The following is a 60948-nucleotide window of genomic DNA, read 5'->3' on the forward strand; positions in this document are numbered from 1 at the left end:
GCGGCTGGCGTTGTGAGCTTCAAAAGTTGAGAAAGGCTCAACTTTATGCAAATGAGCAGTGACGCGACGCGACGGCCACAGCCGCTCATGGTGTGAGACGACAGCATCTGTCTCGCAGCGTGCAGTAGCTTCATTGGCACCCATCAAAATTTCTTTAGAAATTTTTGTTGTTTGGTATACTCCTGACTGCAGGATAATTCATCATCCTTCTGCAATTACTATTTTGAATTCTCATAAAATAACTTGTCATTATTGGGCCAGTTTCTGGCTTATAGGTGATCTGTAGTACAAGAAATACATAGAAAAGAATTGTGGTGAAAGGCTATTTTTTGATGGTCCCTATTTTTATAAATACTGGTTTAACAAAGTAGTGTCAGACAATGGTTTCAGAAACATGTACATACAATCGCCGGCAAAATGATGGAATAACCACAGTGGGAGGATGTTTGTCCTGCTCTTTTATTTTGTTAAGACAATAAATCAAATTTTATTTGTTTGCCGAATATTCTGGCTTTGTTAATAATATCTTTTTTATAAATAAATTTAAAAAAAAAGAAAGAAAGAAATTGGATACAACTATTCACATTAGAAGAAGAAAATAGTGGAATCGCTCGCACTTTTTTTTTTTTTCTGGCCACTCTTCTGTAAAGCCCAGCTCTGTGGAGTGTATGACTCAGTGCTCATATGGATAGAGACACCTGTCTCTGCTGTGGAGATCTCCAGTTCCTTCAGGGTTACCTGTAGTCTCTTTGTTGCCTCTCTTATTAATACCCTTCTTGCCCTGTCTGTAAGTTTTGATGGATGGCCTTCTTTAGGAAGGTTTGTTGTGGTACCTTATTCTGTGATGATGGATTTTAATGGTGCTCCTTGGGATTGTCAAAGTTTCAGATATTATTTTGTAACTCAAACTTGATATGTACAACATTGTCCTTGACCTGTTTGGAGAGCTGCTTTGTCTTCATGGTGTTGCTTGCTTGACAGAGCCTCTTGATTAGTGGTGGTTCAGGGCTCCATAGCAAAGGGGGTGAATACATATGTAGACTTCATTTTTTTAAATTCATTTTTAGAAAGATTTTTTTTTATTTTTAAAGATACTTCTTATTTAACTTCACCAATTCTGCCTATTTTATGTACGTCCAGAACAACAAATCCATTTAAATTAGAGGTTGTAATGCGAAAAGAAAGATGCCTAGAGCTGTGAATACATTCTGCAAGCCACTGTAATTATTTTCCTCTCAATAAAACTACAAATGTCCGTCCAGTGCTCAAAGCTACATATTAGTCTGTCAGTACTTCTAAATAAGGTAATAAATTATTTGTTTTAGTTAAGGATTAAAACTGTATTAAATCTCTTCTTCATTTCAGATTTCCTCATGCTGCACCATTTCCAAGTTGTCATGGCGATGGCAGCATGGCACATGAGTGGTAGCTTTGCAGAGCTTCCTGTCCTGACTTACCCCGCCCTCATGCAAACTAACTGATGTAAGACTCGGAAAGGAGCTGAGCCCTTGCCCTCTTCCTTCCTGAGGAGAGGGACTGGACTGCTCCCAGCACGGAGCTGACTGTCTGTAAATGCAATTTGTCTGTATTATAACTCTTAGTTGATTATATCATTTTAAAAGTACAGGAAATGTTTAGTCCTTACTGTACTTAACTGCTTCCTTTAATTCGCAGAGAGGAACACTAGTTTCATGATTATCTTTCCATAAGATCTTTGTTACTTCTCCTTTCCTGTCCCTCAGGCTGGGCATTTCAAATCCAAAGTGTGCACATGCACAGAAATTATATACACTAACTTATATAAAGGTTTTTGAAACCATAGTTTCCTAATCAGATTGCAATATTTTTCTGTTTTCAGATGTCACATGAATCATCTAAATTAATTTCTTAAGTGTTTGAATATTGTGCCCATTGAAGCTATGGCTTCCCAAATGTCCATAGCAGGATTTTTGTATCATGCTGAGGATAACCTGAACTTGCTGAGTAGGTTTTAAAGTGCAAACAGTGAATTGGAAATTAACTTAAATTCTGGGCACACAAGTAAGCAGTCGTTCAGCATTGTCCTAAAGGTGATCATGCGCCTGTTTGGCCTGAATATTACAGTCCACGGTAAGGTCCCCTTGGATAAAAGGGTGTTAACTTGTGCACATTTTGGTTGGACTCAGTTGCTCGTTTAAATAGTAACTGAAACAGTGTGAAAAATCAAACTCAAATGTTTTCAGTTGTTCTCAGCAGCCCTGGATTTCCCCACCCACATATTTATCATGCTATTGTTTCACCTGCAAACTTCTGCAACAGTAACACAACTTTGAAGATAAAGTGAGCATGATGCCTGCTTTGACTGGTTTACTTTCCTCTAATTTGTGTAATTTGGAAGATACAGTATGTAATTGGAGCAAACCTGCAGCTGTTTGGAAGGGAGGAAGATCGGTAAATGTTTGTATGTTGGAAAGCCACTAATGAAGGCAGACAAAGGTAAAGTCAAATGGGTATTTTGGTTAGGAAGCTTCCCAGCGCCTGAGTTACATAACCCAGAAGTGTCTAAGTGGTCACCATGATTAGAGCTGGTTGAATCCTCCAAATGCTGTTCAACTCAGTTTATTTTTACATAGAAAATATAAGGTAGATATTATGAGGACAGGAGGGTAAGTATGAGTAACTGGTGACAATATATTCTTCCTTTTTGTTTTTGTTTTCTGTTTTTTTTAATTCACAACCTTGTTATGAAAGTATTAATTAGTATAGCATCTTATAATATGATGCATCTTATACAAGCCTCAGTGACACAAAGTAATAGGAAAAGATTAGGCAAAGTACCTGATGTGCTTTTTGTGGAATATTTTTTATATATATATATATAAATAAGGCTTTACAAATTTCTCCAATTGTCTTTCTTTTAACCTCATGTTTTCCAATACGATTGAGGAAAAAACGTATGGTAATTTTCTGTCTGCCTTGGACATGGCGCTAGTGCTGGAGGTCAGGCTGGAGAGGGAAACCACAGAGAGTTTAAACTCTACTTGATTTATACCTCAGTCTGTTCATTGCACAGAAGCTCTTCGTAGTGCACCCATAACAAACTGACAGGATGAAAATGTAGCATGGAATCCAGTCTATTTCAAATCAAATCCCAACCGAGGTGGCTGCCAGCTGTCAACATCTGCCTCCTCAGACCTGTGAACCCTTGTATTTTTCAGCAGATCCCCTCATCAAGTTTGGGGCTATGGTTTCATGCCTTTTGGTCATGTGTTTGGGGGTTTTGATTCCCCCTTAATATCACTTTGCCATATCTGAGCAAATCGTCTAAGAGAAATGTTGGTTGTGATTATGCTGGTGAACAAAAGCTTGTTGGATTTATGCCCACCCCTTTCTACTGTTCAATCTCATGTGTAGTTTGAATCTAGCTTCGAAATTGTCAAAGTATGATGTATTCTGTGGGAGCAGAGGGTCTTATCAGGAAACAAACTTGTGTATACAATACTAGTTTACAGTGCAAGGCTTCGAAGAAAACTTCCTTATCTGAAGCCGTAGATTCAGATAAATGATTTATAACTTGTAAATCAACTTGTTTTTGTTCTTTTTGAAATTATTTTGAGATTATTATTTAATTTGGTGTTATCGGATTGATTTAGACACCTAGTAAATGAGTATTGTTGGAATGCCATTGACCTCAGATAAGGAATTTAACCGTTGCTGCATTAAATGCTTGCTCAGACCAGTTGCTGCGTATGCAGGCATTGTAACGCTTAGTCAGTCATGGGTGATATGTGACAAAGCCACACTTCATGAAAATATCCAAATGAAAGCTACACCCTGCTCATCTGCAAACTATCTCACCAACATGGTGGAGCATTTAGAAGCCGGAGCTCAAAGAAGGAATAGTGGACTTGGTTTCTTCAGCTAGACAAATACAACTCCAAAACATTACTAATGTGGGTCTTTTTGTGCTGGAACAACCTGCCAAACATCACTGTTATGTTTCAAATCTGCGGTCAACAGCTGAACAAAGCAGAAATCAGTACAGTTTTGCTAAGAGGACACAAACCAGCTGGTCTCATCCTTTTAGAGAGGAGAGGTCATGTTATGAGGCTTGTGTGTTTAGGTGCTCATACTAAGGTTCGCACTGGATGAAATGGTTACTCAGTTTGCATGAAGTCCAGTGTGCACCAGCTTGCATGAACATTTAACTTTAACGGAAGGTTTGTCATGTCAGCATACAATGACTCCATTGAGGAAAACTATTATTTTACTTGCATTTTGGGCCTTTAAATGTGCACATTAACAAAATTAGTAACTGTACAGTTAAGAGTGTGTGGAACTCACAAATTTCAGTCCGTTTATTGATTACACGTATGTACAAAATAGAAAATCTGGTTGGCGTGTTGCAAGAAGCATGAACAATGTTTCTTCCCCCACTCTGTAAAACACCATACTTCAGTACTTCAGTTTTGAAGTGTACTTTCGTGAGCGGCTTGATGTTTGGTTCTTCTTTCAGAAAGCTAGTTGATGTGTTCTCAGGGAAACCCACAACAGTTACTTTCTTTCATTTTGACACACTTTCCATGTACGTGCCCATGTGGGACACTATACAAGTTATTTTCTGAAGCTTGAAGCAACATCAGCTTTACATGGTACCAGAGTTGTTCTTTTTCCACGTTAATAATGTACAGCCCTCAGCGATTTGGGAAAAGTAAAACTGTATCTTTGGTTATGTCTCTGGTCACATATCACCATATTTAGTCTCTTTGAGTTTTTATTCTGCCATTCTCTCTAAATAAGTCTTATAAAATGCAGAGCTTATGTTGTCTGAAATGCAGCCGCTCATTTAATAGATTTCAACTGTTAAAGCAGCAATAAGCAGCAGAGCGGCCCACTGCCAAACAGGTAATGGAAATTTGAATATGAAATTTCTACTTTGAGGAAGAGATCTAACATTGTCGATCAAATAATGTGATGCACAGCCATGCGTTATTTGAGCATGGTTAAAAGCATTACTTTGGTCTTGGTTCATCTCTTGTCGCAGGACTTGGGGAAAGCATTAAAATGTAAATATTGCGGGCTCAGTGTAGCCTTGTATTTTTATTTAAAGAGGAGACAGACTTGATTCTGATTAGCACATACTTTTGCTCATCATTCATTGGGCTAATCAAGTTTGAACTCAAGAGCTTCACATTCTAATAATTTCTTAAAAGTTAGTGAAAAGACATTTCAACTTTCCAACAAAGATCAACGAAAGTTACACACCCATATCCATACACACGTATTCCAATTACTTTGAACTTTCTTTTCTGTAGAATATGCAGTTAAGATTTAAGTTTGCTTATCATCGCATTGTTTTAATTTCTCCACCAACAGATTCCAGATGCCGTATCAATGAAACACATTGCAGAAACAATGTCACGAGCTGTGGAATGCATAAAATGTGACCAGCTCTTTAAAGTGACTTAGTTCTTTAAACTCATTTGTCATCTTAGCACCTGCTAAGTGACACAGACGTGTTGTTTGGGTTTATTGGTGTATACCATGGCTGTATGTGAAGTTAAACCAGCCATTGTCCCACAAAACCTGGGGGCGGGCACTTCAAGATGTTTCATATGGACTTCATGTCTGCGTTTTCATTAAAGGCCAAACGGTGAGAAAATAATTTCCACTGTTTGAAACGCTTTTTCTAAGGAACTCCACACCTTTAGCTCAACAGCTTTTAGGGAGATGAAGGTGAGATTTTGCTCTCCAGTTGTGTAACATGTTTAACATTTTTTCTGCACAAGTTTCCTTGAAATGTCTTTATAAGTCATTGAAATATGTGTTGTTTCTTGTCCCAGATGTTTGTAAATAAACACAATCATTAAAACATTTTTGTCTGTGTGTGTTTTTGGGTCGGTGATGTTCTGACAGCTGAACCAGTCTGAAGTATCAGCAGGTGATGGGAAATGCAGCGTTTATCAGACCGTTTGATTTTTGTGTCATGAAGTCGGAGACTTTTTTTGTCTTCATGTCATTTAAATCCTGTTTGTCAAACCTTTCTTTTACTCAGAGAAACCTCGGTCTTAGTACTTTATTTGGGGGCTTATTGACGGAATACCTCTGAGGTGGCTTCCCAGTAGATGGCCATCGGTCCAACTCCTCAATCCTGTAACAAAACAATGAAGAACATAGTCGTTTGTTAATTGCTAAGTTTGTTGTGTGCTTAATGTATAACCATGATTTAAGAAGCAAACAGAACACTTGTGTACATTCACAGCCAAAACTGTTACACTACTCCACACAGGCAGGAATGTGCATACACATCCTTTTACCCAGAACAACAAAAGCATGGTTCTCCCTTATACATCTCAGCTGGGTTAATGTTGTAAGTTTTGATTCACATTTAGATGTGAGAGGAAATGATAAAAATAAAAAATTGCACTTTATAAGCTGTCTTGCGGATTGTTTGTTTTTGTGCCTGTTTTGAAAAATACTTAATATGCATTAGCGTAAATGAAAATAACTTTATTGATCATATGTGACCTGATAAAGATTAAAATGATGTAACTCACCACCTATTTCTGATCAAACACTCATTGTTGTCTTCCCAGACATGATATTCCAGATATTCCTAGATATAAGAAGAATCCGTTCCCCTTTAGTGTCTGTCCAGGGAAGTTATTTCCTCCTCCAGGTTTGTTTCAGTTCAGAACTACGTTTTCTATTGAAGTACAACCACAAACTGCATGGCCTGCACCGTCACCCTCTGGCAACACTACTCAGCTTAGTTTGTTCACTTTAAAGCAGTTGTTGGAAATATAAATATATGTACATACATTCTTCTCCCCAGAACTGCGTACACCTGGCTTTTCTTTATAGATACCAGTGATTGTGCACACCCATCATTTGCCACGAAGGAATGTATATTCTCTTTAAATTAAACCTTTGCTTATAAATGGTTTGCATCCTAGTTCAGTTATGGAATGGAAAATAGTAGCAAACAATGCGGACAAAAAAATGGTCCACTAGCAACCTCTAACAGTACCACAGCAGCCATCACACACACAATGTAAAAAAGGAAGACCGTTAGCCGTGTACTATTCAAATACTTTATTCAAAACGGTAAGAAACAAAAAAGAGTGATGTGCAAGGTGCAGATCAACTTCCGGCCGCGTAGCATCGGAATCTGCGAACGCACGTGTGTGTGAACGCATAACAACATTTGTCAAACAGTGACAGACAGACGTACGCAGCTTCTTGTCACGCGTGACAGGGTTTGCGCACGTAATTTCCGCGTAAGGGTGAGCATGTGAGAAAAAAAAATCTATTATCTTCATGCGAGCGTCATGGACTCCTAACTTACTGATAATGAAAATGTACATACCTCAGTACTTGTTTGCACATATTTGGTGGAGAAAGAGAAGTCTGAAACAGTGAAGGGGACATAAAACGTAAAGCCAGACAGAATTCATGTCACCGTAGGGCCTATTAATCAGCCTCCGGTAACAACCAGTATTCCAATGATTTTGTTTGCATGTTGTGTGGTCTAGTCTTTTTTCTATTAATTGACAATGGCATGTTTTCTTGGTTTTGTTATTGCATGAGTTGTGGACTTTCATATTAGTTTTAGAGGAGCACCTGGGGACTGACTGGTTGTGTGACACCCCCAGCGCATGATGAGAAAATAATATAAAATAATTACCAGTGAGCGGCAGTTGTGTGGACGAAAATGCCTTGTTGATGTGAGAGGTCAGAGGAGAATCGGCAGACTGGTTCGAAATGATAGAAAGGCAACAGTAACTCAAATAAGCATTCATTACAACCAAGTAATGCAGAATACCATTTCTGAACGCACAACACGTCAAACCTTGAAAAAGATGGGCTACAGCAGCAGAAGACCACACCGGGTGCCACTCCTGTCACCTAACAACAGGAAACTGAGACTACAATTCACACAGGCTCACCAAAGTTGGACAATAGAAGACTGGAAAAACATTGCCTGGTCTGAGGAGTCTCGATTTCAGCTGTGACATTCAGATGGTCGGGTCAGAATTTGGCGTGAACAACTTGAAAGCATCCATCCTGCCTTGTATCAACGATTCAGACTGGTGGTGTAATGGTGTGGGGGATTTTTCTTAGTTCCAATAGAGCATCGTTTAAATGCTGCAGCCTACCTGAGTATTATTGCTGACCATGTCCATCCCTTTATGACCACCGTGTACCCATCTTCTGATGGCTACTTCCAGCTGGATAATGCACCATGTGACAAAGCTCATATAATTTCAAATTGGTTTCTTGAATATGGCAATGAGTTCCCTGTACTTCAATGGCCTCCACAGTCACCAGTCAATCCAATAACCCTCCTTTGGGATGTGGTGGAACGGGAGATTCACATCATAAATGTACAGTTGACAGATCTGCAGCAACTGCGTGATGCTATCATGTCAATATGGACCAAAATGAGGAATGTTTCCAACACCTTGTTGTAAGTATGCCACGAAGAATTAAGGCAGTTCTGAAGGCAAAAGGGGTCCAACCTTTTACCAGCAAGGTGTACCTAATAAAGTGGCCGGTGAGTGTATATACAAGATGAAATCTCTACATCTAACAATGAGCAGTGGTTGAATAATCCAACTTTGCCCACATTCAGTTAGTATGGTTAGGATTTGGGTTAAGGGGGGAAGGTGTGATGGCCACAAACATAGGTCGGTAACGCCATGCATCAATACTTTTACACAATAAGTTGTTCTTTTCGTATGCTGTGACACATTATTCTTTACTTATATTTATTTGATTTTTTTTAAATACATAAGTTCTACTTGTAACGCACACATTTAGTTGGCTTTTGTGTGTTCAATTTTGCTCATTTCTTTTTCTTTTACCAGTGCAGGGGAGGCTGTTGAGCAGTTGACCTCTGGAATAAGAGGATTGTGGAGCAGCAGTGTGGCATGCATGATTGGGCCATACCAAAAACTGCTGCATCATGGGGGGATAATACATTAATTTGTCTTCATTATTTTTTTTCATTAAGTTATTTACTTAATCTTGTTTAATTAGAATTTGTTTAAATTTAGTGTTAAACTAACTGTTTTGGTTCTCTGTTAGCACATAATCTAAAAGAGAACGTTTCCCATATTTTCTTTCTGATATTTTATATTTTCTCTTTTTCCCCCATGTCTAACCGGCTCAGTAACTCACAGAAGGTTAGGAGTTAATGGCTGTGGCTTCGAAAGTAAGTTGAATGTGTTTGTAGTTGAGTGGTTTATCTCAACCCCCCTAGAGGTTCCCAACAAGAGGCTACTCTCTAATTACACAAATACTTTGTATATTATAAGGTTTAGTTTTGAAATCTTTGTTCTTTCTTCTGTAAAGTTTTTTTTTTTTCACATATTCTTATTTTTGTTAATCTAAGATGTTGTGTTTTTCACTTGGTATAAATCTTATTCGATACAGGTATCTGCCAAAATAGAGACTCTTAGTTGACCTATTGACACTTTATTTTTTTAGATGCCAAAACCATTATGAAAACTAATTATACTATTATATTCTGCAAAGCCAGGGCACTCAAGAATATGTGGGATTGTTAGATCAAAATAATATTGTTTGCTTAGCCAAGTAGAAAAACAATACCACAGAAAAATGAAGTGTACAGTGTTTCTATATGGTAATTTATACTTGCTCTGTACAAGCAATATTACTGAGTGTGCATAAAAAAATACTGATGTGTTCCCTCCTCCTTTTAGACTGGTGCTTTAAAATGAAAATGATCCAACTACCTGATGCTGGGAAGGCAGCTTACTCAACCTGATATCAAGAGGTTATTTATGACCTATAAAAGTTCTACTACTTGTTAAACTTTTTCATGACATCTCACCCTATAGTATGAAAATTCCCCAATAGTTTGTACTGTGCTTGTTAAAGTAGGACTATCATGTTTTTTATTCTGAAAATGAGCTTCTCTTAGCCAGAGAGTTAAATAATCCACTCAAAGTTACTTCAAACTACTTCTTACTCAAATATCAGTCACAATTTGAAAACAATCAAGACAGTTTTCAATCTTTCAAGAAGTAGATGTCCATCCATCCATCCACCCACTTAATCCAACTCAAGGTCATGAGGGGGGTCATTGGGCAAGAAGCAGGGTACACACTGGACAGGTCGCCAGTCCATCACAGGGCCACACAGAGACAAATGAGACAAACCATGCGCGCTCACACTCATTCCTAGGGATAATTTAGAGACACCAATTAACCTTTACTCCCACCACCCAAACAACAAGCATGTTAGGTTAATTCAGTGTTTCTCAATTCCGGTCCTCATGACCCTCATGAGTCCTGCATGTTTTCGATGTTTCCCTCCTCCACCACACCTGATTCAAATGATCAGCTCGTCATCAAGCTCTGCAGTGGCCTGACAAGGAGCCATTCATTTGAATCAGGTGTGGGGGAGGAGGGAAACATCGAAAACATGCAGGGCGGTGGGTCATGAGGACCGGAATTGAGAAACACTGAATTAACCTAACATGCATGTTTTTGGGTGGTGGGAGGAAAAGAGAGCACACGCACACACTGGGAGAACATGCAAACACCACACAGAAAGGCCCCAGTTGTATTTGAACCAGGAACCCTCTTGCTGTGAGGCGACAGTGCTAACAGGAGTCGCTGTGCTCAGAGGAAAAAACAGAACAAAGCTTACCGCTCAAACTCTACAGTTCTCAGCATGTTGAACGTTCAAGTTCATGAGTGTTCAATTCAAAAAGACTGAACAAGTCTGTCCTGTTGAAAGAGTAGTCTGGAGGAAGCCTCTTCTCTCAAAAAAGAATTTGACATTACAGTTTAGTTTTGCCAAAGCACATCTGAACAAAACAAAGACTTACGGAGCAATAACCTTTGGACAGAGTGGAGCTGTATGGCAACAATGCACAGCACCATACTTGGTGAAAACCAGACATGGAATATCAGCACAAACACCTCTTCAAAGCTGTCAAACATGATAGTGGAGGAATGATCATTTGGGCTTGTTTTGCAGCTATCTTACAGTCATCAAGACGACAGTGAGCTCCTCCGTATAACAAAGTATTTTCAAGTCTATTTGTTCAACAGCTAAAGCTTGGCTGAAACTGGGTCATGCACCAAGGTAGTGATCCCAATTACACCAATGAAACCAAATGTTGTAATCGTCCAGTCAAGGCCAAGACCTCCAATTATATGGCAGGACCATGAGAGAGCTGTGCATAAATAAATTTGGTAAACCTGAAGCAACGTTGTAAAGAAGGTAGAAAAGAAATTCTTCCGCAATAATTTTAATTATTCTGTAGAATCTAAGAATTGTGAGAGGGTATACTTTTTTTCACATGGCTGGACATGTGCAGGAAAAACCGCAGAAGTAAAGCAAGAAGGATTGGTGTGAATCACAGACTGTTTAATCCTGGACATACTACCTTAAAGAAAGAAGAAATGTGCACCCAGATATAAAGTTTCTGTCCTTGTTGCCTACTGAGAGGTTTCAGGTATCTTCATTTTCTATCTATTGATCTAGCTATTTTTCCTCAATAGCTTGTTCTGCAACAAAATAATTTACCTTCATGGATTAATCCAATCCAATTCAGCTCAGTCAGTCAATATTTATTTTAAATAATTACATTATTGTGGCCATGTCAGTTCAATGAACAGAAAAAAAACACTAATCAACAAGACAATACATGCAAGACACAAAACACTGCAAAGAAAAGCCACAAAGACAGAAACAAGGTGCAAAGATCAAAAGTCCAGCATGACTTTCAATTTCCAATATAGAAATAGTTTAAAAGAGCCCAAAAAAGACATGGACATGTTTGGGTATAAGGATTGGTTAAGGATGCTTTACTCTGATGTCATTTCATATATCTGGTGTAATGCCTTTGGCTAACTACTACCCACTATTTTTCTGTCATTTACTTCTGGTAAACAAACCTTTTCACTGGACAAGCACATTTTCTACCAGCCAGAATAACAGATTTTTGTTTTTGGTTCGACATACACAGTACATTTATTTCAGTGCATTTCATTCAGATCAGAATAAGCTGAATAAAAACTTGTATGAAGAGGCTACAACAAAATCTGAAACAAAATCATTTTAATATATTGCACAACGGTTGATCATCTCATGCATAAGAACAAGAAGTCTTGGTTTCTAATCTCTACAGATGCATTTGTTGTTGTTTTTTTCCTATATTGATCATCTTTTAATTACAATTAAGTTAATTTAGCTCATCTCAGTTTATAATTTACAAAGATAATTTACAGTGCAAGTACAATTGTTACTCACAACACATTCCATGACTGAAAAAAGGATTTTTTTAACTGATTCATGCAATCACCATCCTCTTTGCACAGCCCATGTAGATGGCCCTCTGATGCGCCAGGGTTTTACTGCTCGGTTAAGGTCATGGTTGGTTTAACTCTTATTATCGGGATCAGAGGCAGAGTAGATGCATATCTTCACTGAATATAGGTTCAGGTAAACAGATTTTGTGTGCGTCAATTCTGACAAAAGAACAGCAGAAGACAGAAGCAGTAAAACGATAAGTGACACCAAAGCACAGCAGACAACCTCAGTATAATTTATTATCAACTATACTGGTACAAACATAAGTAAAATATTCATTTTTTCCAATTTCTTTCCCGTTTTTACTCGTTAGTTTTTGCTCAGTTTGAAACATTTTGTGGTATGCATGGACCGCCAAATTTAGGCAGATCCTTTCCTTCTTTCTTTATGCTTTGTCTATGTACAAGTGCTTCTTTGTTCCTTTTGTGCAGTGTATTGATTGGTAGAGCTGCCATTGCAACCTAAAAGATGAACGTTTGTGCTTTGGAGATGGTGTTGACATTCAGTGTTGGCAACTATTTAACAAAGCAATAAACTCAAGTTCTAAAATGTTCTGAAGGATGTTGGCAGAAACGGTTTTGGTTTCTTGTAGTTCTTACCCAAACACATGCAGGAGTTACACACCCCACTGTGTGGACCTACAAATCATCCTGTACACATTTGCCTAAGATAAATAACATAGCTTGCACAATGTCATTGACTCAATGAGAAATGGGGCTTTGTAAAACCATTGCACATAGTAAGATATAATTTAAGATGAATTTAATTACATCTGCCTTAATTATTTTACTCTGAGTGCATTTACTTGTGAATGATGTCATTCAGCATTGTTACTCATTCACTGTTCTCCTCCATTTGTTCAGTCTTAGAACTGGAAGAGCTGTGGCTCTTTGGTGTACGTCTTCCTGCCTTTAAACCAATCCTGGCTCCAGTTTGCGGTCGTACTCCACCTTCATGGGCTTGTTGGATCCTAAAGGCCTCTCTCAGGTTCTGAGCTCGGACCTCCTTGCTTTGAATCTCTTCTACGAGTCGACTAGGAAACCAGCCCCTCTCACCATCATGAAGTCTTTCAGCCATCATCCAGCCTGAAATACAAACACAAAAAGACCAATTGTGGCATCAAGATGGAAAAAATGTGGATAAGAATGCATAAGCCAAAACGTGACAATGGTAAATACTTTTTTTATTAGTAGAAAAATCTTTTTTTTGTTTTGTTTGTGCCTCTACTGAACTCACCGTCGTTTGTTCGCTCGAGGAGGTTCATAACATCAGCCATTTCAATCGAGAGCTCATCTGGCTCCTGAGCTGAGTATGACTGAATACACTGCACCTGTGGAGAGTCTGATGAATATTACAGATAGTTTTGAGTTCATGTCTCCATATGCTTTGAACTGTATGCAGTATTGGGATTTTCTTTTCTCACCTGGCTGGTGGGAACTAGTAGACATGAAGCGTGTGCGCCTGTTTGGCGTGAGTGCACATATCCATCGCAGCTTATCACTCCTGGGACATTGATTTCATTTATTAGTATTCAGTTAAACAAATTCATACCATATTACTGTGTTGTATTCTTCCACCATGTCTTTGTCATGTTTTCTTATATCATTTGTAAAGTAACTACCATGTAGAACAAACCCACACTTTAGTACAGACATGTTTATGTTTGTTTTATTAACAAAACTCAAAAAAGATGTTTTGTATGTGTATTCAGGAAAAAACCATGGATTGTTTTTTCCTTGCTAGGTTTAGTTTTTTTCATTGTTTTCAACAGTCCTTACTTGTTGTTCTTGTGTTTTATTCTGTCCACATTGAATTTTCTAATACTTTATATTAAACTATGTCTATGTCTGCCTGTCTTCACATTTTATCCCTGGTGTCTTATGAATACTCAACCCAAGTTTTTCTTTTTATTTCTGTTTAATTCTTAGAATGAATTATTATTATGATTCCATTGTTTATTTAGTTGTATGTATTTTAGGCTAAGTCATACATTATCTTGTTGCTGTAATTGTCATTTGTATGTAAGTAGCAGCAAAATGATGGTAAAAGTAATGGTTTTATAAATGCTGATGTCATTTTATAAATGGCATCAGGAACACCAGTATGAAAGCCATGTCTTTCTGTTGGAACAGTGGAGCTAGTCTGAACTCCAGCACATACAGCTGTATACACATGTACGTCTGGGTGATTATTGAGAACAGACAGAAGAAATGAAATATTCTGTTCTGTTTTCAGTATTTGGATTTTCTTTAATCTTCTAGATCAGGGGTCGGGAACCTATGGCTCGCGAGCCAGGTGTGGCTCTTTTGATGATTGCATCTGGCTCGCAGATAAAACAAAATATTCTCACTTGTTTTAATCCATCCATCGATTTTTCATGTCCTGTTCAGGGCTGCAGGAGCAATTGTCCATTATTTTAATTGGATGATGCTGGACTACGTTGGCCGTTGCAGCGTAAAACAGGTAAACGCTCCCTTTTGAATCAGTCTGCTCGGTCATTAGTTCAAAGCTAACCCTTCGACGAAGAAAAAAAGATGACGAGTGTCGTACATTTCAGGCCGAATGGACTGAAGAATTCGCCAAATTCTGCGGTGTGTCTAATTTGCAAAGACAAAATTACATCGATGAAACGGTCGAATGTAAAGCGACACTTCGACATGCGCCATGCTACCTTTGCATCAGAATACCCGGCAGGAGACAGCAGAAAGAAAGCGTGCCAAGAGCTACTGAGATACTAAAATATATTATATGGCTCTCATTGAAATAAATTTCCAATTTTTTTGCTTTCATGGCTCTCTTAGTCAAAAAGGTTCCCGACCCCTGTTCTAGATCTTTAACTTTTGGAAGGATTTGGGTTTGTTTCATCAGTTAGTGACATAAATCTGTTTAAGAGGTTTAGTAGGTGAAACAAATAAAGTATTTTGTGGTGTTGTTAATAATTAAAACTTCTAAAATATAACCCCAACTACTTCTTTGTTAGGATAGCAGAAACCAGAGAAGTTCTAAGCTACTGATTTAATTTAGTTTATGTTATCCTCTGCATCAAATCTGTGTCTATTAACACACAACATTAATAAAGCCTGGTGTTTAATGTAGTGGAGTGGTACAGAATAGAGTATAATGTTGCTTAAAATAAATACTAAAATAAAGTATTTAGATCTCAAAATCTAACTTAGGTGCAGTACTTGCGTAAATGTACTCTTTTCATAACTGAAGCACAATAACCAGCATCGTGACTTTCAGGAGCAAAGTTAGATTAAACTGTAGGGATTTATAGCATTTAAATGCTATATTTAGTGCTTTGTATGGACATTTCCATGTCTTTAGTTATATCTAATAATAAAAAAGGACACAATTTAAGATAGTGTAAGGATACAGAATGTGTAAGGATATTAGAAATACTGAGAGAAAACTTAATTAGATATGGTCTTTGATGATTTGACTTTGGAATAATACTTCATTTTTATTTAAACTATCAGTATCATCACCAGTAAACTATCTGTGCATTTATGGCAGCAGGGCAAGATAGCTGAGATAACTATATGAGATCCATGACAGCAGTAGATGATTAAAATTAAATCTAATTATTTGTTTTAATGATTTAATGAAAATAAGAGCTTACTGTAACTAGCAACTTTATTACAAAGGGTTACATAAAGTACTGGGTTGCATCTTAAATCAAAGTGCAAAGCAGCTGCTGTGATCTTTGCGTCGTTTCACGTGTACTAGTTTTTTTCTCTTGAAATAAAATGCACCCATGTTATTTTTTTACCCCTGTTCCTGTTGGGGAATTCAACATATGCTGTAAAACTTAAACCTTGAGTCCTGAAAAACAAAAGGTGAGCTCATCAAGAGTTTGTTTTGTCAGGAAAACAAAGTCTGCTCTGCAAAGATTTAGTGGTATCCTTAGCTGGTCATGGCTCAGATACTCACATGCTGGCGGTCTTGATCATGTAGATGATTGTACGATCCTCTTGGTTCTCCAGCATCTTAAGATTGAAGACATTGGCCAGCTGCTGACCCTGGTTTTCAAGATCTTCTGTTCTTAACATGGCCCGTGTGCAAGAGTCAAGAACTTGGAACTTGTCCCCGCTAACAAAATATAGCCCGAATTAACTTTCTCAGTTTTTATTACAAGACTCAAATTTATTTTATTTTTTTTTCAGCTTTTCTTATTCCAGGTTCCAGATGATATTTCTTACACCTGTATAAAACTAGTCTAATCAATAGTTAGACAGTAATCCTTCCTTCATGAAGAAAATAACTTCTAAGGCTGAAACTCCTGTGTTTCAGCACAGGAACTCGGAATCATTCTTTCGTGTCCTTGTTACAGCTGAAAGCTGAGCTGTAACAGTATCTGTGCCGCGTCTCCTCGTCATTGTTTCTTGCATTAAACTTCTAACCTATAGCTTGAAATTAAATGTATTTTCAATCCCACTAAGATTCCCATTGCAAAATGTAAATGACACGTGCACTAGTCCTACACTGTTGTAGAGATGTTCTGGAGCAGCGGCATGTGATGATGCAAATGTTCCCAACATTTGCTCCAAACTACTTGTGGAGAAACTCCACCTTGCCCCTTGTGTAAAACATCAGTGAATGAGACAATGGACATTTAATGTCAGCTAATATTCTACATAATTTGTTCCAGCTGAGTGATTGAGCGCGCGTGTGTGTGTGTGTGTGTGTGTGTGTGTGAGCTTGCCCTTTCTGCTGACCCGCATACTCGTTATTCTCAGTGTGTTGTATTCTCACAGTTATTTCCACAGTAAAATGTTTGTACTGTGTTCAGCTTTCCGTGCCCTCTGGACAGCAATCCCCCCCGCACTCTCACATCTCCAGCAGAAAGCCTCCCGCTGTGAGGTGCGAGTGTGCACAGCAACAGAAACAAAGTCCAGAGCACATTGTTTGTATTTTTTCCTGGAAATCTCCTGTGTTCATGTGGGGATAACAGCTTAAGAGAACAATAAGGTAGGATTACTGTGCAACTGTTGCATTAGACTAGAAGACTTACAAAGTGACTACTGAAGATTAAAAAATACTTTACCAAATGCTTACCTGCGCTTGGTGAACAGTAGCAGATTGTTAAAAAGGAACAAGTAGACTGGTTGGTGGAGCTTACGACTTCGCATTGTCTTGGTACTCTTTGGTCCAGTCATTAGCTGCACCTCGCCCTTTTTTAGCAACCAACGAGAATGTGAAATGATGGGCACAGACTAGGAAAAAAAGAAACATTAGGGATATAAAGAGAATTTGCTTACATTTCTAAAATCCACTGTGCTTTATTTATATCGTTTGCTTTTTTTTTAGTGTTGACATTTGTGAGCAGCAGCGTCCGCTGTGCTCCCTCGTGTCAACAGCCTCTGTTACGCTCTACTCTCGTCCTGGTGAACACCCAGGTATCTGTAGTCTTCCACCACCTCTACCTCCCCTTCAAGGATTTAAAGAGCGGCTTATTCCTACTTCTTCTAAAATATAGAAGAAGAAATATTTTTGGGTCCACATTATCAGTTAATGATAGCCTCGTGTTGTAAACACTTTATGTGTAAAAAAATTCTAACCAAGTGGATAAGATGAGGTGATTGGTCCACAAAGTCCGTTTTTTGTTTTCAACCTCCTGTCGATCATTTGTGGTTTACGCTCATCGTTATGTCATCAGACCCCATGCATAAAGTTGGTGTTGCCTTAGCATAGCATGCTAACATCACAAATTGCCTTCTTGATATATTTGATTAGAAAAAGTCTTAAATGATGTTATGAAATTCCTTTAGTTATGTCTCAGTATGTAAGAGGAAAAAGACACATTGACATTAACCTGGCCTTTTTGTATTGCCCATGTTCACATGCACAGGAAAAGTCATTAAACAGCTCACCCTATAATTAGAAGACAGTTAGATCTAATTCCTCCTGAGCTGCATTTGTCCTAAAGAGATCGGTGAAAATGCAAAACATTAAAACTTAGTTTACCTTGGATTTAAATTCCAGTGTTTTCTCAATGCTGATGAGCTCCTCCGTGCGACTCATTTTTCGCACCCCTTCGTTGCACTCTTTTACAATCTGAGGAAGATAGAATTTAAAACCCTAAGCCTCATAACCTTTGAATACATATCATTTAAAGGGAATTTCATTTTTTTAACTTAATTCAGCCCCACAAGAAAATTATATTTTTTTAAATATTGCCAAGGAAAATAAACTAACAAATAAATAAATACATGAATAAATAAACAATTAAAAAGTAAAGAAAGTAGCTGAAAATGACCATTTTGAAATAACACTGGCTGACCCATTAAAACTAAATGACATTCAAGAACACAAAGACTAACGTCTCTGCATTAGACAATGAATGGCTTAGAGTAAAATGTAATGTAAAACTTAGGTGTAATCTAAGTTATCTAAGTAATCTATGTCAAAATTAAATAAAAAGGTTGAGACTAGGCACAAATTTTCCACAACAACATCGCTAGCCTGAGGAAACAGAACAACTTAAAGTTGCTCAGCTATTTGTTTACATGCTTCTAAAGATTTCTAAAATCATGTTGGCAAAAAGATTTTCATCAACAATCAGTGCAAACTTGGCATCATAATGATCACGATACAAAAGAGTACACCATGACTGGTACACCAAGCCAGTTGATCGGTGCTCACCTGCTCCAGTTGCTGATGTGCTTTTATGGCATTTGCCTCCCTCTCTGAGTTTTCCTCAGCTTTTTTCAAGATGTTCTGCAAAGAGAAACAAATAAAAAACAATGAAAAGCTTCTAAAGTGACACCAAAATATTGTTTATTGCCACAGCTTTTTACACTTTTGGATGCTTATCTAAACTTGCCACAAAATCTTAGCAATTCACTGTAGGCTATCTGTTCAGTTATAACACAGGCTGGCACACTCACTTGTACAAGCAACTTGAGCCTTGTGATCCTCTGGAAAGGAAGGATGAGAAAAGAGGTAAAAGACAGGCCCCTGACCCGTGAATGTCTTTCCAGTGAAGCCATGGCCTCCCGAAATGCCAAGTTTTCCTCTCTGGGTAGACATAATAACCATACAGCTCTGTCATACAAATGCACACACTATATCTTCTTTTCACTGCAATGACAGAGAAAAAGACACTTCTACACTACGTAAGCTCGTAGTTTAGTCTGATCCATCCAGAAATAAACATTGCGCTCTGGTTGTGTTGACTGATATTTAAGTAAAATATCTCTAAGCTCTTTACCTTGTATCCTTTTTTATTTTTATTTTTTTAACCAAAATTGGGAGCCACGGGAGAATTATCATTACCTTTTTTTCAACCCAACGTCACAAGTGAAATAAACATGACAATTACTTTGTGTTGAAATATCAGTTGTTGGCGCAAATCCTGGAACAATGCGAACAGAAAGTCAAGCAGCAGCTTTGTCATGATGAACGTGCACATTGTCAGGGTGTGGTACACAAGACTTTCCTTGTTGTGGTGAACACACCGATTCCAAAGCTCCACTAAAGTAGACTTTCAAGGACCACACAAATAGCATCATAGGAGGAGGACACGATGGGTGTTGGTTGAGCAGATTTAGGGACATTGCTTTTACTTTTTTGATCAGTATGTGTTTTGTTAGGTTTAGGCATAGAGCCACTTGGCTGAGGTTAGAAAAATAAATAGTGTTGGCAAACTGAGGTGTCTTGAACCTTATTTCTGCTCCTCTTTAGATTTGCAAAAGCAGTGGCTTCATCGCCATTACCTGGGGCAGTGTTTGTCACTATGGTAACCAAGCAGGTTGGTCTGACAGTTGGACATAAGAGCATGACTGAGCATGACTCCTAAGATGCTGACAGGTCATTTTAACACATTACATCTATTGTTCATCTTGTAAACAACAGAATGCTCTGTTACAAAATACTAAAATATTAAAAATGCTAAATCTATTTGAAAATTAGGAGGACAATCAAACTAACAAAAGGCAAATATACTTTCATCCAATTACTATGAAAGGAAGTAGATTAACTAAAAACCAAAATTGCAAACAATATAATTGCAATCTGTATGGTATTTGATCTGGTCAAAGCAGATGTAAAAGTTGTGAGGGAAGGACTATCATCCCTGTCAGATGAAGTATTGCTCATAATTTACCAAAAAAAAGGTGAAAGAGCTAAATGGACATGTGTAAGGACGTGGAGGGCAGAGTAAGAAGAGGACGTTTGTGAATTTGTGGGGTACCTGAACATTAGCAGTCAATGTCAAGATTGAGCTGTCTTATCACAGTCTAACACAGAGAAAAGCTGAATCCACACCATGTGCTAAATTTCACAATCAAGAAGATGCATCGGATATCATGAGGGCAATTAACTTTTAACTGAAAACTAATTGCTGTTCTCCCACTCCCAGAGTGGCAAACATCAGGAAAATTCAGATGAAGTCAGGGTGTCCAGTATGGTATTTTCTTTTCTGCTAGACTCCTTATTCCACCAGAAGCAAGAGTTTGTGGATGTTGATAAAGCTTGGTACTATGTGAGAAAATGATCCAGTGAAGACAATGCCTTACTACATCGCAATATCTTTCCAAAGACATCATAATTCTTTTAGATTTTTAATCTTTTGTCTTTTAATATATCACAGTTCACTAGAAAAGGTGTTATTCATTACACAAACTGACCTTTAGTATAAAGACATAAAGAATAAGATGCTTCAGGAATCCGGGTGTTATCTAACTAAACCTTTTGGTTTTGTATCCAAGGTAACCCTAAGCCACTGTGACATTCAAAAACCCTTCCTCTCCAATCATGTATTCTCTCTCTGTAATCAGGCAGTACAAAATTCTATTCAGAACAATGATTCAGACAATGATAAATCACCATTTTCAAAGTAAGAAATCATTTGTGCAGCATACTGTATGAGAAGTGGTAAACTATAAATTGACTCTACTTATATAGTGCTTTCTAGTCTAGTTGACCCCTCAAAGTGCCTTTACACCCAAGCCAGAGAAGCATATCTGCATTATAATGCATTTATTCATAAAACAAGGTACTCACAAAATGCGTCTGTAGTTCTTCTCCTGGTACACCTGGTTAATGACATATTTGATAAAGACACGGAAGTCCTCTACTGCGTGGTTATAAACAATGTCACACACATCAGAAATCAGAATAGACTTCTCAATGCGGTGCTCAAGATCCATTAGGAATCTGAAAATGTTAACAGACCATTATCCAAGGATAGAGCAAAAGCTGATGGGCTGCTACTTTACAGTAGAAATGTAGATTCCAGTGGCACACTGCTTAAAATGAAGTTGGCCCTTGTCCTACCTTTCACTGACTTTCATGACTTCCTCAATGTTGGAGAACAGGAAATGCATGTCGGATTGGCTGAGTGTGTTGAATAATTCAGGGTTGCGCAGGAAGTGTGCCTCCAGAATTTCCAAACTCTTGTAGTAGGATGCTTCTGAGGTAATAAGCTCAAACATGGCCTAGAGAGAAAAGCAAAACATTTGGCCCCATCAACACTTTCACTGAGCGGTTGATAAAATCACACTGATGCCACGCTTCACGTGTGATTAAAGCTCCCTAAATGTGCATTTTCACTTCACTGATTTTGACTCAGAAAATTATCCACAATTGATTGAAATAGATGGAAATAATGGCATTTTTTTTTCATTATAAGTAATGTTAACATTAAAGTTTGTATGAGCCTGTATACAGTGCATAATAATATAAATTCATCTTTCGATTTTTTTTGAGTAGCCAGTTACTTTTCATTTCCTCATCAACTAATGGTTTTGGCTCAGTCATAAAATGACCTAAGTGTGGGACTTTGATCAAGTAATAGCAGGTGGTTCTATTTGTATGCAGTTCTATTTGTTTGGTCCTTCTTCCAGTTATCGTCAACTATGATAAAAATAATAACATATATAAAGGAATAATAAAGGATACGATACAATACGATATGAGCTGAAAAAGAGGAGAGACAGAAAAGAGGAAGTGTGTGTTTGCCAGTTTATATTTATTTAACATACCTAGTAGTAACTAACCGAGTTAGTGAGACAAATGATGATATAACAAACTGCAATATAGAAAAACCTCATCTTGTTCTGGAAATAGAAATTAGGTTCAGAATCCCAACTGACAGTGGGGAGATAAGAAGCAGTTCTTCAGCAACATGGCCTGAGACTGTCAGAAAGGTCAGTGTACCTGACCTTTAAACACTTTATCTTCTTTTAGGATTCCTTATTTGAACAAAATTTAGTCATAGCACAGGTAACTTTTATGAGGTTTTTGAGTAGTTTTCTTTATGTAGAGGTCTGCACTGATGTCTCACAAAAAATCCTATTATTCAGCACATGCTGTTAATAGATTAGGGTTCAGAAATATTTTTTCAGGTTGAAGAATCTATACGTGTTTTGAGAATTGAGCGTGTGCCAAGTACCAATGTTGTTAAGTCCTTTTTCTTTGTGTTGTTCTATTTGCTGTGCTGAGTTTGAGATCCACAGCTGGGAAGTATACTGACCAGACACAACATGAGAAACACTGACAGGTGAAGAGAATAACATTCATCGTCATGCTCCTTCAGACTCATGAAATTGCTCACCTCTTGCATTATGATTTCATTTTGTGATAACTGGGTGAGAAGGCCACTGGCTTGTACTGCTTCCAGGTTCTGCCACAAACTTAATGATTGAGCACTGTTCCTCAGCTGAAGTTGTAATGCTGGTGGGGACATTACACCACACTCTGCGACCACAGTTCCCGTCCTATGTCCAGGATAAAGGTTCTCACGTTGCCGCCGTTGCTCGATCTCCTGCTGTTTGGAAGTGTTCCGGTATTCCTGGTACAAAAAAGCTAAAGGGTAAAGAGACAACCATTGTCCATTAGTTTCTTGATTACAGTTAGTTTGAAAACTTACATTTACAATATCTAAGCTTAATACAGCAGCAAAAAACTATGTGAAGATACACAGATCAGCCATAACATGATGACCAGCATAATAACGAGCAGGCCCTCCTCATGCCATCTGGTTAACAAAAGCTTTTAGATATCTGACAAGTGTTAGACTAACAACCAAATTGTAACACTGCATTGTTACGAGATGAGCAGTTTTACTTACCTGTATGCAAACTCTATGTAGTTTTAATGTTATGACTTACCCACCTACACAAGCACTGACGGCAGTGCTATCTATATAATTATCCTTGATATACTAAAAATAAATTAGTATTCACAAAGAGCAATTAAGTATGTCAAAACATCGAGTCACTTTGGACCCATCATTGTAGCGAACACTGAAATATTTAAAAACATTTGTATTTCAACATATCATATAATATCATATAATATGCTTGCTTACTGTTTAGAATGAACAGCTAGAATGATCCCCCCCCCCCCATGTTTTTTCACAAATCACACCCTGCCTGTAAGACGAATAGCTTCTTCGGTCCTGCATCTCTGGCAGAAAAAACACTGATAACATTGTGGTTGAGACAATGAGAGTGTTATTTCATTATTTAAGAAAGCTCCTCAGCTAGTGACTAGTAACTAACATTAGCACACTGTCAGCTCCTGGCTGCCGGGCGTAGGTTATAACAGCCTTTTTCTACTCATGTTGATCTTATTTTTGTCCTTTTTAGTACTGTTTTATTGTGTTTATACTGTCTTTTAATGTTTTTATGTTTTCTTAGTGTTCAGCACTTTGGTCAGTACCTGCTGTTTTTAAAGTGCTTAATAAATAAAAGTGAGTTGGCTTGGTCTGGCTTGATGTAGTGTGCAGCTTCAGTTTACTTCTGTCTACTTTTGGTGTGACAAGTTTATAGTTCACTATATGGTAGATGAAAAAAATTAAATTTTGTACCGCACTAAAAGAAAGACTGATTCCCCATATATGTTGGACGGGGGCTTTGGTCCAAATTGACCTGCAAATATGACTACAACCACTGGATTAATAATGTCATTCTATTAAAAGACAATGAAGACAGGACAAATACATATATATGTAAATCTGTTGATTTACATATATATACTGAACTACTAGTCCAATACCATCACATGAACAGACACTTAGCCCTGTTGAATCAAACATGAAAGTTGAGCTCAAGCTTATGGTTTAAAACATACATAATGTGTGAACTTTTTAGGTCAGATTACTGTATTTTCAAATAACTAATCACCTAACATAACCTGGTCCTTAGGTAGGCATAATGTTGCATCTTTTGCATCAAGCCTTTCCAACACAGTCTGAACCATCGTACATTTGTCTTGTTTTTTTTTCTTCTACCACTTTCTGCCCATAACTGCTGGACACTATTTTCCATGCGTACACCTCCAGGAGTCTACTTGATTCATTTGTGAGTGAGGTTGGCAAGCTCTCTTTGGGTGCTTTAAATCACAACTGAATACTCATCTCTTCTTTCATTCTGCATTGTTTTCTGCTGTGTTTCTTGCTATGTTGCCACCTTTCTTTTTGTTTTTATGTTTTCTCATTGTGTTTTATCTAAAGCAATTTGTAATGAATTGCTATTTAAGTGCCAAAGGTGCTATCTAAATAAAATGTACCTTACATTACCTGGATTTATAGTAATATCTCACGTGACCTCCTGACAAAATCAGGCATGTGTTCCCAGGCTGTATAAACAAACTAACTAAACTAACTAAAACTAAGACTTTTATACACTGGAGATGTCATGTGGTTTGTGGTTTGGGTTTGGTTTTTCAGTCTGTATACAGGATTAAATATTTCCCCCATTTATCTGAATTCCCGGGTTGCTATCCTCACTCTTCTCCTCATTCTTAATCACGTGTAGCTCATCTGCTTCGACCCTCAACGTTTTCTGGATCCAGATCTTATTTACTGTTTGGATATATGTTTTTTGGGCTTCATTTAACTGCAGATTCCGCACTTTGGGTCCTCCATACACAATGCTAACATAAAATGGAAAAAAAGGAAAGGGGATTGGCTGCAGCAGTTAATCAGGTTGCCAATGTTGTATTTGAGGCATGTTAATATTGAACATACTTTTAATGTAAACATAACAAACAAAACATTGTGTGGCAATAAATGCTAGCTAAGTCAGAAGAACAGATGTTAGCCTTTAAGAGGATAGGATATAAATTCTCTGCTGTGATGCAGAAAGTGAAGAGGTGAAAGAGCTATTATGGAGAGATATTATATCTCTCACTAGGTGGGTGAAAGTTTGCAAATGTATGAAGTGACTTTGAACAAAGGGGGGGGCCGTTGCATAATCTTCCACAGTCATATACCACAGATTGCTTTGGTGGGCGTAGAATTACATAAGAGAGAGTGAAAGACACACGTACAGAACAAAAATGCACAGGCAGATAAGACTGTAAGTATGTCTGTACTGTACTGTTGGATTTCTCGATTTTAGGTATTCTTGATCTTATCATTTTAATACTGGTGTAGGTAAACTGCTTGACTGATCCCTAAACCATTTTCTGTGAGCACAGGGATTTGGCTACTCTATCAGTCTGTCAGTTCAGGAAAATATCACCTGAGAGAGGCACTTAAGCTAATGTCTCAAATCTGTTTGCATGTGTGTTGCAAACACAACATGAATAAACAAGGATTTGTAAGATACATATCTTAAGTAGACCAAAAAACCTTTGCCTACTGGTTATGTGCATAATCTTTTTAAATACATTTAATGGACGAAGTACAAATAGAGAAAGTACAAAAGTGCAAAGTAAGAACAGGTTAGGCATTTTAAGGTGTCAAATAGATGTTAAAGAGATGAGTCTTCAAGAGATTACTGAAGGTAGAAAAAGAACCCCCTGCTTTGATAGCACTTGGCAGCATTTTCCCCATCGTACAACCACAAATTAAAACATTCTGGGACACCAACAAATAGATTGTTGCAAATTTGTCACAGTGGCAAAAGATAACCACTGAACTATCTTCTGTGAGGACAATGCCACTTCCCATAAGCATAGGCGCTGATTCCATAGGTGCTTCGGGGCAGGAGCACCCACAGAGATTCCCGAGTACCCACATGTGCCAGGCAGCCTACACTTGTCCTTGATTTGCTAATGACCACTCCGCTGCCTATTACTGCGTTACGTTGTGATGTCAGATAAACCGCCAAAAAAGCTGGACGGCAACTTGCTGTTAAACTAACATAGTGGTTGATTTAGCCAACAAAATGGACAAATTTGTCACAAAAATACCAAAAATATTCACGGACCCTACCGTGTCAACGACTAAGGACAGTAGCAGTGCAGATGTTAGGCAGGAAAAAGGTCAGACTTTTCAAGCTAACTGGAAAGGTAAATACCCATGGATAGACTACGATGCTGCAAAAAACAAAGTATTTTGTGAGGTTTGCACTGTTGGATTGTTGATCCTTTATCTTCATCAGAGCCTTTTGTGTTACATTGACTCGTATGCATCCGCAGAGTGTAGACCGTGTGTGTTTGTGAAAGAGAGCGTGTGTGTGTGTGTGTGTGTGTGTGTGGGCGTGCACATGTCAAAATAGCAACGAGTCGTGCAAGTATGTTGAGCACCCACCAGCAGAAACACAAATCAGCACCTCTGCCCATAAGTACATCTGTACTTTTCCAAACCTTGGATGAACAGGGAAATCCAAAGCCTGCTGACATTGAATGACAATGCATTCCACACAGGTGATTCAGTCTCCTCAACTGCAAGGACCCACCTGAAGAGAGACTTCAGGGAACCTAAGCACTCTTACAAAGCAAAGATAGAGCAGCACTTTGACAACTCTGACCCCAGATGCATGTGGTAAGGCATTAAATCAATCACAGACTATAAAAGCAACTACTCTTGTCAGTCCAGCTCATCCAACTCAACCCTCCCTGATGACCTAAACCAATTCTTTGCATGTTTCAACAAGGGCACCCATCACCACCACACTAAACTGCTGGAGACCTGATCACATGGCTTAGTGCTCAGTGAACATGAGGTGAGACAGGCCCTCAGCAACATCAACCCCCGTAAGGCACCTGGGCGGCATCTCTGGGCGGGTTCTGAAACACTGCAATCTTCACTAGCCTGTTCAACATCTCCCTGGAACAAGCCAAAGTCCCAATGTGCTTGAAATCCAGCACCATTGTTCCTGTCTCGAAGCAAGCAGCCATCAAATCCCTCAATGACTATCATCCAGATGCCCTCATGCCCATTGTAATGAAGTGCTTTGAGCATCTGGTCCATGCACACATCAAAGCTAACGCCTCCCCTCCCTAGACCAACCCCAATTTGCATACAAGGCAAACAGGTCAACTGAGGATGCCATCTCACCGGGCCTCCACACTGCCCTATCACACCTGGAGGAATCAAACAGCTATGTGCAGAGGTTATTCATTGATCACAGCTCTGCCTTTAACACTCCTCCTATACTCCCTTTTCACACAAGACTATGTACCCACGCGCAATACCAAGATCATGGTGAAATTCGCAGATAACACTACTGTGATAGGTCTGATCTCTAACAGCAATTAGAGAGCCTATAGGGAGGAGGTGAGGAATCTGGAACGCTGGAGCCATGATAACTATCTAGCCCTAAACTCCAGGAAGACAAAGGAGGTGACACTGGACTTCAGACGGCGGAGACAAGGGGACCACCAACCAATCAACACTGGGAGAGAGATTGTGGAAGTAGCCCAGAGATTCAGGTTCTTGAGTGTACATAACAAAGTATGTGGCCGAAAAGGGTGTTCAGAGGCTCCAATTTCTGAGGACCCTAAAGAAGGCTCAGCTACCGCAAAAAGTGCTGATACATTTCTACAGGTGTACCATGGAGTCACGTACTGCATAACAGCAGGGTTCCCTAGCTACACTTCAGACAATAAGAAGGCCCTCCAACACATCATCAGGTCTGGCCAGTGGATCATCGGTACCCATCTCCAAACATTAGAGGAGATCCATTACACCCGGTACGCACACAGAGTAAAGAACATTGTCAAGGACAACACTCACCCAGAACACAGGTTCTTTACACTATTACCATCTGGGAAGCGCTACAGGACTCTACTCACCCGCACAACACAGCTCAAGAACGTTTTTTACCCCACCTCCATCAGACTTCTGTACTCACTGCACCCCCTGTCCTCCTCTCAACTCCAGGACTTACTGCACCCACTACTCTTAGCACACACCCCAGCATGCAATTAATTAACTGTATTACCTCTTTCACCTGCTCCTGATACTTTATTTATTCCTTGCACTTTGTGATTGTAAATATTTAGGTATGTTTGTATATTTGATTTATATATTAGTTGTACATATTTGTTGTACATTTTTATAATCTTTATAACCCTATTTAACTACTACTCTGCACATCTTTTGGTTTGCTCCTACCAATGTCTCACTGTACTTGTATAGTGACAATAAAGACTTCTACTCTACTCTACAGCTATACCACCATACCACATCCACCCACAGATAAATTATTCCACCCATAGATAAGTGGGTGGTATAATTTATCCTTTGACCTACTTACGTATGTTTTTGATGATTTTGAGGTTGCTGCTTTTGGCTTGGGATTGTTCTCCATTGCTCTGCAACCTGAAAGGAAAATAGAGAACATACATGTTAGTGCAGACAAGTGTGTGTATATATATTAATTAAATTAATTATGCAAATGAGCACAGAAAATACAAATATGAATTATCAGTGCCTATCCCCATCACAGCTTAAAGAGTTAACTGTTGATTTTGATGCCTTTTTGCATGGGCTATATATAATATAAAAGCATCCATATGAGCACCTACTCAGTCACTTCAATATCCAATTCACTGTCTCAATTTGTTTTGCATAAAAGTTGAAGTACAAATAACATTACACATTTCAGTTAGCTTGTTTTGTGTTTGATAGCCATTTCACAGTTCAAACAGTATAAAAGCATCTTTTCTGAATTTTATGCCTCAAACCTCTCTATCTCTAATTTAATTTGATCTGACCTGAGGTTGATGTTATCCTTGTCTGCTCCGTCAGAACTTGGCTGTTGTGAGTCCATTGTTTTTCCTTCAATCTCCTGTAAAGTGCAAGCTGCTGCCGTTTGCTCTGAGAGCTTATTCATTTCTTCGCTATAAATGCTGTGAGTCCGGTAAGTGATCATGTTAGTTGTGAAATCTTTATGCTGACTGTTGGAGGCAGCTGATATGTCCACACTCATCCCTCCTCCCACTCCTCTTCTATCCATAGCATCCCTGTTGTTAAAAGCATATCTGCTACCGGCCTCACCATTGCTTGGCAACAAAGCTCTGGAATGGTGGAGCCGTGGCAAATTCTGGGGGCAAGATCTATCATGAAAAACAAACAAACAAAAAAAACACCTTAAAACTAAATTTTATTTTCCACCTGGAAAACAAAATCATTCAAACCTATGAGTATGTTAACCTAAGAAAAAGAAATGCACCCACGTTCAATTCCAAGACTTTATATAACAATACACTATTAAAAAAAATCAGATCTTTACTAGTTCTTAGGATGAACATCAACATGTGACATTTTGTTAATAATTTATATTAGAATACTAAGCCAAAAGGCAGAAATAGTGGGTAAAACTAAGTAGTTCTACACCTTATTTTTCAATAGGGTGTAGAACCACCTTTAGCATCAACACCTTAAAGTAATCTTTCACTGCAGTAATTATTATCTGTCTCTGACATTGTTGTCACGGAATTTTAGCACCTGAGGTCTGTCAATATTTGAGTGTGCAAACAGAGTTTCTATCAAGTTAAGGACCATTGCAACGCTGTTATTCTTTGTCAGTCATTCTGTAGTAGATTTGTCGTTTATCGTTGTCCTATTGCGTGGGTAAATTTCAGTCAAGCTTGTGTTCTCAGAGAAATTTGACTCTATATATCTAGAGATCTTTGGTACAGAGGACTTGGTGGTTGACTCAAAGACTTTAAGGTGCACAGTTCGTTCATCTGCAGAACAAATCAAAATCACAACCCCTTCACCACTGTGCTTGACAGTTGGTATGAGGCATTTATGCCTGTATATTGTGTTTTCACTAACTGTAACCCAGTTAGTGAAAACCAAAGTTATGCCCCAACCCATTTCTTCGCCTGCCTACATTCCCTGTCTACTAAGCAATGACTGGTTCTAATATTGGTGTAGCCATACATTTATACAGCCAATTTGTTATGACTGTAAGTCCAATAAAACTCAGTCAAAATAAATAAATTCATCCATACATATTTGAACAAGAGAGCAGTTCTTATGAAAGCCAAAGGAAACATAGCAGGTTGTATGCACATGTAAGTATCCTAATGGTGACGTATTCACTTTCTCTGCTCTCATCAATTCAAAGCTGCGAGCCTGGCACTCCCAGTGTGGCACACAACAGGAGCACGGCTAAGCTTCAGAAGCTTGTCTGGTTCCCTGGCCTATTTGGCCTGCAGACTTCCAAAGCGAGCAGCTCCTGCAGCAAGCACGAATCTGGTTATTGTGGAGCCATCGTTTTGATTTGCCAACCGTGCCAACTGGCTTTTTATGTGAAAACTAGCTGCTTCTTCCGCACTAATCACAAAAATTCTGAAATATGTCTGCTTACATATATTGGCAAGGAATAATGAGTAGATGAGCTGGATTAATTCGTGAGGAGCAAAGTTGAGCTGAAGCATTGCAAATGTTGGAGGGGCTACCCTGAAGCTCAGAGAATCAAATTCATGATCAGGGGATAGAATTTAACAATTTCTGTGGAGGTTCGAGGGCTGCTATATTAAGAGACCTGGGGCCTCATGTACAAAGACTTGCATGGATTTCCTACTGAAACATGGCGTACGCTCAAACAAAAATGCCAACGTACAAAAATATCCGGATGTATCAATGTGTGCGCATTCAAGCACATTTCGTTTGTTCATCCCAATCAACGCAGAATTGAGCGCACATGTTGGAGTACCCGACTCCTCCCTGTCCACGCCCCTACTTAAATATGCAAATCATATTTAAATGAGCCGTGCACCTGCGATTTGTTTGAACAGAGAGTCGCCACAACTATGGGTGACACTGCTCTCTCAGGGGTGGTGGGTGTAGGAGTGTGGGTGACTCTGATTAACCCCGAGGTAAATATCTATGTATTTGTGTAACTCACAACAAACGTGTTCATACAGTAACCTAGAGCAGAAGTGCGCCAGGGAAAAGGTGAGGCTGATTAAGACATTTCACACTTTACGCGCGGGGTTATTGACATTTGCACACAGAGACGATTAGGGGCTTTGATAGAAAGATCTTAATCTGTAGTTTAACCAGCAAAAAACAGCAAGTTACTAACTTTAACCACCAACTATGCTGCTGTGAAGATGGGATAGAAATTGGGGGCGCACATGCACGTCACGGGGAATAATATCAGGACAATTACGCAAATAAAGTTACTCACCAAGAAGCTACCCATCACGCACAGTGCCAGCTTGTAGTCTGTTCTCAACAATTCTGTAACTAAATGTATGAACCAGGCCACCCCCACAAAGCATTAATGCATCACAAACTATCTGTACATTGATGGAATGAAAATGTTTCCTGTTGATATATAAATCCATCATGTGATGGGCTTTTATATCACTGTGTGTGCAGTCGATAGCTCCGATTACAATAGGAAAACCGGCTCTCGCTTCAAATTGCGCCTGAATTTGTTGGCCTGAATTTGATATACCTGATAATTCCATCCCACTTAGCTGGCATGGCTCGGCTCAGGGTCGACTAGCACAGTCCCAATCGGTTGGCTAGCTCCCTCTGGAATGCCCCGGTTGCTTAAACCCCAGTGTGCACATCACCTGTGGCACAAGCAGCGTATGGCTCCTCATTGTGTTGCGCTCCAACGCCGGCCGCAGCTCTGCGCACAGTTTCAGGAGGATTGCCCTCAAAGCGGCTGATGAGCCAGTTGTCATCATGTCAAATCCTCTCAGTCTCTGAACACACGCTTTCTTCCAATTGCACCATTTACAATATCTTCCAATACCGCTAAAGCAGTCATTGTTTTTAATGGTATGCATTACAACACTTTGTGCATGCTTTTATATCCACTCGTGTAATTGCAGACACATGGGTGTGTTAATTGTTCATCAGTGTTAATTGTTCATCTGTCTCAAATGTGCACATCACTCAGTCTGAGGACAAATTGTGTTCACATTAATTTATTGTAACAGTTTCCCAACATCACCTCTAAGTGTCGCCAAAGAAACAACAGCTGTAATAAAGTGCAGACGACAGCCCTGAAGTTGGCGTGAGGCACTGCACATTTTTGCCTTCATTTCGCACTTGATACATCTGATCGTTGACGTGAAAAAGTGTGTACGCCACTTTTTTGTGAGTACGCACCCTTTGTACATGAGGCCCCTGGACTTGCTGCTCGATGGGTGCTTTGCAGATTGACTACTGCATGGAATAATGCTGATGCAGAGTTTAGTATCACCGCCAGCACCCACCTAATGTTTCAACTTTCAGCAGAGACAGCTGTAATTAACAGATATACTACTGCAAATTTATCATTGCCGTGCAGTCACTCTCTCATTCTGCAGCCAATCGGGTGGATTGCGGCATGGCATTCCTGCCTCAAGAATTTGAGTTGCATAATTTAACAATACAACCTAGTACTATAATATTATAGAATCTTTGTCCACAGCATGAAGGTGTCCAGAATATGTCATATGTGCAGTTTGCATTTGTAAAATTTAAGTGCTCTTATTTGGTTTGAAAAAAATGCAGCCCTATTTACACTATGAGTGTGATTATTAATAATAATAAGAAGAAGAACTTGTGTTTGTGTAGTGCACTTGAGTTTGACCCACCTAGCCAGGTGTTTAAAATATTATTATTATTATTATTGTCCATATTTTTTGCTACCGCATTTCCTATTTGTGAACCTTTTACCATGATTACCATGGGGACACAATAGCAATCATTTTACTAATGAACTGCAAGCATGAATGGGTTTCAGTTGTTAACAAAAGTTAAAAAATTCATGAGATCAGGTTAAGGAGTGGCTTCAGTGATATGTTAAGGATATGTTAAAGTGTACTATCCAACAGTGGGCATAGGTCAATATATCTGTTCAGGTACATATCTCTGTGCCAACAAGTTTCAGTGTCAGTGGAATGCATACTGTGGATGACTTACACATTATAGCTTGACTTACACATTACAGCACAACAATAGGTGCGTTTCCATCAGCATTGAGAAGTATCGCATCGGAAAATTATGATGGAAACGTCATAATTCGACGTAAGATCCCCTGATTTGCACAAATGAAAATACGCTCGCCAGCGCCGGGTTTTGGTTGATTCGAAAGAGATTGAAACAGCTGTGTTCGCATCAAGTCTGACGTAGTGCGCATTTCCTGATGATTCGAATCACTTTTGGATGGAAACATGACTTCTGACTGCACAGCACTACACACAACCCCACTTAGAAAAAAATCACTTGTATGTTCAACTTGAATTTTGTGTTAATATTCTGTATAAGCATGCAGATGGTACTGAAAATATAACATAATTTTTCCTATCAAAATTATTCATTTGTGTTTTTATTTTTTTCTTTAATGGTTTTATTTCAGTATCTAATATATTATAGTGTATTTTCATTTCAAAGAGGTTGCACAGAGCAATTTGGGTATTTTTAGAGGCCATTTTAACGTTTTTGTACCATATTTTGTGCTAAGACCAGCATGCCTCGTTGGATGTTGCCTGTTTTGTATCACATTTTCTGCCTAATATCTGGCAAGTAGAACACAATGAAGGAAAACAAAGACCCCCTCACCCCCCAAAAAAGACATTTCAAGTAAGCTCTGTGCATGCTTTGAGTCAGTTATTCAACTGGTGCTCACTGAGTGCTCAGCAGGGGGCAGCTCATTGCTCTTTTGTTCACTATCACAACTATGGATCATAGTGGAGGATTGCTTATATTGCATGTTATATTCGATATTTCAACTGTGAGACCATGCCTCACTGCTGGTATCCACAGCTAAATTTAGTCAAATAGCTTGTTCTATTGTACTTTCTGTATTTCCCCCCTCTTAATTCCTTGTAATAATATTGCTAGTGCAAGACTGTAAAGTGATAAAAGCAAACAGACACATTTCCAAAGAAAATTCCCTTGTTGTGGTTTTATATTCTGAAAAACTAGTGCACTGTCAGCATTTAAATAGTTTCCCTTTGTTTTAAGGCTTGTTTTAAAGCTTTTATTAGAAACAGTGCAAAAGTCAACATTCTTATAACAGTTTTGTTTTAGATAAAAAGGGAAACAGTGACTTTGACAAAGAATGCTTTCACATTTAACTCATCTTTTGTAACCTCAAGCTGCAGATAAGTAAGTTTATCACAGCACTGGTTCTTGAACCTCTGGCATTCTACTTCTTGTGGTCGCAGTCATATGAGATTGTTGTTTTTCTGACAAGAAATTACTCTTAAGAGAGACAAGACATGTTAGTGTGCTAATTACTGACGTATGACAAAAGTGTGTAATGTGTTTAAACAAGGATTGTACTGTATGTGCTTGTTTGTTTTATGGGTGTGTTTGTATTCAGTAAAAGGGTTGGGCGATGTAGGCATGCAGACTCACCGTTTAGTCCCTGGTAACAAAGGTGATTTCTGGGCTGAGGGAACATAAGTGGAGGAAACTCCTGCACTATTGGAGGGACTGTGGTCTAAGCCGGAGATAGTAGAATCTGGGGAGCAGTGGAGAGAGAGAAACAGTCAAATGTTGATGATAGTTATGTACGCCAGTGAAGAGAGAAAAAAAATGAATACAGCAGTTATTGCTGCCTTATTAAAGGCATACATTCATACCCTCACATACACAACACAGTCCTCCTTTGGAAGCCTTCCACCCAGGGACCAGTGTCTAAAATATTTTTAATACCAAATGTCAGGCTTGTAGTACTAAAAAAACAAAACATCTCTGATCGACTGAGTTAGGATAGCTTTTCACTTCAGCCAGTACACCTCAGTCATCTCATAGCACAGATTTGTAATAGTACATCAGGAATGACTTAATAATTCCATTTGTAACAGTAACTTATGATCAACAGCAGCATGTCCATTCAACATTGGTTTTGAATGGTTTCGCATGGACTGTAGTGGAAGAGTTTCCTCTGTGAAAATTCATTTTATGGTAAAACTATTGTCCAAAAATGGAACAATCCTAATTTTTGTGGGTCTTTAGACAGCCTACAAAATACAGAAAATCACCTTCAGTGATTAAACTCCCACTAATAATGCACACTCTGAAGAAAAGAAAAAAGAAATGCACAAGTCTGAGTGCTTTTTACACAGATACACTCACAAAGGGAGGTAGAGAAATAATGCAATTCAAAAGTTTAAAAGAACATCAACTGATCTGGAAAACAAAAATGTTTGGGGAGTTATGCAAATAAGGCACAATAAGCAATTTTCATTCTAAAATTCATGAAAGTGGCCAAGTGGCGACTCAGATCTGCCCTTACTGGCAGGGTATGCGTCACAGACATTTAAGTTTGCTTTAATTAAACATTCAATAAAAAATATTTCTGATCAAAATGTTCTCTCCAATTATTGACTTACAGACATGTGAAAAACAAAGCAGATCCACTGTCAAGTCTAAGGCTTTATGTATTTGGACATAATAAAAAAAGAATCTGTTCTTTATCAGGTTGTTTATCATGTAGGTTAATGCAAACTCAGATAAACAACAACACGTGACATATGACACTGTGTCATCATCTACTTAACAAAAGCTAAGCCAGAATGTAGAAACGTAGGAAACTAACAAACAATTATTGACAAAGAGAAGTGAAAAATGATTGAGTTCACTTCAGTGGGGTCCAGTTTGAGTTTTCATCCTATTATTAAGTTGATGTTCAGTGATGTCACGAGTAAACACAGAACTGGCAAGTGCTGTGAAATAAGACCTGAAGTACACCAGGAAAGTATGAAATACCAACATAAAAGCCAAGAAGGAAGTACTTTCCTTTATCATGAGGACTTTGAGCCAATTTTGTGATGCCACATGTCTTATCGTCTACTGGTGTGCAGAAGTCAGGATCCAAAGTAACAGCAATTCAGTTCCTTCCACATCAGTGAAAATGTAGGCCACCTTTCATATATGGTCCAAGTGCCAAGTTAAGTGTGAGTATGGATGGTTCCTTTAAATGTTCAGCTCATGAGACCCAGCAAAGCTACATAATTACCCTGCACTAGAACAGGTCAATCTCGGCTCATACCACACTGCTACCATATGACTAAAACACAGCTATAGTTCACAAGTATCAGTTATCTAAAGGTTTTATCAACTTTATGATAACTCTGTTGGTCAGTCAGCAGGATCAGTCAATCATCACACATGATTAACACATGATGCATTTCATCAGGACACACAGAGAGATACTGCCCTCTTGGTTGTTAGTAGACCTACAATGTATACTATAAACAATAAATTGAATTGGATGGAACCGAAGTGAATGCGACAATGGATCGGATGTAAGTGCCCTGAGGTAACAAAATTAATCTACTCTCATCTACTTCCAGTCTTCGCTGTTTTAAGAAACATCTTTGCGCTATAGTCAGCTGTGTCAATGAACCCACCCTGAATCACCTTCTTCCAAGCCACCAATGACGTCACCTTCACATTCATTCTTGCCCTTACACCCCATACTCCTTCATACTATCTAATACTGAGAGTCTGAATCAAACCAGTCATCACAAAGGGTTTTGTCTTTGCCTGTGAAATGAGCTCTGAATTGCATAGGCAAAACTTTGAATTAGATGAAATAAGACAACACTACATAGCAATGCAATGTGGGAGGACCAAAAATAAATATGAAGCCATTAAGAAAATCTCGAATTATAATGGATAGTAGATATATTATATATATATATATATATGTGTGTGTGTGTTTTTTTCTTAGGGTAAATATGGCCACTGAATTTACTACCGTTGCAGTGAGAATTGGTAAGCGCATAAAACAGTAAGAACATTTTGTTTGTCAGTGTGCAATATGTTCTAAATTTATTAGATATACAATCGCAGTAACGCTCTTATGAGGTTTCCTTACAAAATGCAAAAGACAAATTTGTCAATTCCAGACATAAGCCTGCTGCAGACTGATTCTAAAATTTTTTAAATCATGATAAGTAGTGCACACTTACCTAGCACCTTTTAACTTTGTCTCAGTATGTTTCTCATTTACCCATTGATACCAATAATCAGAGCATCTCTTAATCTTATCTTACACATAAGCAAATCTAGGGCAACATGAGGTTTATTGTCTTGTGCAAAAGAACTTCATTACCTGGAGAGTCTGGGGACTGAACTCCGACCTGATGGTCAGAGGAAGGCCACTCTACCACGTGAACCTGGCCCTCCCATTTGGTTACCAAACTTTTTTTTTGTGTTTTCAGCCTCAATATTTTATGTCTAAATTGTTTTCTTTTTTGACTGCCAAGTTATGTATTAATTAATCACCACCTAAGCTGCCGGGCAAAGTCTGAGCTCAAATACTTTAGTCGATGTGTTTGCTGTGGCTCTGTGAACATTGCACAGTGTCGCAGAGAAATGTCTAAAGTACAGGATACATTTGGTTATGGAATCTATAAGAAATCTGTGATCTGGAAGGACAAAGAAAGTAGATCAAATCTTCACTGATAGTAATTTGCAGTCCCAACAGCATATCAGGAGTGTTAACCAGGCCAAGGTTAATATTTGCTTGATATCATAAAGTCAGAGGCTGACCTGAGGAAAGTATACATGTTATAAAGCAATAATAAAACTGATGCTACTACTATGTGCAATTCAGACAGAACTTGTTTCTCAGGTTGATTTCTACAAAAGAATAATAGCAATGCCAAGCCTTTGTTTAATTTTCAAAATGAATAATGTCAATCGTAAAAGAAATGGCCTACAAAGTCTATTGTTTTCAGAACATGCCAGTCAGTAAATTAATTTGACTGGCTCCCCAAAGTCACAGTGTTTCCTTACTTTCAGGTTGCTCAGTTGAGACCAGCTTCTTCTTCCTCATTGATCGGTAAAAACGTGAGTTCCTGCGGATAGGCTCTCTGCTGAAACCAGTGTTGGAGTCGTCCTCATCATCGTCGTCCTCACGGCTTTGTGGAGCCGTACCTCCTGCCCGACGTTTTTCGGTGGTTTCCTGTGCCTTCTGTCCCCACTTGCCCCTGAACAGGGCTGTCACAGACATTGTGAATGATTCTTATTCCTTTCTTACAAAAGTCAAAATGTAAAATGTTGCTTGACCTCGAGGAAACTGGTTGAAAGAACTTTGTCATAATTAGCCAAAATCCAAGAGCAAATCCATAGCTACGAAAAGAAAACGCTGCTGAAATAGAATTCCTCAGAATGCACCCAGTAAAAATAAGAAATTGGTGATGAGAAAAAGGTTCCTCTCCTTTCTTTCTGTCAGTGGAACAACAGTGTTGTTAGCTACATTGGCAGCCTGTGGGACCAGAATAGTGTAAAGTCTATTTCTGCCTTTACTATAATTATTGCATTTATGACTCCCTCTCCTACTCTTTGTCCCTCCTCTGTTTTGCTCTCTCTCTCTCTCGGTTTCTCTCTTCGCACACCCAGTTACATGCTGACATTCCTGAATGCCTGGCCTTCCCATCAAGCTTTTCTCTCTGCTCTAAACCTTTGTGTTGTGGAACCAGAAAAGCCACCTTTTGGAAAACAGCCTTTTCAGTTCCATCTGGTTTCAGTGTTTCTCTGAGCACTCTAAGTTCCTTTTCTTCTTCAGGTGAAGATTCAATTATTTAGCTTAATTGGAGAAAAAAAAAGCAAATATGTATTTGAAAGATGAATGGATGTTTTTTTCCTTTTGTGGAAAGTAATGTGTGCAGTGTTCCATGTCCTGCTTAGCCAGGGCCCCATGTTGCAGTTTTAGTGTAGTCAGCTGACAAGGAGAGTTTAAAGTTCACATTTTCCCTTTTTCCACACAGCCATAAGACTCGCTGTACTCTGTCTGAAAAGTTCTAACACAACTCAAGAAACTTTTATTCATGTTTGTTTTGTGTGATTCAATTAATGGAATATTTTGTTGATTTGTCTTTTGGGGCTTAGATTTTGTGTGACGATTGGGAGAAGATACCAAGAATGTCCTTCTCTCTCAGAATATCAATAGCTCTAAACAGTCAACGTACTGTTTCATTTCAAGGCACCAAGTTGTGGCTTAATGGAGTGACTGTGGCTTAGAAGACAGAGCGGGCCATCTGGAAGGTCTGCAGTTTGACTTCCAGATTCTTCAGGCCATATTTCCAAGTACTCTTTGTATTTTTAATTGTGGAGAGAAGAATCCATGTCTATGACATGTCTCTATGTATGAAACATTGTGACTGTAGCTCACTCTGTAACGCTCTTTGAGTGGTCAATAAGACGAGAAAAGTGTTATGTAAATGTCCATTTACCTTTTCTGTATGAGCTCATGTCTGTATAATGGAAAAATCCAGGCACTAGGAGACAGTAAAGCTCTCTGGCATCCTGTGTTTTTACTGCATATGTTTCTGATCTGCAGTTGCTGGTCTTGCCGCCCTGCCCAGCATTTATTGTTATATTGCACGCTGTTTCAATATGCTGTTCGCTTCTTTCTTCCTGTCCCGTCAACTCCCCAAGGCTGGTTCTAGCAAGGATCTCTTGAGAGGGGTCGACTGCGGCCATTTTTGATGCAGCGACCGAATATCACAAAAAGCCATCAAAATACATTTTCAAAACTAGAAAAACCTATCTAACTTTTCTAAAGAAAAGTATTCATCTGACCTGAGCCCTAAAATCAAACAAATCATTTACAGAGTATATAAACCTAAGCCCAGTCACTAGTTATACACTGAAGTATGTCTGACGGTGAGCCTGTGAGTTGCTGTGGAAGATGTCCGAGTTATCGCCCAGCTCAAATGAGTAGTTGCTGCTGGCTGCTTAGTTACCGGTACTGACTTATCATTGGTTCGATCAATAGCTGGCTTCAGCAGGCATGTAGCCTCTACATAAACTACATCTGGCTTGACGCTCAGTAACTCAAACCTCTCTTGCCACTTAGCTTGACCATGTCTATGATGCATTCCCAGACCTGTACCCTCTTGCTCATTTGCACTCTATGAGCAGACATCTAAATACACAAAAGAAAACTCTAAATAATACTTTTGGAGGATCCAAAGCAGGACACACACCTAAGTGTTGCAGACGTCAATGGTGCAATTTCATAGTAACTTTAAATGTGGTGACATCTTGCATTGATAGATGTAATTTTGGTCTGTTGCTGCTTTTTGCATTTCTTATCCAGTTTATTTCAGGCTTCAGGTACATATATTTGCACAGGTATTGGACAACACTGATGAGAGGAGAGTATGTGTAAATGTATGTGCATTACATTTATTGGTGAAGTCAAACATGACTCTTGAGAGCCACACAAGAAAGCAACCTCTCCCCTGTGATGACAAAACCTAGCATCAGCCTCAAATCCAGACAGGCAAGGAGGCAAACTGGGAATAGAGTTTTGAATAAAAGCTCACTGTGTGAAAACTAAAAGTTGTATTGAGATTATGATTGAAAGGTGAGTGGCAGAATATTCTGCCGGACACACAGATTGTTTTATTGTTATTTTTTAACTGATTACTTCAGCTGCAACACAGTGTAACAGCACCAATATTGACAGGACAAGTGGTTTGAAAGACATGTACAAAAATTCACTATCTCGTCACTTAATTCTCTGCTGCAAAAATAGTCCTCTCAGTTGCTGCTCTGCAGACTGTCCTGTTAGACTTAAATACAAATGTGTAATGACAGTGCCAATCCTCAGGTTCAACACTGGTTAACAAGGTGTAATTATTAAATTATATATATATATATATATATATATATCTATCTATATATATCTTGTGATGTGATATATCGTGTGCGATTATTATTATCATCATTCACTGTGTGAGACTAATACTAAATGCACAAGAGTTGGCAGCTTGTTTACAAAATCTGTAAAAATATTCAGTTTAATCCAGTAAAAGCCATGCTTCTCTTGTGTCGTGGTCTATATATTCAGTCAACAGTCTGCATAAATCACAATTTGTGATAGATGACTCTAAGCAAACTCTTTCTGACGCTACTGAACAGAAAGAAAGTATTCAATAGTTTCTTAAGAAGCTATTACACAGATCAGCCATAACATTATGACCACTTGCCTAATAGAGTGTGTTCCTGGAGTGTCTTGTACCAGGACCTTAGCAAAGGATCCTTTGCTGTGGGATGCTGGGATGGTCTTCTTGTATAGGGCTTGCTTCTCACAGATCCTATCAGATTGGTATCTGGAGAGTTTAGAGGTCAGAGGAACACGTGCAGCTCTTTCAGCCCATCCTAAGCTGTTTTAGCAAGGCTCAGTGCAGCAGAAGGCTGCTCAGTTGGGGGAGTGGTGTTGCTCACTTTACCTATCAGAGGTTTTAATGTTATGGCCATTCGGTGTATATGCTTCTATAGCAGTGATACTCACTATGTTTTTCACAAGGGCCACATTGGTAGAGCAAAAATCAAGGGAAGAGCCACTTTTACGACAACATATCAAGTCCACTTTGCAAATGTGCATTTGTACATATAAATTGGACATCAAAAAAGAAACAACACAGATAAAAACATTTTCAATTAAGACCATATTTACCTTGATACTGAGATGAGCGGAAGCTGGCAGGCATGACCTTGACTTTCTTCATGTTGAATTTGTGGTTTGTTGTTGCAATCGCAGAGAGGCATTCAAGATGAGCCACGGTCAGTCGGTTTTTCTGTTTTTCTGTTTCCTCTTGATAGTGTTCATGGTTGAAAATGTTAACTCACAGGAGTATGTGCTCATTAAGAAAGACATAACTTTCTGTGCAAGTGGTTTCAAACTGGGAAAATCTGCTTCAGACACCAAACTCCAGAAGTGGCCAGCACCTGCTCTGAGTTCAACTTGGAGAAGGGTCTTTGTTTGCAGCTCCCCTGTTTCACTCTCCAGAGCGGCACGATTACCAGGGCAGAGCTGTGTGATGGTTGGAGTGAGAGAGGATACATCCACATGGAAGAGGTTTTAAATACAATTAAAAATCTCCTTAGTTCAGTCACATCACTGAATCTGGACTCAAACTCACCCTTCAGTTCCTTCAAAACTTCAAAACAACAAATCCTCTGCAGCTGAAGTGCTGCAGCACAGATGGGTCACCTGTGGTTGCTGCTCTGAGTTTTGCGAAGTGGATGAGTTCTCTTTCAGGTATCCACAGAGCAGTTATTTTGTTTTGGAATGCTCTGATTGTCCTCAGCATGTCACTTGGAAGCTTGTCTCTCCCTTGGAGCTGCAAGTTGAGAGCGTTCAGGTAATGTCAGTAAGGAGGGTCAGCTGTGTGATCCAGTGTGGGTCTTTCAACTCTGGCTGCTGTTTCCCTTTGCTGTCCAAGAAAGTGTTGATTTCAGGAAGGAGGCTCAGGAACCGCTCCAGCTTTCCACGGGACAACCATCTCACTTCACTGTGTAACACTAAATCGCTGTACTCTGTGTCATAGTCTTGAATTAACTGTCTGAACTGTCTGTGGTATAGTGCTCTTGAAACAATGTAACTGACCACATGCCCAACCCTTTGCATCACATTTTTTAATTCATTGTTTCTGAGCTTTGCTACCAGTGCCTCCTGATGGATGGTGCAGTGGAAGCTGATAAAATTGGGAATTTCATCTCTATTTTTCATGAGGCCAACAAGACCTTTCTCTATGCCTCGCATGCTTGGGGCACCATCAGTACACACACTTGCAAGTTTGGACCAGCTGAGATGACTTTCCTAAAAAAAAAATACCAAAAGTGCATTCAGAATATCCTCACCTGTTGTTTGGCCATGGAGTGGTAGAAAGCTCAACATTTCCTCTCGAAAAGAGTTTTCTTGTGGGAACCTCACCCAAATGCACGGCTGAGCAACATCGGTGACGTGCTTTGGTCCACTGCGATGCAGTGCAGAAACAAGGTGCGGCGCGCAGATCAGCCAATAACTGGTCATGCACGTCCTTTCCGATGTCTTCCATCCGCCTCACTGTTGTTGAATCACACAGCTGTCATCCTTTTATTTGTTTAAGGATGGCGTCCTTGTTGTCCAAGTCTGTTAATAGTATTTCTGCTGAAGCCAAAAAGCAGTCTTTTACTATTTCTGAGTTGTTTGTCCCGCGCCAAAATCCAAGCTATCTCAAAAGATGCCTCTGTTAAACGCTCTTCAGTGGAGGTTGTCCTGTGGATACAATTTTGATGATCACAAAGTTAAGCAGCGAGCTGTGCTATTTTTCTCTTTCTAATTTCACTGCCAGGCGGATAACTTTCCTTGAAATTTGGATGCGCATTTTTAAAATGGCGCTCCAAGTTGCTTCGTTTGAAACAGGCGCGGATTTGTTTGCATATTAAGCACAGAATATTCATGCCATGAAGGATAAATAAGAATTCGTCTGTCCACTTTCCTTGAAATGTCCTGTGCTCATCTTGTATGCTTCGTACCTTTCGTTTTTTACTGGGTGCACCCGACGTTTGGCTGCTCGTCCCTTCTCCGGCGTCTTCATGTTGATTTTAGTTTGTTTTTTGTGCTCGTTTTTGCCCTTTTTAAATTAAAAACCGACCCATCGTGTCTGCATCTCACATGGCTAGCGGAGTGACGGTGCTTTAAGCGGGCTTCATTGCCATGTTTAACAGTGCCTCCTTTAGGAACACCATTAAGCCTTAATTAATACTTTACAAAAATACTAAGTACTAGAACAACGCAAACAACTGCATCAAGCAGATTTTTGCGTTTTTGTAGTGCAGTGTTCACTGTATGCTTATGTAGCACATTTGAAAAAAATTATTGGCTGTGTTACCATATTGTTATAACCTATGCGAGTGCGAGCCACCAATTAAAGCTTGACGAGCCGCATGTGGCTCGCGAGCCTGGCAATGAGCATCTCTGTATATCTCTATAGGGTCTTCAGAAACAATAGCGCCCTCTAGAGCCACAGTATAAAATGCCACAATTGAGCGTCAGCTTAACTTTAGCTTTTTGTCTCCGCCCGCCGTTGCTACCGCCTGCGTTCCATGCGCAGTGTACCCAACGATCCGAACGAGTCATGCGTCTTCCTGAGATAGACTTCCGGGTCAGAGGCAGTAGGACAGAGGACGCTAGGAAGACCAAATTATAAGAAATTACGAGAGATGGATGTTTTAAGCTCTTAACCTGTCCTAGTTGATGCGAGTGTACTGACTTCTTGTCTATAGTCTTACAACAGTAGCGGAAGTTAAGATGGCTGGCAGCAGACTGGAGAGGTTTGGAACTGTGTTTTCCAGGTAAGACAGCATTCTTTTTTTTTTTGTGCTTGTAAAAGCGTGAGGTAACCAGGCAGCTATACGTTACTTGCAACCATGTTTATGGGTTCAACGTTAATGCGGGGAAAAAAAAACACCGCATTAACGTTGAAACTTGCTCGAGAACAAACGAAATGAAATGTTGCTGGGCATTCATGATAGGAATCTTGTTAGTAATTCTGTCTCAGAGAAAAAAAATCTTAATAGATTTGTTTGAAATATAGTATTACAGTGGTTGTTAGCTGATGTGGAGCTACGTCCCACATTAAATCCGCGAGTAAACTGTAACTGCAATGGAGGCTGATGTTAAGTAACATTTAACATTTAATGCGACATTCTGGTGCTCACACATCAGCAGCACGTGGAGAAACAACACCTACTTCAGGGGTTCCACGACATGGGTCCGGTTGAATAAATAAATGAAGGCCTTTCGTCTTTTTCTTGGCTATTTTCCTTGACCTTGATGAAAAGCGTGGTGGGGTTGAGGAAAGACTGTCAAAGCAACATAAATATTCTACAAAAATGCTTTAGATACTTAGTCTCATGCAATCTTATCACACTGATACCTAACACTGTTATCTCTTATATATTATAATAGAGATCATATACAGCGTTACTTTTACAATCTTACTGTTACAGGCGGCTGACACCCTCTTGTGCTCATATTTATCCACATTGAATTATCACCTTTCTTTGACGATGGTCCAGTGTTTCCTATGTTAAAAGAGATAATTAAGACAGCCCTGAAGCTCCTTGCCTGAGCAGTTTGAAAATTCTGAAAGCTTGTATCATGTTTCATGCTCATTTTACAGGTTTCATGGCATCTGGCGACACACGCTGCTTTACAGAGTAAACTTTCATTTCCACAGTTGATAAACGACTCTGGATTTTTAAATGTTTTTTTTCAATTGCTCGTGTTGGACTTGTTTTCATAGATTTCATAGATTGTTTGTTTCTGTCACAACATCAAAACAAGGGCAAACCAGCAGCAGACTCTGTACAGAACAAGATGGCTGTGGAAAAAAAAAACTCTTTTAGGGCAAGGAATAAACCCAAATGATGCTTGATATTTTTAAAGACACAGATATTATTAAGGCTTTTAAATAGGCACAATTATCACAATGGTATAGGTGGATGTAACAGCAGCATGACTCATTAATCAGACTGTGCTCTGTACATAGACACAGGGAATATGAATGTAACTTATGTTAAAACTATAATCGCTTTAATTAGATTATGGGGATTTATTTTAAAATATTGCTGTGCATGTACATATAGTCACTGATTTTAGTCATTGTGTTATGTATGATCACCAGGGTTCGGGACTTGATGCGCTCACGGGTGATAAAGCCACATGAGAAGCCCATTTGGTATGATGTGTACATGGCCTTTCCTCCTAAGCGGGACCCACTTTATGTCAAGCAACATACCAGACCTTGTATCAATGAGCAGGAGACTGTGCCGGAGATCTTCTATGGAGAGGATGAAGTTAGAGCGTAAGTTATCTGCATATACTTTACTTAACAACCAAAAATGTGTAACTTTGTACACTGCCTGGCCAAGAAAAGAAAAAAAGTTATCCCACTGGATTTAACTTGGTTAAGTAAAAGCCTCGTTTTGAAAAAGCCCATCATTTATTGATATGTTTCAGCTTGAAAAAAGTTATTAAAACCCAGCTGATGCAGTGAGTTGCTTTTTTCCCTTTTAAAACCATGTCAAATTCCATGGTGAAGGCTCAAATTATTGGTCGGCATCAAGAAAAAAAACATATAAGGACAATGCTGAAACTTTGAAAATTGTGTTAAGAGCTGCCCTGGAAGAATAGTGGAGAACCATGAGATCAGGTAGTTGTGTAGCTGTACAAAAAAGCCATGTCAGTAAGTATGTTTACAAGGCATTAGGAAAAAAACAACAAATTATCTTCAGTCCAACCAAAACCAGATTTTTAAAATACATGTAAACACGTTAGTCCAATTGAAATTGTACAAAATCAAACTTTTTAGACTGGACTAACGCATAGAAGTTCCTCCCATTCACATATTTTTCTGTTTCTTTAGTCAGATGGCTCCACACCTTAAATTGTGAAAATGATCTGATTAAGACAACGTGTCAACTGGCAGTCACTGAAAGTATTTCCAGACTGCTGCTCTGTTTTCATAGAATCAGAGTTTTATAACCACAGCATCATCTGCCAAAATCAGCATTGAAGCAACTAAATGATAACATCTTTGCAGTGAATTCATCTATGATCCATCATAGAGAAATTCAGAAGTTGCAGAATGTCTTGAATGTTGTCTCTCACATTCTGCGCTGCAACTTTAGCTTGACTTAGCTACGCATGTAACGGTATTGAACAGGGCTCATTGGTGGGAAAGAAAGGGAAAAAAAAAAGGCTTCAGCTTGCTAGGGAGTTCAAAGTAAATGCAAGAAACTTGTGCTATAAAAGAAAATGGACCAGACTCAGTGAATAATCCATATATAGACCAGTGAGCAGTGCTGGCCAACATGTCATTGGGGTCATCAGGTGGGAACCTCCTTTCATCAGTGTTTCGTCCAGTTGGGCCCACGACACCTCTAGAGGCTAGACCGTGATCACTGGCGTCCCAGAGTCACTCCCCTTTTTTTTTTTTTTTTTCCATTTATTTATTTTTGTTTACAATATATAACATGTAATAGAACTGAACCGGACCGGGGGACAAGGAAAGAAGAAGAGGAAAGAAGAGGAAACAGAACAAAAATAGAAACAAAAACCAGACAACCAGCTGCTACACCTGTAAAAAACAAAACAGACAACAATCCATGGCCTATGAGGGGAATCCAGCCTTAGCGCCACCAGGAGCACCTGAAAGCAGACAAGCAGAGAAAAAACAAACACACAAACAAACAAAAACAAGCACAAGAAGCGGCAATCGCATACAACACAGCTGTGGATATAGATGACCTGAGACGACATGATAATACATCAACTGCTTAGCGACCATGCTACTGGGCTAATAAATGTGTGTGTGTGTGTGTGTGTGTGAGAACATGCAACACCCATGGCACAGGACCTACATGGTAACCGTGCTTAGTTATGAGTGTATAAGTGTACAGAGCCACAATCCACAGCCCCCCCCCAAGCAATCAGAAGCAGGCAGAGAGGGCCACAAGACCCAGGCCACCAGCAGCCCCCACGGAGCACAGAACCCAGGAAGCCCACCGCAGGGACAACCACGCATCCACCCAGAAGACTGCAGAGGAAGCCCCCGGACAGAGCCCCCATAAGCATAGGGCAGAGGCCCTCAGAGAGCCAGGGGCAACAGCCCACCGACCCCGCCAGGTCCCAGCCGCCCAGACATGGGCCGTGCACTGGACCCGGGCCCCGGGAGCCCGAGCGCCCCCAAACCCCCCGGCAGAGGCCCCACCCAATACCCAGGAGGGCCAAGTGCCCCAGACAGCCACGCAGTGGGTCAGCGCCTGCCCCAGCGCCCCTGGCCAAGTGCCCTGGGAGTCAAGACGTGCCCACAGGTGGGTGAAGTCGCGAGCAGCGGGGAGAGGCAACGCCGCCCCCCCATCGGGAGAAGCACAGGCAGGCCAGGCGACAGCAAGTCCCAGATCCAGGCCCAATCATTACCACACACACTTTCACGTCCCATACATCCACACGTCCTCCCTCCCTCGACTCCGCTGGGGTGTAGTGCAGCGGGCACACCAGGGGGCCAGCAGCCCCCCAGCCACCACAGACCCCGAACCAGCAGAACAATTAATTAATCCTCTTGGCCCCTCCCGCCCCGAGCAGCAACCAGGAAGCAGGGGTGTGGGAAGAAGACCCCTCCCCTCACCCTTCTGGCTCTTCAATATTTTCTAATAGTGAGCGATTAAAATTGAGGGGCAGCTTCAGAGTCACTCCCCTAATGCCAGCCATCACTGCTCCTCACACCACAACAACCATCTTTTTTTCCACAACCACAAGCTACCCCAGCCTCTCACCAACTGCACACCAGTCATGGCGAGGTGGGGATACAAACCCTGGTTTGGGTAGGGGGTAATGAAAGTATAGAGGGTGCCAGAGGTGGAGGCAGGACACACTACTAGATTCAACATTAAACAGTCCTACAATCACTAAAAATGTCTGCAAAAATAAGGCCATACAGGCCAACTCACCTAAAATGGCCGCCTGATTTCAAAAGGCTCACATGAGTCCTCCACTTAAATACATCCTGGATTTCTTCCTTGCTTCTTCCAAGAGTCTGTTTACCTTAAGTGCTCCCCCTGCCGGGCCCCCAGCTACTATTGCTTCTTCTAAACGAAATCCACTGACTGGACTTTACTGCCTCATCTGACACTTCCTTCACTATTTTCCTCACACTCTGTCCACATACACCCAAGCATAAATCATAAAGATTGGACTCTAGAGCAATAGAAGGTGATGTGGTCTGATTTACCTTACCTTATAGAAAATGTGGTCAGCCAACGGTCTGAATATACTGAATGATGGCACAGTAGATTTTAAGATGACAGTCAGTGGGGTTACATGAGTGCCATCGGATCGGATTAATGGCTAAATTACAATGAGACTGAGTTATTCAGTTCATGTAGACACCTTAATCTGACAAAAAAAAAACCCGGATCAGATTGGGTTACTCTCTATTTTTCCGGGTCATTTTTTCCCGGGATCGTCACAAACTAAATGTTGAGGGACATAGCTTCATCTTGCTCTTCGTTCGCCATCTTTCTCGAATGTCTGAGTTTTGTTGTTGTTGTTGGTGGTGGTGGTGAAGATGTCAACCGGAAGTGGCTCTATTAGCGATAGTTAAAATGGGTACAGCGCCACTTATCGTACTGGGGTATGACATGCTTTGTGCCAGTGATTCGATTCATTCACCGCCATATATCCAAGGATAATTGCCCTTGCTTAGATAAGGAGCATAACACAACTATAGCTATAATCCAGTTAATCTCATCATGTAGACCCACTGACTGTCAGGATTTATTGGGCTCAGATTGTGATAGAATGGTTCAATGAGCACGAGACATGGACTGGTCATCCCAGAGTCCAGACCGTAACCCCATAAAGAATCTTTGGGATGTGCTGGAGATGTTATGACCCTGCATGATCTTATCGATACAATGCAACAGCAAGTGTGTACCGTGTCTTTATTTGTAAATACTTATCATAGAATGTTGTTAAAAATGAAGAATTGTACATTAGTACTTTAATACTGTAACATCTATAATGTAACAGTACTGACTATTACTGATACTTCAGTATTGACTGTTTACTTCTCCAGCAAATGTATATCAGCCATCATGTACTGGCCCAGAAATTCTGATTGAAGCATTCTCAACTCTTAGGAGTCTGCACCTGCATCACCTGTTAATTGATTTTTCAGCAGTTGAATCACGCTCAGAAATAATTTTTGCATCAATTTACATACCGTGTTTTTCGGGCTATAAAGTGCACCGGGTTATAAGGCGCATTAAATAAAACAAAACTCAGATAAGTCCAACTTTATTCAACTCACTTGTTGTACTGCATGACTGATAGAGTTGAGTTTGAAATCCGCTTCGTAAGCATGTCTCTTAACAGGAGCCATTTTTGGGGCAGCGGGTATAGAAAATGAATGAATGCACACACCTTAATGTTGAAGCACAGATCATATTACTCCGCGAGGCTCGTGACTACGGTGGCCTTAATGCTCAAACCATCAAGCAGTGCAGCTTTGTAGCCTACCAAGGCCGTGCTAAAACATTTTGACAGATTTTTGAGCGCCATGTACCACATAAAACCGGTTCTAGGTCAGAAAGCACAACCAGAATTGATTCATACATTAGGCGCACCGCATTTTAAGGCGCACTGTCGATTTTTGAGAAAATTGGAGGATTTTAAGTGCGCCTTATGGTCCGAAAAATACGGTAGTTGTTTTTTTTTGTGTGTAAAAGATGTCGTGTATGCGATGTACCATCTCTGGGACATTTATATTACAGACTCCTAAGAGTTAATACACTGAAAGCTAGATTTATTAATTAACTGATGGGTGTATGGATTTATGTTTGTAAGAAATGGATTTTTGTCCAACATGAAATTACAATTAAATGAGATATTTTATATTTGTTGGCTCCACTCATAACAGTTGTCCTGTCTTTTAGGAGATTCTATGAGCAGTATGGGGCAGGTTCTCGGCCTCTAGATCTCTCCAAATCAAACTTTGTGTCTACATGTGAAAGGTATGTTGGTTATATTTGGTTTAATTGTTCGGGAAAATAAGAAATTCAATTTGTTTTTCTCATTGTTCCCAAAATATGTAATGGAAATGGCAGCCTACAGTTACAGTGCCCTTTATAATGTTTAATTGACCTTCTGCTCCCTAGAGTAAAATTCTAAATCAAACATTTCATGTGTGAAAAAACTACACATGCCATACTTTCATTTAAAGTCATTTCCATACATTTCAGTTCCTTCAACACTTTTTATACACAATCCCCGCCATTTCAGGGCTCCATAATGTGTAGGACGGAGTAATGGTAGGTACATTAGAGCAGCCTTGTTTAGCGCTTCGTTGCATATCCCTTACACACAATGACTGCTTGAAGTTGGTGATTGATAGACATCATCAGGTGCCGAGTATCTTCTCTGATGATAGTCTGCCAAACTTCTACTGCAGCCAAACTTCAGCTCCTGCTTGTTCCAGGTGCTTGTCCCTTCAAGTTTCTTCTTCAGCATGCGTTGCCTTCGCTGTATGTTTGGGATCATTATCTTGTTACAAGATGAAGCTCCGACCAATGAGTTTGGGGGCCATTTACTGGCGCTTGAGCAGATGAAATGTTTCCATACACCTCAGAATTCATTGTGCAGCTGCCATCAGCAGCTCTATCATCAATGAAGATGAGTTTATCAGTACCTGTGGCAGCCATACATGCCCAAAGCCATAACACCCCCACCACTATGTTTAACGGATGAACAGGTGTCCTTTGGATCTTGGGCAGTTCCTTTTTGTCTCCACACTTTCTTTTTGGAAACTTTAATCTGTCCATCCTGTTTTTGTGGCTAAGTAGCAGTTAGCATCTTGCAGTATAGCCTCTGTATTTCTGTTCAGCAAGTCATCAGCAGATAGTCTCTGACAAAGACACACCTGTCTCCTTCAGACTTTCTGATCTGTTGGACAGGCGGATTTTTCTTTACCATAGTGAGGATTCTTCTGTCATCAGCGGTGGAGATCTTCCTTGGCCTACCAGTCTATTTGACAAATGCATTCTTTCTTCTTAACTATATTCCAGGCAGTTGATCTTGGTATTCATAAGGTTTGACAGATGTCTCTACTTGTTTTATTCTTGTTTTTCAGCCTCATAATAGCTTCCTTGACTTTCATTGGCAAAGCTTCTCTCCTCGTGTCGAACAATTGCAAGTGCAGACTCCAAACTGTAGAAATGAGCCGAGGTATCTTATCCCTGCACTGATAAAGCTCTTATACACACCTGAGTAACCAGAAACACCTGGAAGCCAATTGTCCCAAACATTATGGAGCCCTGAAATGAGGGAAATATGTGTTGTAATTTCTACATGATGAAACTGAAATATAAAAAAACTACATTAAATTAAAGTCTGGAATGTGCACATCTGAATTGTTTTGATTTCAAATTTTACACTGAGGAGCAGAGGGATCAAAGAAAAATGTGACTTCGTCCCAAACATTTTGGAGGGCGCTGTATGTGAAAAAGGAAGTTCAAGATTTAAGATTTTACTCATGAAGACATAGTGAAAAAGACCAGACTAAAATGACAGTTTTAGACACTTTGTAAGTCGATCTTTAAAGTTGTCTTTACCAGGAAAATGAACCCGCAGGGCATAGTAAATGTTGTACAATATAATTGAACATGTAATTAAAGGATTTATTATATACAATCCCCTCAGTTGTTTGTGTATTTACATTGAAAAATCTAAAAAAACAAATAAATAAAAATCTTTTTCAGGGTGGTGAAACTACCTCTCATCATCTAAACCATCCCTAATATCCTGTCTTAATATACCATCTTGCCTTTTGTCACTTGACGGGAGATTGGACTGAAGACAAGTGTCGGTGCAATCTGTTGGTTTCCTTAGCTAGGATATTATTTTTTGAATTGGCTCCATATGAATTAATTGGATTATGATTACAATGAATTGAATTCCAATTGGCTTGAATTGGACTATATTACTTAAGTGCCTTGAGATGACATTTGTTGTAATTTGGCGCTATATAAATAAAATTGAATTGAATTTAACTTATTTTTTTATTTATATATATATATATATATATTGTTGACATTCATTTAAAGTAAGCTATGAATTTACCAAACATAGTAACATTTCTCTGCCTCAGCATCTGCATTTATGACCTTGTTTCTGTTCTACTTGTAGTCAGGTTGTAGGCATAAACTAACAATGGGATGGGAAAAGGAGATAACATTTTTAATTATGATTAAATTAATCCTATCATGTCCCGAGCAGTAGGCCTGCCTTTTAATTGTTTTTTCTTCTGACTATGGTCCTAAAGGTTTATTGTCAAGTATGCAGAGTTAAAGAGCCACAGTGAGCTGACAGACTCAGCTCTGTTTGAGGAGACAGCGAAAGCTTTACTTAAAGATGGTATCATCCTGAGACGGAGAGGACTTCTTGCTGTAAGACCCATCAACACCTTTTGCCTATTCTGTGTGATAATCCTGTAAAATTTTACCAACCAATTTTTGTCTCAAAATGATTAAACTGAAAAATAAGAAATCTACTTATGGTATAGAGCATGAATCTGATTCTGCTGGACCCAGTACTGAATGTATCAGAATGTGGCTAAACTACTTAAACAAATCAGTCATAACATTAAAACCACTGACAGGTAAAGTGAGCAATACTTTGCATCTAAATGCAATGTACTCCTGAGAAAAACCTGCATCGAGGGACTCGTATGGATTTCACTTTGAAACCTACCTAAATATTTCTGCAGACCAATCGCAGCCATACAGTATAGCAACACTACTTCCCTATTGCGCAGCTTTCTGCAGAGGGACAGCACTAAGCCTAGCAAAAACAGCTTAGAAGGACTAAAAAGCATGTTAAAGAGCCTGAGGTGTTCCCCTGACCTCTAAACTCTCCAGATAAATCTGATAGGATCTGTTGGCAAAAGAAATCTCAAGGATCCACTCCCTCCCGTTGCTCAGTTTTTGACTGTGCAGTCCAGGTAATCTGGAACAAATTTGATCTAGGAATATTGTAGATTTTTTTTGTTGACGTCATACCACTGGGAACCCACATCAGGTCAGTTTACAGAGGAATTATTACAACATGTTGCTTCACCAGCCAAAGGACGTGCCAATACAGCGTACTGATGTTTTATACTGCCCTTCTGTCATGTGATGAGTTTACTGTTCATTTATACTAATATAAAAACAAATTACTGTTTTTGCAAGATCAGTATTTACATTTCTCAAACTAAATGTAACTACGTGCTATAGATGCTGTTTAGCCTAACACAACCATTTAGGTCTGTTTCTGGCGGGAAAGATGGCTGTCATCTGAAAGCTTGCAGTCTTTCCTGAGTATTTTGCTGTTTTTTTGTTTGTTTTTTTTAGCTCCCGATGTCTTAGTTCTCCCATTGTTTTGTTTTTTTCCATCAATGTTGCTCTTTCGGTCATGTTAAAACTTACTTTCCTCATTGTTTGTAGATTTAGGGAAGTTTATGTAGCCCACATTGGGGCACAAGTTTCCTATAACTCACTGAAGAACACATTTTTCTGCATGAATCATTTTAAACACCTTAAAACGGTACTACTTTTATTCTGCAGGTGGAAGAATCCAGGGATCCAGTGTTTGATCTGAAACTAAAAGACATGTTGGCTGAGCAGCATTCAGTTGACACTCAAACAGCTCAAACATAAGAGAAGACAACAGGATACACTTCCCACATCACAGAATCCAGCAACTCATGGATTCTGCCCTCCATCCACTGCATTTTATGTCATGTTTGCTCATTTGGATGTTATGGCCATCTATGGAAAACAACTTTACTTTCGCCACTAAGTCACGTTCCTGTTTCCTCCACACCAGCTGATGTTGTAATTTAAAGAAAGTGCCACAAATCATGAGTCTACAGTGCAGTGGATAAAGTCAAATAGTCTGTGTTCATGTTATTGAATATGTGAAAATAACTGAAGAAATAAAAAGCTAAATTGAAATGACTATCATAACTTGCAAGTAAGCATGGCATTATTAACTATTTGACATTTCCCATTAGACTGTTTGTTTACAGTGTGTGAACATAATACTGCCTAAGCTTCTAATAGTGTCTGTGCTGTTTATGAAATACCAGTGCACTATTTTACTACAGATACTTTCTAAGGATGAAATGCAGTCTCTTGATGTATTCACAGGTTTTGGTTATACTTTATGAAGCTCACATTCAGATACAGGAGAAATAATAAACTTGCAACTTATTTTATTCTTGATAAGTCTAATTTAAAAAGGCATGATGTCACACTGTTCAGATGAAATCTCCAAAATCCATAGCACTCCATGTACATCCTGTTATCAGAACCAATGCTGTATTTTTCAGTTGGGAGGAATGTAATTTATATCCGTTGTTCTTAAGGAATCTCATTAACACCCTTTCACCCCTTGATGGAGGACAAATGAAGCTGTAATTTCAAGACAATAAAACAACACAAGAATCCAGGCTGGCAACTTAAACACCGCACTTCAAACACATGAGTAAACGGGGATTTAAAAAAAAAAAAATCAATAAATAAAAAATTGGTAAGAGAAATGTGAGAATAGCCCCTGGAAAAAGCTGTATGTGAGACACAGACCAAACACGATGGGGACAATATTTCGACACAGAGGGAAACACAGAAACAGGCCTGTACCACGAAGCAGGATTGCAGGCTTAGCGCGGTAACTTCAGGGTTAACCCTGACTTTCCGCTACCACGAAGCTGGATTCATTCTTAGCTTGGAGGGTTGCCATGGTAACTTACGCTGAACGGCAAACCTGCTTCGAGTCAAGGTAGGATTCGGGATCGATCTGAATCCAATCAAAGGCTCCACCCACCGGGTAATCAGCTGTTCGGGGAACAATGGCGTGCCCTTTCATCGAAGACCCGATTGATATCGGAGCGCAAATTGCAAGGAGAGCGTTAAGACGGGAACGCATCATCCATGACAGATCTGATCCTTTACGTCACGATAACGATTACCTGTAAGAGAGGTACAGGTTTTCACGGCCGGGATCCTGGAGCCGCACGTTGGCCGTGCGACCCGCAGGAGTGCATCCCTCAGCGTATCGCAGACTGTACGTATGGCCGTGCGATATCATGCAACCGGCAGCTTCATGTCGGGGATGCTGAGCGGCTCGGAATAAACACAGTTTGTCGAGCTGTCCACCAAGTGTCCTCTGCCCTGACGCAGTTAGTGAATAAATGAATCCTTTTTCCTGGCTACTTGCCAGTACACAGACTAAAAGAAGGGTTATATGCCATCGCAGGTGAGTCAATAACTGAGGACTTCTGTGAAATTTCACATTCATTGCATTATGAAAATCAGGCTGTTAAAAACGCATGTTGGCTGAGCTCATGCGGTTTCTCTAAACTTTTTTAATGTGTACACACAAATGTGTGTGTATGGATGATTTTTTTTTTTACCACTTGTTTAAAATGAGGGGAACACACTTAAAGACACTTATTATAGGCTAGTACTGATATGTAATCCATCATCCATCATCTGCCGCTTATCCGGGGGTCGGGTCGCGGGGGCAGCAGCTTGAGCAGAGAAACCCAGACGTCTCTGTCCCCGGCCACTTCTTCCAGCTCTTCCGGGGGGACCCCGAGGCGTTCCCAGGCCAGCCGAGAGACATAGTCTCTCCAGCGTGTCCTGGGTCTTCCCCGGGGTCTCCTCCCAGTGGGACGTGCCCGGAACACCTCCCCAGGGAGGCGCCCAGGGGGCATCCTAACCAGATGCCCGAGCCACCTCATCTGACTCCTCTCAATGCGGAGGAGCAGCGGTTCTACTCCGAGCCCCTCCCGGATGACTGAGCTTCTCACCCTATCTCTAAGGGAGAGCCCAGACACCCTGCGGAGGAAACCCATTTCGGCCGCTTGTATTCGCGATCTTGTTCTTTCGGTCACTACCCACAACTCGTGACCATAGGTGAGGATGGGAACGTAGATTGACCAGTAAGTAGAGAGCTTTGCCTTCTGGCTCAGCTCCCTCTTCACAACGACGGGTCGGTGCAGAGCCCGCAACACTGCAGACGCTGCACCGATCCGCCCGTCAATCTCCCGCTCCATTCGTCCCTCACTCGTGAACAAGACCCCGAGATACTTGAACTCCTCCACTTGGGGAAGGATCTCATTCCCGACCCGGAGAGAGCATTCCACCCTTTTCCGGCTGAGAACCATAGTCTCGGATTTGGAGGTGCTGATTCTGATTCTGATATGTAATGTTTGGCCATTTACAATAAAACCTCAGATTGTCCATGATGACAGTAATACTGGTGGGGACACCAAAGGGACTTAGTGATATTGACTAGGGTCTGTTCTTCAATGCACAGACCATACTAAGCTATATATATGGACTTGTTGTAATGTAGCACATTAAATGCAATAAACTCTTACCACAGGTTTCACCTGAGTGCTTGGGTGCATTGATGGCACTCTCATCCCCATCTCTGTACCTGGGTGATGATGAGAGGGATTATGTCAACAGACATAACGGCCACAGCCTCAATGTGCAGGTAAATATGAACATGAATATTCGTTGCACTGCACCACCAAACTTTGAGATTCTTAATTGCAGTTGGCTGATGAATGCTATGCTGATGCAAGGGGATTTCTGTTACCAAATGTCTCTGCAGGTGACATGTGATTTCAACAACATGATCACTAGCCTTGATGCCAAGTGGGCTGGGTCTGTACATGACTCGTATTTTTACGGAGTCCACACTCTCCCAGAGACTGCAGCTGTACATTGTATTGTTACAATATGTGCCTCTAACTGTAAATTCTAAGATACATCCTCTCATTTAAAGGAGACTTCAGTGGAGTTCTGCTTGGTGATAGGGGGTATGCCCTGCACCCCTTCCTAATGAGTCCCTATGCAGACCCTGAACCGGGACCACAGATGCTGTTAAGCACGGACCACAACAAAACAAGGGTCAAAATAGAGAACACTTTTGCCCTTCTTAAGGCCCACTTTAACAGTCTTTGTCGTCTGAGGGTGGCCCGAGACCGTGCCTGCAATATTATTGCGGCATGTTGTGTGCTCCACAACATTGCCACAATCAGAAGAGAGAGGGAGTCAACGATCAACCCCCAGCCCCCTGATGTTGTGGATCCAATTACACTGGATTATCCAACTGGCAGGGCAGTGAGGGAGGCCATCACAGAATTATTTCAATAAAAGAAAGCCGTTTTGTGTTACCCATGCATTTTATTTCACATTTTCTTTCCCCTGGCCCTGTAAGAAAGAAGGAGTAAAATACATTAGTGATGCTTGCATCTTAATGAAGGTGTTTTAATTTGAGAAGGTGTTGACAACCTGAACAATAGCATCCATCCATCCATTTTCTATACCGTCAGTCGGGTAGCGGGTGGGCTGGAGCCTATCCCAGCAGTCATCGGGTGAAAGGCGGGGTACACCCTGGACAGGTCGCCAGTCCATCACAGGGCCACATAGAGACAAACGAGACAAACAACCATGCACGCTCACACTCACTCCTACGGACAATTTAGAGTCACCAATTAACCTGACATGCATGTTTTTGGACGGAGGGAGGAAGCCGGAGTACCCGGAGAGAACCCACGCATACACGGGGAGAACATGCAGACTCCACACAGAAAGGAGCCCTGAACAATAGCATCTTTCAATCAGATGGTACTGTTTAAACTGACCAAAGTAGGATACTAAAATGTTATATATTCCTGTAACAGTCATTACCCACGTACCTCATTCTTCAGCTTCTTTATTTTAACTGAAGATATTCAATCTCCAACTCTGTCTTTTTCATTTTTAGCCTTCTGTATTTGATCTCCTGCTCCAGGCTCTTTTTGTCAAGGGCCCTCACAGGTTCAGTTGCAATCTGAAACCAGAGAAACATGGTGCATACAGATTAAAGCACAGGAAGTGTATAAGCTAGGAAAGAGCATAGATAGGACAGAATAGCATTCATCTGTTGCATTTTATTACTACTTAACAGTTCAGCAATGTCCTATAGCAGGAGAGGAAATGTCATTTTGGCCTTCCTATGTCAGGTACGATTGATACCATTACCTTTTTTGATCACTTTATCCCAATTGCTCTTCTCCCTGTGGATGTGGAGGTTTGGGGCTCAGCTGGGGATGGATGTTCTTCTTGCAGCATTAACATAGCAGTAGCAGCAATGACTTATTAAATATTGAACACTTTAGTTGACAAACCCTATGTGTAGACCACTGCAATTCAGTCACACCCATATTTCCACCATCTGTGGACGTGCACAAGTTCAACTCTACAAAATGTAAGAACAGGTGATACCTCCACATCTCAGAGGAAACAGACAATGTCTCCTCATCCCCCACCACAGACTTCATAGACAACACCACCACCTGTAGAGACAGTATATCATGTGCTGCTGTGTGTGACAGGTGTGTGACATCTGGCAGAGACACAGTGTCAGATTGTAGCACCTCTGGCACCACCACGATCAGGGGCGAACAGGTAATCTCTGCGTTCTGGAAAAGTCCAGTCTACGGCCGTTGGCCCTGTTCAATTAACCAAAATTTTTTGTCTATCAACTACCAACAAGTGGCGCTAGGTGGCGCTTATAGGACAATCGTTATTTCATAGGCCTAAAAGCCAACAAAGAAGACTAATAGTGGGCCTATTTGGGGGGCAAAGTCTGGGGCTGTTTTTTGGTCCCAGTCCATCCCTGACCACTATCATAGTATCTCCATCAACTGAGGGGAAAGTTGATAGGCCTGTGTTAGCATGAGTGTTCTGAACTGTGTGTGGTATTGTCAGAAACCGGCAGGACACAGGACACAGATGCAGGATTCTTTCGAAATAAGATAGTTTATTAAATAAACCATTATGGGGCAACCCTCATTGTTGGCGAGGGCTAGCTCCTCTGCAGGGGTGTACTCCAGGGCAGGACCTCCAATGCCGCCTGCCTCCGCAGATTCTTCTTGTTTGCTGTAAAAGGTGTCAATGAGAAGGGGAAACGTTACACTGAAGCTGCACCCGTGGGGGATTAATGGCAAACTACCAGAGGTTTGCAAAAAAAAAAATAGGATGAAGGATGTAATGTTACTGTGATATGGCACATTGATCATGTATATCCCATTCTGCCTGGTAGAGCAGAGAGTCTGTATGAGAGTGAAACAGAAATGCGAGTTGAGTCATCACAGGAAGTTTAATATTTAAGTAGGAAAGACATGGAGGTGTTTCTGTATATTTAGTGCTGCATGGTGTTTGAGGGCTCTCACTTTTGTTTTAAAGTAATAAAAGAGTATATTTTTGCCATTTGTCCCTGCTAAGTTCTAACACAGCTCAAAATCAGGATGATTTCACTCAGACTAACAACTTGATGTATTAATATGATGTAATTGTGGCATGGGCTTCCAGTTTTATTGTAGCCCATACGTTATGGAATTAAAAAGTCCAACTTACCAGATGGAATTGTGTTTTTGTGTTTAGTTTTTATCTGTGCCCAAGTCCTTTTCACTTCAGAGGTGTTACATCTGGGGCAATGAGACTAATTGTCATATACGCGATTCATATGCAGCACAGTGATTGGGATGCGTGGCTGTGTTAAATGTATACTGACACTGATGTGTAACTTAGGCATTTACGCAATCACCAATCCGTTGCCACACCATTTGGGGTCTCTTTGATGCTGCCACCATGTTTGATTTTTCGGTGAGGTTTTGTTTTTCATCTTCGTATTTCTTCAGAATTAATTTCTGCTCCTCACAGGAGAGGTTCGCATCCTTTGTTCTGCACTAATGATTGTGATTGGTCTGCTGCCTTAAACCTGCCCCTTTATACGTGCGCTTTCATTATCAGTCAAACCTGTGTTGAGTTGATAACCAGCTTCATGGTACCACTGATCCTGATTGCCATTGTTGTGGATAGGTTGAGCTGGATAGGCTGGGAGTAACCCCAGATAGGTTGAGCTCGCTTCGTGGTACAGGCCTCACGTGATGATGATAATCTGACAATTAATTTCAAGATTCAAGATTCAGAAAGATGCAAACACAAGTATTAAGTCTTGGTAAAATTGCAACAAAGGTGGAACACAATTTTTAATAGTATATTAACTTTACAACTATATATTTTCTGATTATTATGAATATCTTAAAAAACTCTTATAGGGAAAGTATAACTATTTC

The 60948-nt window shown here is 39.9% G+C and overlaps 4 protein-coding genes across 8 annotated transcripts in view; 3 read left to right on the forward strand and 1 right to left on the reverse strand.

Moving 5' to 3' along the window:
- Positions 1-5867, forward strand: part of cuedc1b (CUE domain containing 1b) — a 24482-nt gene extending 18615 nt beyond the window's left edge. The window contains exon 11 of the mRNA XM_072393140.1: positions 1366-5867. Coding sequence (XP_072249241.1) covers position 1366 — 1 coding nt within the window. The 3' untranslated portion in view covers positions 1367-5867. The remainder of the gene's footprint in view (positions 1-1365) is intronic.
- Positions 5868-12063: 6196 nt separating this feature from the next.
- On the reverse strand, positions 12064-38883 carry ngef (neuronal guanine nucleotide exchange factor). 4 transcript variants are annotated; one of them, XM_072393141.1, is made up of 15 exons: positions 38225-38877; positions 34832-34937; positions 29227-29568; positions 28767-28831; positions 22889-23139; positions 21610-21770; positions 21337-21489; positions 19221-19350; positions 18976-19050; positions 18298-18387; positions 17389-17546; positions 16264-16422; positions 13754-13833; positions 13567-13671; positions 12064-13415 (listed from the first exon to the last, which is right to left on the reverse strand). In XM_072393141.1, exons 1-15 carry the CDS (start codon positions 38439-38441, stop codon positions 13165-13167), a joined length of 2343 nt encoding a protein of 780 aa, XP_072249242.1. In that variant the 5' UTR covers positions 38442-38877; the 3' UTR covers positions 12064-13164. The 4 variants fall into 4 exon arrangements, 3 of the variants coding, with proteins under 3 accessions (XP_072249242.1, XP_072249243.1, XP_072249244.1); XM_072393142.1 differs by having other exon boundaries at positions 34832-34916; positions 38225-38876; XR_011917163.1 differs by having other exon boundaries at positions 13324-13415; positions 13567-13660; positions 38225-38883.
- Positions 38884-44359: 5476 nt separating this feature from the next.
- mrps23 (mitochondrial ribosomal protein S23) lies at positions 44360-54914 on the forward strand. Of its 2 annotated transcripts, XM_072393144.1 has the most exons (5): positions 44360-44560; positions 45895-46074; positions 50708-50785; positions 53092-53215; positions 54374-54914. In XM_072393144.1, exons 1-5 carry the CDS (start codon positions 44517-44519, stop codon positions 54464-54466), a joined length of 519 nt encoding a protein of 172 aa, XP_072249245.1. In that variant the 5' UTR covers positions 44360-44516; the 3' UTR covers positions 54467-54914. The 2 variants fall into 2 exon arrangements, with proteins under 2 accessions (XP_072249245.1, XP_072249246.1); XM_072393145.1 differs by lacking the exon at positions 50708-50785.
- A 2313-nt stretch (positions 54915-57227) lies between these two features.
- Positions 57228-57979, forward strand: LOC140313662 (putative nuclease HARBI1). The gene is made up of 3 exons (XM_072391658.1): positions 57228-57314; positions 57435-57549; positions 57612-57979. The coding sequence occupies exons 1-3, from the start codon at positions 57228-57230 to the stop codon at positions 57977-57979; spliced, it is 570 nt and encodes a 189-aa protein (XP_072247759.1).
- The last annotated feature ends 2969 nt before the right edge of the window (positions 57980-60948 follow it).

The sequence above is a fragment of the Leuresthes tenuis genome, unplaced genomic scaffold, assembly GCF_036924035.1.
Source record: "Leuresthes tenuis unplaced genomic scaffold, fLeuTen1.0.hap1 SCAF_9, whole genome shotgun sequence".
NCBI classification, from domain to species: domain Eukaryota; kingdom Metazoa; phylum Chordata; class Actinopteri; order Atheriniformes; family Atherinopsidae; genus Leuresthes; species Leuresthes tenuis.

Excerpts from the sequence above, each read along its gene's own strand:
- ngef (XM_072393141.1), bottom strand. The coding sequence starts at position 38,441 with ATGTCTGTGACAGCCCTGTTCAGGGGCAAGTGGGGACAGAAGGCACAG. Across the intron at positions 23,140-28,766 it reads CAAAATCATCAAAAACATAC|CTTTTTTGTACCAGGAATAC; the intron begins GTAAGTAGGTCA and ends TTTACCCTTTAG. Across the intron at positions 21,490-21,609 it reads GTCATGAAAGTCAGTGAAAG|ATTCCTAATGGATCTTGAGC; the intron begins GTAGGACAAGGG and ends TAACATTTTCAG.
- mrps23 (XM_072393144.1), top strand. The coding sequence starts at position 44,517 with ATGGCTGGCAGCAGACTGGAGAGGTTTGGAACTGTGTTTTCCAG. Across the intron at positions 44,561-45,894 it reads TTTGGAACTGTGTTTTCCAG|GGTTCGGGACTTGATGCGCT; the intron begins GTAAGACAGCAT and ends TATGATCACCAG. Across the intron at positions 46,075-50,707 it reads GGAGAGGATGAAGTTAGAGC|GAGATTCTATGAGCAGTATG; the intron begins GTAAGTTATCTG and ends CCTGTCTTTTAG.
- LOC140313662 (XM_072391658.1), top strand. The coding sequence starts at position 57,228 with ATGGCACTCTCATCCCCATCTCTGTACCTGGGTGATGATGAGAGGGAT. Across the intron at positions 57,315-57,434 it reads GCCACAGCCTCAATGTGCAG|GTGACATGTGATTTCAACAA; the intron begins GTAAATATGAAC and ends ATGTCTCTGCAG. Across the intron at positions 57,550-57,611 it reads AGAGACTGCAGCTGTACATT|ACTTCAGTGGAGTTCTGCTT; the intron begins GTATTGTTACAA and ends CATTTAAAGGAG.